Below are 65,713 nucleotides of genomic sequence, written 5' to 3'. Positions count from 1 at the left end.
TTACCATATTCATGGCAACATTGGAAGAATACTTAGGTTAACTGGATGTGGTCATACAACAATTAAACAGTATGGGCTGAAGTTGAAGCCCCAGATGTGCCACCTTCTGAAGAAGAGTCTAGAATACCTTGAACACTTGGTATCCAACAAATGCATCTACACTATTACTGACAAAGTACGGGCCATGCAATAGTGGAAAAAATCTAGAACAGTGACAGAGTTGTGGGTGTTCCTTGGTTTGGTAGGATACTACAGATGATTCATTCAGGGGTTTTCCAAGACTGCCAGCTCACTGCATTAACTACTAAGTGGAATGCCTGCAGATGCCAATAGAAAGTTAGTGTAGTGGGGTCCCTTGCAAAAACTAGCCTTTACTTAATTGGCTTGTTTGAATTCAGCCATGCACTGAACACGGTTACTTCCGACTGTCTACTGCATCTCATCACAACCAACTGCATCTCATCACTGAACATGGCTACATTACTGAACATTACTGTCTACTGCATCTCATCACTGAACATGGCTGCTCACCACTGTTTACTGCATCTCATCACTGAACACAGATACTCACCACTGTCTACTGCATCTCATCACTGAACATGGCTACTTCCCACAGTCTACTGCATCTCATCACTGAACATGGCTGCTCACCACTGTTTACTGCATCTCATCACTGAACATGGCTACTTCCCACTGTCTACTGCATCTCATCACTGAACATGGCTACTTCCCACTGTCTACTGCATCTCATCACTGAACACAGCTGCTCACCACTGTCTACTGCATCTCATCCCTGAACATGGCTACTCACCACTGTCTACTGCATCTCATCACTGAACACGGCTGCTCACCACTGTCTACTGCATCTTATCACTGAACACGGCAACTCACCGCTGTCTACTGTATCTCATCACTGAATACGGCTACTTCCCACTGTCTACTGCATCTTATCACTGAACACGGCTGCTCACCACTGTCGACTGCATCTCATCACTGAACACGGCTACTCCCCAATGTCTACTGCATCTCATCACTGAACATGGATATTCACCACTATCTACTGCATCTTATCACTAAACATGGCTACTCAGCACTGTTTACTGCATCTCATCACTGAACATGGATACTCCCCAATGTCTACTACATCTCAACACTGAACACGGCTACTTCCCACTGTCTACTGTATCTCACTGAACACGGCTGCTCACCACTGTCTACTGCATCTAATCACTGAACACTGCTACTCACCACTGTTTAATGCATCTCATCACTGAACACGGATACTCCCCAATGTCTGCTGCATCTCATCACTGAACTCGGCTACTCACCACTGTCTACTGCATCTCATCACTGAATACAGCTACTCACCACTGTCTACTGTATCTCATCACTGAACATGGCTACTTCCCACTCTCTACTGTATCTCATCACTAAACATTGGTACTCACCACTGTTTTACTGCATCTTATCACTGAACACGGCTACTTCCCTCTCTCTACTGTATCTCATCACTAATCATGGCTACTCACCACTGTTTTACTGCATCTCATCACTGAATACGGATACTCTCCGATGTCTACTGCATCTCATCACTGAACACGGCTACATCCCACTATCTACTGCATCTCATAACTGAACACGGCTACTAACCACTGTCTACTGCATCTCATCACTGAACATGGCTACTTCCCACTGTCTACTGCATCTCATCACTGAACACGGCTACTCAGAACTGTCTACTGCATCTCATCACTGAACACGGCTACTTCCCACTGTCTACTGCATCTCATTACTGAACACAGCTACTTCCCACTGTCTACAGTATCTCATCAATGAACACGGCTGCTCACCACTGTCTACTGCATCTCATCACTGAACACGGCTACTCACCAATATCTACTGCATCTCATCACTGAACATGGCTACTTCCCACTGTCTACTGCATCTCATCACTGAACACGGCTACTCACCACTGTCTACTGCATCTTATCACTGAACACGGCTACTCACCACTGTCTACTGCATCTCATCAGTGAACACGGCTACTTCCCTCTGTCTACTGCATCTCATCACTGAACACGGCTACTCACCACTGTCTACAGCATCTCATCCCTGAACATGGCTACTCACCACTGTCTACTGCATCTTATCACTAAACATGGCTACTCACCACTGTTTACAGCATGTTATCACTGATCACAGCTGCTCACCACTGTCTACTGCATCTCATCACTGAAAATTGCTACTCACCACTGCCTACTGCATCTTATCACTGAACACGGCTACTCACCACTATCTACTGTATCTCATCACTGAACGCGGCTGCTCACCACTGTCTACTACATCTTATCACTGAACACGGCTACTCACCACTGTCAACTGCATCTCATCACTGAACACGGATACTCTCCAATGTCTACAACATCTCATCACTGAATACGGCTTCTTCCCACTGTCTATTGCATCTTATCACTGAACACGGCTGCTCACTACTGTCTACTGCATCTCATCACTGAACATGGCTACTCCCCAATGTCTACTGTATCTCATCACTGAACATGGCTACTCTCCACTATCTACTGCATCTTATCACTAAACACGGCAAATCACCACTTTCTACTGCATCTCATCACTGAATATGGATACTCCCAAATGTCTACTGCATCTCATCACTGAACACGGCTACTTCCCACTGTCTACTGTATCTCATCACTGAACATGGCTACTCACCACTGTCTACTGCATCTCATCACTGAACATGGATACTTCCCAATGTCTACTGCATCTCATCACTGAACACAGCTACTTCCCACTATCTACTGCATCTCATCACTAAACATGGCTACTCACCACTGTCTACTGTATCTCATCACTGAACACGGATTACTTCCCACTGTCTACTGTATCTCATCACTGAACATGGCTACTCACCACTGTCTACTGCATCTCATCACTGAATACAGCTACTCACCACTGTCTACTGTATCTCATCACTGAACATGGCTACTTCCCACTCTCTACTGTATCTCATCACTAAACATTGGTACTCACCACTGTTTTACTGCATCTTATCACTGAACACGGCTACTTCCCTCTCTCTACTGTATCTCATCACTAATCATGGCTACTCACCACTGTTTTACTGCATCTCATCACTGAATACGGATACTCTCCGATGTCTACTGCATCTCATCACTGAACACGGCTACATCCCACTATCTACTGCATCTCATAACTGAACACGGCTACTAACCACTGTCTACTGCATCTCATCACTGAACATGGCTACTTCCCACTGTCTACTGCATCTCATCACTGAACACGGCTACTCAGAACTGTCTACTGCATCTCATCACTGAACACGGCTACTTCCCACTGTCTACTGCATCTCATTACTGAACACAGCTACTTCCCACTGTCTACAGTATCTCATCAATGAACACGGCTGCTCACCACTGTCTACTGCATCTCATCACTGAACACGGCTACTCACCAATATCTACTGCATCTCATCACTGAACATGGCTACTTCCCACTGTCTACTGCATCTCATCACTGAACACGGCTACTCACCACTGTCTACTGCATCTTATCACTGAACACGGCTACTCACCACTGTCTACTGCATCTCATCAGTGAACACGGCTACTTCCCTCTGTCTACTGCATCTCATCACTGAACACGGCTACTCACCACTGTCTACAGCATCTCATCCCTGAACATGGCTACTCACCACTGTCTACTGCATCTTATCACTAAACATGGCTACTCACCACTGTTTACAGCATGTTATCACTGATCACAGCTGCTCACCACTGTCTACTGCATCTCATCACTGAAAATTGCTACTCACCACTGCCTACTGCATCTTATCACTGAACACGGCTACTCACCACTATCTACTGTATCTCATCACTGAACGCGGCTGCTCACCACTGTCTACTACATCTTATCACTGAACACGGCTACTCACCACTGTCAACTGCATCTCATCACTGAACACGGATACTCTCCAATGTCTACAACATCTCATCACTGAATACGGCTTCTTCCCACTGTCTATTGCATCTTATCACTGAACACGGCTGCTCACTACTGTCTACTGCATCTCATCACTGAACATGGCTACTCCCCAATGTCTACTGTATCTCATCACTGAACATGGCTACTCTCCACTATCTACTGCATCTTATCACTAAACACGGCAAATCACCACTTTCTACTGCATCTCATCACTGAATATGGATACTCCCAAATGTCTACTGCATCTCATCACTGAACACGGCTACTTCCCACTGTCTACTGTATCTCATCACTGAACATGGCTACTCACCACTGTCTACTGCATCTCATCACTGAACATGGATACTTCCCAATGTCTACTGCATCTCATCACTGAACACAGCTACTTCCCACTATCTACTGCATCTCATCACTAAACATGGCTACTCACCACTGTCTACTGTATCTCATCACTGAACACGGATTACTTCCCACTGTCTACTGTATCTCATCACTGAACATGGCTACTCACCAATGTCTACTGCATCTCATCACTGAACACGGATACTCACCAATGTCTGCTGCATCTCATCACTGAACACGGCTACTTCCCACTGTCTACTGTATCTCATCACTGAACACGGCTGCTCACCACTGTCTACTGCATCTTATCACTGATCATGGCTACTCACCACTGTCTACTGCATCTCATCACTGAACACAGCTACTCACCACTGTCTACTGTATGGTATCACTGAACACGGCTATTCACCACTGTGTACTACATCTTATCACTGAACATGGCTACTCACAACTGTCTACTGCATCTTATCACTGAACACAGCTACTCACCACTGTCTACTGCATCTTATCACTGAACACAGCTGCTCACCACTGTCTACTGCATCTCATCACTGAACATGGCTACTCTCCAATGTCTACTGCATCTCATCACTGAACACAGCTACTCACCACTGTCTACTGCATCTCATCACTGAACACGGCTACTCCCCAATGTCTACAGCATCTCATCACTGAACACAGCTACTCACCACTGTCTACTGCATCTCATCACTGAACACGGCTGCTCACCACTGTCTACGGTATCTCATCACTGAAAACGGATACTCCCCAATGTCTACTGCATCTCATCTGAATGAGAGCATGTTGTGGAGATGGCAATGGGCATTTTCATGACATGAGAATGGTTTATGGTGCACTGATTATAATGAACATGATATGAACACTGGGGATGCTCCTCCCATCTGGTAGATGTACAATGATTTGACAGATGTTGGATAATCAGGTGATTGCGGGACATAAGAGTTCTTGGGCAGCGCCAATAGTATTGGTAAAGAAAAAGGATGTGTTTCTGCATGGACTACAGTCGACTAAACCAATTTTCCATTTGAGATCCCTATCCACTACCATGGATAGAAGAGTACCTGGTGGCTATAAAATAAGCCCAATACATTTCAACATTGTATATGGCCAGCAGCTATTTGCAAGTACCACTGTCAGAACAAGACCATGAAAAAACAGCTTTTGTAACTCTCATGGGACGTTTTGAGATCTGTTGACTGACATTTGGTCCCTTCATTGTTACTGTCACATTTCAATGTGCGATGGAGCATTGTCTGGTTCAATTTTGATACTACTCTTCTTTATCTGAACTATATTACCATATTCATGGCAACATTGGAAGAATACTTAGGTTAACTGGATGTGGTCATACAACAATTAAACAGTATGGGCTGAAGTTGAAGCCCCAGACGTGCCACCTTCTGAAGAAGAGCCTAGAATACCTTGAACACTTGGTATCCAACAAATGCATCTACTCTATTACTGACAAAGTATAGGCCATGCAATAGTGGAAAAAATCTAGAACAGTGACAGAGTTGTGGGTGTTCCTTGGTTTGGTAGGATACTACAGATGATTCATTCAGGGGTTTTCCAAGACTGCCAGCTCACTGCATTAACTACTAAGTGGAATGCCTGCAGATGCCAAGAGAAAGTTAGTGTACTGGGATCCCTTGCAAAAACTAGCCTTTACTTAATTGGCTTGTTTGAATTCAGCCATGCACTGAACACAGGTACTCACCACTGTCTACTGCATCCTATCACTGAACACGGTTACTTCCGACTGTCTACTGCATCTCATCACAGCCAACTGCATCTCATCACTGAACATGGCTACATTACTGAACATTACTGTCTACTGCATCTCATCACTGAACATGGCTGCTCACCACTGTTTACTGCATCTCATCACTGAACACAGATACTCACCACTGTCTACTGCATCTCATCACTGAACATGGCTACTTCCCACTGTCTACTACATCTTATCAATGAACATGGCTACTTCCCACTGTCTACTGCATCTCATCACTGAACATGGCTGCTCACCACTGTTTACTGCATCTCATCACTGAACATGGCTACTTCCCACTGTCTACTGCATCTCATCACTGAACATGGCTACTTCCCACTGTCTACTGCATCTCATCACTGAACACAGCTGCTCACCACTGTCTACTGTATCTCATCACTGAACACGGATTACTTCCCACTGTCTACTGTATCTCATCACTGAACATGGCTACTCACCAATGTCTACTGCATCTCATCACTGAACACGGATACTCACCAATGTCTACTGCATCTCATCACTGAACACGACTACTTCCCACTGTCTACTGTATCTCATCACTGAACACGGCTGCTCACCACTGTCTACTGCAGCTTATCACTGAACACGGCTACTCACCACTGTCTACTGTATGTTATCACTGAACACGGCTATTCACCACTGTCTACTACATCTTATCACTGAACATGGCTACTCACCACTGTCTACTGCATCTTATCACTGAACACGGCTACTCACCACTGTCTACTGCATCTTATCACTGAACACGGCTACTCACCACTGTCTACTGCATGTTATCACTGAACACGGCTGCTCACCACTGTCTACTGCATGTCATCACTGAACATGGCTACTCCCCAATGTCTACTCCATCTCATCACTGAACACAGCTACTCACCACTGTCTACTGTATCTCATCACTGAACACGGATACTCCCCAATGTCTACTGCATCTCATCACTGAACACAGCTACTCACCACTGTCTACTGTATCTCATCACTGAACATGGCTACTCCCCAATGTCTACTGCATCTCATCACTGAACACAGCTACTCACCACTGTCTACTGTATCTCATCACTGAACACGGATACTCCCCAATGTCTACTGCATCTCATCACTGAACACGACTATTTCCCACTGTCTACTGCATCTCATCACTGAACACGGCTACTCCCCAATATCTGCTTCAGATCACATCTGAAGCGAGGCTTTTTTAGCTGGCATTGGTTGTTTGGAAATGTCAAATGAATAAACTATCCTTGAGCAATCATTGGGAACCAGCAGTGAGGAGATATATTGTTTACCACTTGGCAAGAGAACAACAATAATATACAATAATCTGTGTTAAATTATTTGAAGACTGAGTTTATTCTATATATTAGATTCTAAATTGTGACAGTTTTGCATTATAACTTTTTCTTTATGTAGATTAAAGCCATTACTAACAGTACAAGGAGAATGAGGAATTTGATCCCAAAATAAATTGTTACAAATTGTGAAAGTTGAGATGACGTAGTCTGAGTTTGATCTGTAAAATAACAAAATTAAACAGTAGTTATGATACTGTACAGGAATTATTCATTATGTCACACAAAGATATTAACCTGAGAATAGATTCTTCACAAAAAGCTGCTATCTCCCACTTATTTATCCTATTACCTGGCTAATATTTTTTTAAAATGTCTCCAAAATTGTCAGTCATAGTGGAGTTTATTTTTAACTGTAAAAAACTGCTTCTTGCAGAACTTCCAGCCAGCAATAGGGACGGCATTCTTGAGGATTGTCAATATCTCTGTGGCTTTTCCTGGAAGAGGATGGAGAGACTGGGAAATGTGCGACTGTAGCAGGGAGCTCACACTATTGGTGAACTTGTCAGGATCGCAGTTCACAGTCTAGGTGGCCCTAGAGGATAGTGTTGAGCACTGCTTGAGGCTGCCCTCAGCTCGCTCTGCAGGGAGATTGTCTTCCTGTATTTGCTGGTGGGTGGGCAATCCTGTTAGGATCGCCTTTGAATGTGGCTGAGGTGGGAGCAGTTGACTCAGGGAGGAGCCATCAGTGTCTCTGGAGCCCATAGATTACCATCCAGCAGTCACCAATGCAACTGTGTCAGGGAAAGCCCAGATTGGCATTTAATATATTATGGAATCTTGTTTCTACTGTCTATTAAATATTTAATTATAACAACTCAATGCAATGATATAGCCCATCCTGTCACACAAGATCCAAAGCGGGTACCTAAAGGGTAATATACGATGCATGTAGGAGGGAAAAGTTTGATGGACATTATTAGAGACACATGAGAAAGTTTTGGCATGTAAGAGGCAGTCTGATAGGCATTAAATTAAATGTAGAGGAGTTTGTGGGCATGTGAGGGGATCTGATGGGCATTATAAGGGACCATTAAAGGGTCTGGGGACATGTGGGGGTCCTGATGGGCATATAAATGTAATGGAGGGAATATTTTGACCTACTGCTGAGAATTTAAGGTCCATCAATCTGAGAAAGATTGAGAACTACTGCACATAAACAAGCTCTTTCTGTCAATATTCCGGTTAAGTAACATTGAGTGGAAGTGCTATTAGCCACAATTCTCTGTCTAACATCAGGTTATTGTGACTGCACAAACATAAGACTTGTGACACACCTAATTTTCTTGCTGTATTGTACTGATTCTCTCTGAGATACTGCAATAAATCAGCCCATATCAGTCATGTAACTAGATACACATGGCCCCTTAGCAAACTTTTTACACAAATGTGTTTCATGGCCTCCCCTGCTGTCCCTTACTCATTGCGGTGTGGGCACTTGCACAAGTCTGGTATCCCAGCCAGCTCTCCTCACTGATGCTGGGAAAAGGTGCGGTCCTAGTTCCAGGGATGCCCCAGCAGTGTTGGCATGGCCACACCTTCTCCCAGCATCTGTGAGCAGATATAGGAGTATATTTACTAAAGTGCAGGTTTTTAGGAGTGGAGATGTTGCCCATAGCAACCAATTAGATTCTACTTACCATTTATCTAGCACCTACAAGAAGCTAATAGCTAGAATCTGATTGGTTGCTATAGGGGCAACATCTCCACTTCTAAAACCCCACTCTTTCGTACATAGACACCCCATAGAATGATCCGGGACAACAGATGCTCATTCAGCAGCACACTGCTAAAAAAGGAGAAGCCACCAATAAGGCTGAGGAGGTGAGCGCCTGCCCCACACTGACTCTGGGTCTGATTCAGGCCCGTTTGCGAGCGCCGGGTCGATGGTGGCCCACTGGGAATGCGCATGATGATGCCGGCTCCGTCGTGCACATGCGCGAGACCCGGATAGCGACGGGCACTCCGTCGCTCCGGGTCTCGCAACAAAGGGGGCAAGCTGTCGATGGTGAGTGACAGCTCGCCCGCTTTGGTAGGCGGGCCGGGGGCATGGCCGGGCAAATGGAGGGGGGGCCCCACTGACATCACAAGGGGGCGTGCTGTCGATGTAGAGTGACAGCATGCCCCCTTTGGTGGGCAGGCCGGGGGAGTGGCTGCCCAAACAGAGGCGTTCCCATGTGAACGCCTCCGTTTTGGGGCGGCCCCACTGACATCACAAGTGATGTCAGTGGGAGAGCTTCCGGCTCAATTTGAGCCGAAAGCTCTCTGGGGCTTGCGGCAATGAGACCCTACCAAAAGGGTCTCGTCACAAGCCTGATAGTCGCGATGGTCTTGACCATCGCGACCATCTTCCTGGCCGCTCGCTATAGCTGTGGGTGGTCACCCACAGCTATGCGAGAGGCCAGGAGGCCGCTCTAATAAACAAGAAGGCCGGCCCTGATTCAGAGCGAGCGCTCTGTCAGAGTGTCTGGCTCTGAATCAGGGCCTCAGTTTGGTGCAGCTTAACTGGGTGTTTCAGAATGATCTGCCATTTTATTTATATATTTGTGAAGCTCTGGTAATTTCCTTGAAAGTGTTCTCTTTGTCGTGACAGGAACCCAGTGGGTGACATTTTGTTGTTTTTTTGTTATACCAAGACCTTTTGATGCTACATGGACTGAAGATGATCTGTTCCATTGATGCATAACCAATGATGTTTGGTGTGTCTTTATTTAATAAAATATGAAAACATTCAGTACTGTATGTGTGTAATTTTTTCAATATACGTTGTACAAGTGGACTGACTACATGTGCCAGTGGGCTATGGATATGCTGACATTTGTGACTCCTGCCCTGGTAGGCTTGCTGCAACCAGTTGTCCATGTGTAAACAATAATATTATTACTATTAATTATTACCTACTTTCTCAATTCTCAATTTTGGGGAATCACTAGGGATTCCATCCCTTAGCTTACCAATCTAGGGCTGTTTGTCTTGATAGACGGTGGACCTCACGCTGCAAGTCTCATTATACTGTAGTTTCGCCAGTCCTAGCTGGTTTCGCCTAAAAAACTCGGGGGACTCCATGCCATATGGTAGTTTTAAAATGACAGTCAAAACAGATTCAAATGTTGCATTTCGAAACTCAAAACCACAGGCGATGCTCATTGATTTTGAATTGACAGCAAAAACAGATGCTTAGTAAATTTACCATAAGCTCTTCTATCCTTTACTTCCCATGCCCACAATTTATTCTATCTGACTGTTATTAGTAGTGGCTCTGAATTTAGAGGATGACCAGCAATCAACAAAATAGTGGGGGGACTAATTCCAAGGACCTCCCAGCACTCTATAGGGCTAATTTATTAAACATCGTGATCTTGGCCCAATAACTATAATTTCTAAAAGCCACTCTTAATGGCAGTAAGATATTCTGTACTGCCCAGATGTATTAATAACCACATGCAGGGACAAGGACTATGGTAGGAACCCATCCCTGGGATGCATAAAGAAAGTGCTAGCTGATTCCAGTGTGTGGGGTTTATTTACTTTTAAAAACATTGACCTTTCAAATTTCGGGCTAAAACATACTGGGAAGAGTTGACTTTTACATATCTCTAGGCGAAAGTACGTCAAAACTAAATTTGACAAGAGGAACAAGACTGTAGACATCAAATCACTGACTGGCCACACAATCTCCAGAATTACACCCCAATGAGCAGGTTTTGGGCATAACAGGACAGAAGGGTGAGTGACATTTGTGGGAACTTCTTCAAAAGTGTTGGCAAGAACTAACAAGGTTTGGTTTCCATTATTGAAAGAAAGCCACCAGTATGTTCAGCGATTAGATCTGCAAAAGGCGGCTACTTTGCAGAGACAAACAATGTACTTCAATTTTGCTGAACAAATTGTTTCTATGATCTTTTTTATCTAGAATTGTTTATTTTTTTCTATGTTTTAATTTCAGAGTATGCTGAGACATTCAACTTAGATTTCAATAAAAACTGGAAAAATGGGGGCGTTTTAGCATGTTAACCAGTAGTGTGTATATGTATATATGTATATACTAGGGGTGTGCACCGGCCACTTTTCGTGTTTTGTGTTTTGGTTTTGGATCTGGATCTTTCTTCGTGTTTTGGATCTGGATTGGTTTTGCCAAAACCACCCTTCGGTGTTCTGGGTTCTGGGTTTTGTGTTTTGGATCTGTAATTTTTTTTAAAAAAAAGCATAAAAACAGCTAAAATCACAGAATGTGTTGATTTTTCTGCTCCTATGCTATTATTAACCTCAAAAACCTTAATTTCGACTCATTTCCAGTCTATTCTGAACACCTCACACTTCACAATAGTGTTTTTATGTCCAAAAGGTTGCACCGAGGTAGATGGATGACTATGCTAAGCGACACGAGTGGGCGGCACAAACACGTGGCCCATCTAGGAGTGACACTGTAGTGGCAGACAGGATGGCAGTTCGAAAAACTAGGCCCCAAACAGTACATAATGCAAAGAAAAACAAGAGGTGCAAGATGGAATTGTCGTTGGGCCCTTATGTTGTATAAACAGGACATGCACACTTTAACAAACCAATCATTTCAGCGCCAGTTTCTGCCACACGACTGTGGCTGAAATGATTGGTTCGTTTGGGCCCCCACAAAACAAGCTGGCAATTAATCTGTCCCTGCACAAACTGACTCTACGGAGGCAAGATGTCGTCCTCATCCTCCTCATTCACCGAATCCTCACCCTCTTCATTGTTGTGTACATCCTCATCCTCACAGAGTATTAATTTGTCCCCGCTGGAATCCACCACCACAGGTCCCTCTGTACGTTCTGGAGGCTGGTCTCCCTGGAAAAGTTGATAATTCATTTTTATGAACATCATCTTCTCCACATTTTGTGGAAGCAACCTCCTACGCCTTTTGCTGACAAGGTTCCCGGCTGCACTAAACACTCTTTCAGAGTGCACACTGGAGGGGGGCAACTCAGGTAAAATAGAGCCAGTTTGTACAGGGGCCTCCAAATTGCCTCTTTTTCCTGCCAGTACATGTACGGACTGTCTGACATGCCTACTTGGATGCTGTCACCGATGTAATCCTTTAACAGACAGACGCACGCTTGTCGCTGCTGATTTAAGGATGCAGGTGCGGCAAACAGCCCAAACATTTCACAAAGACAGAAAAAAAAGAAGAATTTTTTTATTGTTTGTGGAGCGCACTTTGAGGGTTACTCCACCCTTTAACAGACAGACGCACGCTTGTCGCTGCTGCTTTGAGGATGCAGGTGGAATCTAGATGGGATTTGGAACCGGGGACACACTACCTCCATCAATTGTCTAAATCCCACTGCACTAATGGCGGATACCGGACGCACGTCTATCACCAACATAGCAGTCAAGGCCTCAGTTATACGTTTTGCTTCAGGATGACTGCTGTTGTACTTCATCCTCCTCGCTAGGGACTGTTGGAGGGTCAATTGTTTAGTAAAAGTAGTGGTGTTCCTACTTCCTCTCTGGGATGATGAACAACTCCCAGCAGCAGCAACAGCACTAGGAGGAAGTGGTTCTTGATCTTTCCCTATTTTATTTTTATTGGAGAAAGTTTGGTCCTCCATTTATGTTATATTGATATATACGTGAGGCTAAGGCGCACACAAACACAGAAAATATTTTTTTATTTTTGCTGGAGAGTAGTGCACTTTGTGGGTTACACCACCCTTTAAGAAATGAGCCAGCCAGCTCTTTACTTATGACACAGGCGCACGCTTGGCACTACTTTGTTGATGCACGTGCGGCTACTGCGCACACAATTCACAAACATAGAAAATATTTTTTTATTTTGTTTGGAGTGTACTTTGGGGGTTACAGCACCCTTTAACGGACAAGCCAGCTGGCCCTTTACTTATGGGACACAGATGCACGCTTGGCACTGCTCCTTTGTTGATGCACTTGCAGCCACAGTGCGCACAATTCACAAACACAGAAAATATATATTTTTTTTGTTTGGAGTGTACTTTGGGGGTTAAAGCACCCTTTAACGGACAAGCCAGTTGGCCCTTTACTAATGGGACACAGACGCCCGCTTGGCGCTGCTCCTTTGTTGATGCACATGCAGCCACAGTGCGTACAATTCACAAACACAGAAAATATTTATTTTATTTGTTTGGAGTGTACTTTGGGGGTTAAAGCACCCTTTAATGGACAAGCCAGTTGGCCCTTTACTAATGGGACACAGACGCATGCTTGGCGCTGCTCCTTTGTTGATGCACTTGCAGCCACAGTGCGCACAATTCACAAACACAGAAAATATTTTTTTTTTTTTGTGCTCTTGGTGGGAGCACCCCTGATGGACAGAGCAAACCCCTGGACATCACTACAGCACCCCTTTAGGACTGGGACACTGCACAGGACTTTGGAGTGGACACAGCCCCTATGGACAACGGACTGCACAACGCAGTCCAGCCAGCCCCTATGGCCTTTGAAGGAGTGGACACAGCCCCTATGGACAACAACAGCGCAGCACAACACAGCCAGCCCCTATGGCCTTTGAAGGAGTGGACACAGCCCCTATGGACAACTACAGCACAGCACAGCACAACACTACACTGCACTACACTACACTACACTACACAGCCCAGCCAGCCCAAACTCCCACCCTCCCTCTTCACTGTCCACAGCCGAGTGAGAAAATGGCGCCGACGCGGGTACCTTATATAGGATCCAAAACCCGCAAGACCCGGAAGGCAGGATGATGACATTTTGCCTCGATTTCAGATCCGAGTCAGGCGGGAACAGTCGAGCCTGACTCGGATCGGCCTCGGATCAGTGGGGCTCAGGGGGGTTCGGATTTCAGAAATCCGAACCCGCTCACCCCTAGTATATATAGTATGTATATATATATATATATATATACATATATAAGCTGATCATTGGAAGTTGAGGATTTGCACTATCATGTGACAAGTCTGATTATTTTAGTTATGAATACCCCAACTCTATAAGTAACTTTCTATGTAATTCTATATCATTAGTTATGGTTTACTTGTTTGCAGGGTTGTCCGGCTCCCATAACGGATCACTGAATGGACACTGTTAAGACCAACACAGTATCTGAGCACCACGAAGCAGTAATATGTATCATAGTCTGTTTCTCGACTCCCCTTTATATGGAGATCAGCCAATCCTCTCAGCTCTGTCCTTCCTCTGTAGCTGGGATGAACCATCTCTTTGGAGGGGTGGTAAGCATACACATCACTTGGGCTGCCGACTCTCCAGTAAATTCCAGTCCACATAGGGTCTCTGTCTGGTGGGAGGGAGTATGAGCAGCGGAGAGTAACAGAGTCTTCTGTGCTCCCTGATGGTATAGACTGGAAGATTTTGAATTCAGGAATAATTTCGGACGCTGTAAAGATAGCATAAGACATTGATTATTACATAAATTCTAATTATTTTGTAATTATTATTACTAATTACTATCCACAGTTTTTACATTGTAATAGCTTTACAAAGGGTTGTGAAATGATGGGAGGATAAGTACAACATTTTTGTCCCCATTTTTCTCCCCATTTGCAGTGCATGGTATTTTTTATATTTTTGGAGAGGGTGTGGACATGCCTTTCTTGATATGGTCATGCCCCCCAATACCCATCAGCTCTCATTGGCCCTGAGTGCACCTCACTTTTATTTACTTAGAACAGAGGATAATAAACACATTTATCAATAATGGGCAATGCCATGAATATTGGGGGTTTCACATGCAGCTCCCAACATTTTTATGGAGCTGCTCAGTATAATAAAGGTGCATTTAGGTACTGTATGTGTGTTTTCAAGCATATGACCTAATTTTCAATGCACTCTAGATTGTTCACCTATTCATCTAGATAATCTAACAAGTAAATCCATACTTTCTGCACTAAGGAAATGCAATCGCAAACAAGAAATGCCCTTTTAAAATTCACACCATAAATATTATTTACAAAGTGAGCACTAAAAGGAACTGTATGATAAGAGGACACCATGGGGAGCTGTATGTTAAGAGGACACCATGGGGAGCTGAATGCTTAGGGGTCACCATGGGGAGCTGTATGCTAAGGGGTCACCATGTGGAACTGTATGCTATGGGGTCACCATGGGGAGCTGTATGTAATGGAGTCACCAAAGGGAGCTGAATGCTAAGGGTTCACCATGGGGAGCTGTTTGTTAAGGGGTCACCATGGGGAGCTGTATGCTAAGAGGACACCATGGGGAGATGTATGCTAAAGGTTCACTATGGGGAGCTGTATGCTAAGGGGTCACCACAGGGAGCTGTATGCTTAGGTGTCACCATGGGGAGCTGAATGCTTAGGGGTCACCATGGGGAGCTGTATACTAAGAGGACACCATGGGGAGATGTATGCAAAGGGGTCACCATGGGGAGATGTATCCTAATGGGTCACCATGGGGAGCTGTATGCTAATGGGTCACCATGGGGAGCTGTATGCTAAGGATCACCATGGGGAGTTGTATGCTAAGGGGTCACCATGGGGAGCTGTATGCTAAGGGGTCACCATGGGGAGCTGTATTCTAAGAGGACACCATGGGGAACTGTATGTTAAGGGGTCACCATGGGGAGCTGTATGCTAAGAGGACACCATGGGGAGATGTATGCTAAAGGTTCACTATGTGGAGCTGTATGCTAAGGGGTCACCACAGGGAGCTGTATGCTTAGGTGTCACCATGGGGAGCTGTATGCTAATGGGTCACCATGGGGAGCTGTATGCTAAGGATCACCATGGGGAGTTGTATGCTAAGGGGTCACCATGGGGACCTGTATTCTAAGAGGACACCATGGGGAGCTGTATGCTAAGGGGTCACCATTCGGAGCTGTATGCTAAGGGGTCACCATGGGGAGCTGTATTCTAAGAGGAAACCATGGGGAGCTGTATGCTAGGGGGTCAAAATGGGGAGTTGCATGCTAAGGGGTCACCACAGAGACCTGTATGCTAAGGGATCACCGTGGGAACTGTAAACTAATTGTTCACCACAGAGACCTTTATGCTAAGGGATCACCATGGGAGCTGTATATGCTAAGGGTTCATCATGGGGAGATGTATGCTAAGGGTTCACCATAGGAAGCTTTATGCTAAGAGGTCACCACGTGGAGCTGTATTCTAAGGTCTCACCATGGGGAACTGTATGGTAAGGGGTCCCCATAGGGAGCTATATGCTAAGGGGTCACCACAGGGAGCTTTAAGCTAAGGGGTCACTATGGTAGCTGGACTAAATTTAGAAGACCTCAGCCTTTGCAGGCTAATACTGACTTCTCCAGTGACTCAGGGACAACATTCAGTAATAGTAACTCAGCAGGTCTTACTCAAAAACCATCAGGTCAGGACCTCCTTTTAGGGACATGCACCAGAGCCCAAGCCTCAGTGCAAAGAGAGCCCCTATGATGGGGTCAGGACAAAACAATAGGAAAAAAAAGCCACCAATTCAATGAATAGTTTTTTATTCAACCATTCAGTCCACACTTTGACTAAATAAGAAAGTTTTGTTCTTAGATGAAGACTTTTATTTTGTAATTATTATATAATTTGATACTTTGGAAAGGAAGCTGGAAATGTTTAAGCTTAACAGGACACTCAAGTTGAAAGTACATTTTGGTGCCCAGCCTGGTTTGACACTATTTCTACCAATGCTTTCTTTAAAACATTTTCCAGGATGTTTAATAACTCTGTTTCCAGGTCAGAAATATTATAACTCTGAATCCCAATATGTCATAGGATGAATATGAAGCCTTGCAGAATTCTAAAATTGTCCTGTGGAAAATGGTTGGTACATGGTGGTGCAAAATATAGATGACTGTCATAGTGAAATTGTGTCCCAACTATCTGATCAAGAAGTTTAGAAACCATAAGTTGGTGATTTAACTATGGTGTTCAAAAAATAATTAGACCTGATCATTATTGCTTGTTCCCCAAGCTTCAAGTGCTCTATTTTGCAAGCATGGTTTGGGAGTCAGAGAGTGGGGCACAGAATGATGTACCTCCTGCTGAAGTAGAAATTATTGTTAACAGTTTGGCTGATCTTTAAGAGATGAGGTATTTGCCTTAGCATAGTTTAAGGACCTTACTTTGTTAAAAGCTATAGGGAATGTTAAAGTGGTTGATGGAAACCCAGTAGTGCCCTCACATGGCAATTGGTCAATATTTGTTGTACCAAGTGTCCAAGAACAGAGAAGATATTGTGAAACAATGAACAATGAACAGCTGTAAAGGTATACAGAATAATAGTGTTAGACAAAGCTCATGGTCATATAACTGCAGGACATCTGGCAATAGTGGTTTTTCTGGCCAAGGGTTCATAAATATGTGTCAGAATAAAGTGCATCATGCCTTGAGTATCAGTACTATGCTCCAGGGCCACATTATACAAGTCCTCTTTAACTATTACTCATTACTGTGGTCCTCTTTGAGAGAATATCTTTGGATTTGGTTGAACATAAGTCTGGCTGTGGTCATCAGTATATTTTAGTGGTAATAGATTACACTACCAGATACCCAAAAGCAATACCACTGCACAATATGTCAACAAAAACAAATGCTAGTGAACTAATATATGTCTTTAGCAGAGTGGGGAACTGTAGGATAATCTAATGTACCAGGGTACCACATTTATGTCAAAACTCATGAAAGAGTTGTTCCACCTCTTTAAGGTTACTCAGCTAAGGGCCTCCATGTATCACCCTCAGACTAATGGTGTAGTGAAGAGATTTAACAAAATGTTAAAGAATATGCTAAAGAAAGTGGTGTATAAAAATGGGAAAGATTAGGATTAATAGTTATCCTATTTATTGCTGGCCATTAGAGAGGTTTCTCAATCATCCACAGGGTTCTCGCCTTTTGATTTGCTGCGTGGGAGAAATCCAAGGGGATTGGTGGATATTGCAAAAGAGATATGGGAGGAACAACTCAATCCTTATAAAACTGTTATTGATCATGATTCTCAGATGCACAAAAGAATAGCTGCAGTAGTCCCAATAGTGAGACAGCACTTAGAACAAGCCCAACATGCACAGCACAGGGGGCACAATCATAACGGCCAATTATGCACCTTTGCTCTTGGGGACAGAGGACCTCATTCAGAGTCGGTCGTTAGGTCTGCTCTCTCATAAGGGAAAAGGGGCCAGATATGAAAATGAAGCGCTTGCAAGTTGCGTCGCTAAGATGGGATCGTTAGCTGGACAAGCAAGGGTAAGAAGCGGCCATAAGACTAAAAACACGCCCCCTTCTCAATCACAAAACACTTCATCTCCGGGCATATAAGGATTAATCGAGACCATCGGGACCCATCAGAGCTGCTCGTAGAGCTTAAGGCTGACCATACCCTCTCTCAAGCACTATGATCTAGTCAGTGTAAAAACCTCCCATGTCAGGTGTGCCATGATACTTTGTTAATTATGCACTCCCATTAAACTCCATTTGCATAGTCAGGCACGCCTGCATCCGGATCTCCACTCCCTCGTTCACAAGCACCTTCCCCTGTTACCACCCACAAATGGCTCATCCCGTCACTGAAAACTAACGACCTGGCTGTGTTCAAGGAGAGATAAATTTCCGATCACAACAGCGAGTTTGCACATGCACATTGTGAATCTTGCGCATGCACAGTTTAGTGAACATCGCTGGGTACGACCGAGCGGCCACTTACAACCGACTCTGAATGAGGTCCGGAGAGTTTGTTTTGGTTCCCATTTTAGAAATTACATTTTTGTCCAAGAGACTAGGACCTTTTGAAATCCTAGAAAAAGTGAGTGATTTTAATTAGAAAGTGTACCAGACTGGGAAAAGAAAGCCAGAATAGATCAACCATGTAAATCTTATAAAACCTTGGAAGGATAAAGTAGCTGTTAGCAACCATGGTCCCTCGGGTGATTGCAGTGCCTTTGATATCCAACGTAATGATAGCCAAAATCCTCTCAACTATTCAACAGCATGAGGCTAAAGACTTTTTCATAAGAAATAAATATTTGTTTTCTGACATACCTGGCAAAACAGCAGCCATTTAAATAGACATAATCACTAAACCAGGTGTTAAGGTTAACCTATAGCACTATAGAATCCAAGAAGCCCAACTGGAATTAATGTCTACAGAAAATTTAAAATTTTTTTAGTTATATATAATTGAAAAGTCACTTAGTGAGTGGTCAAGACCCATTGTACTAATTTCGAAACAAAAGGGGAGCTAGCATTTCTGCACTGATTTCAGTAAATTGTATAATGTGTCTAAGTTTGATGACTATCCAATGAACTCATGTGGATTAAATTATTAAAAGGTTGGGAATGGTACAGTACTTGACCATTTTAGACTTAACCAAAGGGTACTGGCAAGTGCCTTTGACAGACAAGACAAAAGAAAAGACAGCTTTATCTGCACCGAAGGGTTTGTTCCAATACAAGATAGTTGCTTTTTGGCTTACATGGGACACATGCCACCATTAAGAGGATGATGGAAAAAATTGTAAAGCCCAACAGACAATTTGCTGCTGCTTAGCTCAATTATGTAGTCAGCTATAGTCTTGATTGGGAGTCTTATTTACCCAGGGTATAAGCAGTGTTGGACTTTTACTGTGAGGCTGGATTAACAGCCAACCCAAAAAAGTGTTCCTTAGGAATGGAAGGTTTAAGTATCTTAGTTACACCATAGGGAGAGGCAATACAAAATTGTCCATAACCCATAAATAAGGAGGCGGAAGCTTTGTTAGGAATTACAGGTTATTATATAAGGTTCATAGAGTATTATATAAGGTTTTGCCACAATTGCTGTCTCATATACTGACCTAACCAAGGTCAAACAAAATCATTTATGATTAAAGGGAATTCTGAGGCAGAAAAGGTGTCACAAACGTGGAATTTAGGAGCTGTGTTCCCGGACTGGGCATTGGATCTGTATTACTTGGCGCAGACGCTCGCTGGAGGAGACTTGGCTTAATGAAGTTTCTCCGCATGAGAGGGTGCAGCGAACTGACAGGAGTTTGAGGAATGCGGCAGTAACGTGGTAGCTAGGAAGCTACGTGGAGCGGCTGGATAGCCGTGGGTAGACATTGGCAGCTGAGTGGCTACGTGGAGCGGCTGGATAGCCGAGGGTAGACGTTGGTAGCTGAGTGGCTACGTGGAGCGGCTGGATAGCCGTGGGTAGACGTTGGTAGCTGAGTGGCTACGTGGAGCGGCTGGATAGCCGTGGGTAGATGTTGGTAGCTGAGTGGCTACGTGGAGCGGCTGGATAGTCGTGGGTAGACGTTGGTAGCTGAGTGGCTACGTGGAGCGGCTGGATAGCCGTGGGTAGACGTTGGTAGCTGAGCGGCTACGTGGAGCAGCTGGATAGCCGTGGGTAGACGTTGGTAGCTGAGTGGCTACGTGGAGCGGCTGGATAGCCGAGGGTAGACGTTGGTAGCTGAGTGGCTACGTGGAGTGGCTGGAGCGCAGTGGGAAGGCTTGCTTAGCTAAACTAAGAAACTAGTTGCACTGGCAACTTGTGTGAGCATTGGGGATCCTTTTATAGTGGACACTGGGAGCTGACAGGCTGAGAGAGAAGGAGAAGGCTCCTCATTGGTGGTAGTGGGGTCACATGGGCAATCCAAGATGGCCGCGCCCATGGACCGGAGGACAGCGCTTCCTGGAGGTAGTCAGCAGGGACCAGCAGTTAGCAGGAGCTGGCGTGGGAGCAGCAGAGCAGCGGGACCCTCCAGAGGACAACAGCGGAGACTGCCTTGGGAGAAGAGGAAGGAGCGTACAGCGTGGGAGCCGGAAGACAGCGCGGGTCAGCGCCCGCACAGGTAAGCGACGGGGTCTGATTCTGGGGTCTCCAGGCCGGTGTGTGACAAAAGGCTTTTCAGGCATTGAAGGTAGCATTGTGCAACCATCCAGTTTTGATGATGCCTGACTTTACATGTGAAATTGTGGGGCAAACAGATGCTTTGGATGTAGGGATGGGTGTAGTTTTGTCTTAGAATAAAGTGGGGGAAGTTATTTAAGTCAAAAATTAAATATACATGAGATACATTATGGCACTATTTAAAAAGAAGCATTGGCTATTAAGTGGGATTTAGAAACACTTAGGTATCACCTTTTGGGGTTAAAATTTAGGTTGATTACTGATCATGCTACCTTGAAATGGATGTCTAAAAATAAAGATGGCAATTGGAGAAAAACAAGATGGTTCTTGGCATTGCAAAATTTTTAATTGTCAGTAGAACAGAGGCTAGGAAGTAAACTGGCTAATGCAGATGGTTTATCCCTAATCTTTTAGGATCCACAGGTGTGTGATATATTATAAAAATACAGGAAAAGTAGTAAATGGAACCAATTATGCCCTAGATTCCTGGTATCTGTCTGGTGGACAGAAGCCAATTGGCAACATTGATTGTCTAAGCACTTGGATGCTAATCTCAGTATCGCACTACCAGGGGAACAGACAAAAGGCCTGTTGAGATATACTATGATTACAGTCAGTAAGTGCTGTGCTAATAATGTTTTGCAAGATGGAAACTAGGTTCATCCATGCTGATAGAGCAAATATTTTTTTTAGTTAGAGTCAGACAGACTATTATTTAATTTTATATTTTATTTATCTTTATGCTGCAACATAAAACTAACTGCAGAAATTTTGCCTAGGACCCGGACTGGTGTGCCACTAATTTGGTGCAGTGTGAAAGGGTACCTCTCTACCTCAGGAGATGGCACCCTTATCCAGATCTTGCCACACACCCTAATGGGTCTTTCCGAGTTTGAAAGAATAGCCTTTAATTTGTGTAATACACCTAAGACTTTTAAGAGAATGATGGAAAATTGCATATGGCGCAATAAAGTTGGTGTAGTCCTGCTGTGTTTTGACAACATAATAGTTTTTACAAAGACCTACGAAGAAAACTTTTAGAATCTGGGAGAAGTATTAAAAACATTAGCAGGTTATGACCAAAAAGTTAAAACATCAAAGTGTCACTTGTTGAAGCCTGAAGTCCAATATCTGGGAAATATTATTAGTGCTCAAGAAGAGGAACCTGACCCTGGGAAGATTAAAGTAGTGGAAGACTGGTGTGGACCAACCACAGTAAGAGAAGTGAGGAAGGTCCTAGGCTTTACTAGGTGCCAATTACGGTATGTGAAGAATATTGCCTCTGTAGCTGCACTCTTGTATGACTCTTCCATGATACCCCTTAACAAACTCAATACCAGAATCTCATCTTTCAATTAACAGAAATAAAGCAGGTCACAAATGAACTCATGCAGAAGTTATTAGTAAATACACCTTGTTGGCCTACCCAGACTACAGTCTACCTTTCCTTTTGTATACAGATGCCAGTGCTTGTGGGCTAGGAGCTGTGTTATCTCAAGTGCAAGGACATAAGAAGGGAAGCAGTCGGGAAGCCGATGGAAGGAATCCTGACCGCCGGCTTCCTGACTGTCTTTACCCAGCAAGGGTTAAACGACAGGCGTCAAATCTTGATGCCTGTCATTTTATCTATGCTGGGAGACCGGCGCCTGGCATCCTGATCAAAGGGATGCTGGTGCTGTGCGTGGACAGCCGAGGGGGGAGGGTTAAGTTTAAGGCTCCCGGAGAGGACTTATGGTTGGGCATTCCCTCGGGAGGTTAGGGTTAGGCTAGGGGAAGGGGGGTTAGGGTTAGGCACCCCCACAGGGGAAGGGACTTAGGTTTAGGCAGCGGGGAAGGGAGAGTTAGGTTTAGGCACTTAGAGTGGGGATTAGGGTTAGGCACTTGGGGGGATTTTAGGGTTAGGCACCACCTAAGGGAGGGTTAGGGTTAGAGGGGAGAATTAGGTTAGTGAATAATAACTTTAGACGATTGGGATTTTCACCCCTGCCGGGCAGCCGCAGTCAGGTTTATAATCGCTGGCCCTTGTGGCCGGAGGTAAATCATACTGAATCCGATAAGAAACATGTAATTGCCTATGCTAGTTATAAATGGAAGAATACAGAGCAGAACAATGCCAATTATAGTGCTTTCAAACTTGTACTCTTAAACTTAGTATGAGCTGTGACTGAGAAATTCAGAGATCACTTGGCTGCTACACCCTTCACAGTATCAACAGATAAAAAACATTGGCCCTCATTCAGAGCCGTACGCTCTGAGCAGAGCGCACGCTCTGAATGAGGGCCGCCCTCCATAATTATGGAGCGTCCTCCTGGATGCTCGTATAGCTGTGGGTCACCACCCACAGCCTATATGAGTGTGCAGTTTGATGGACGCGATGGTCTCGACCATCGCGACCATCGCCACTGCGAGCCGGAGCCTGCGGTTGAGTTTTTCAACCGCAAGGCCCGGAGTGATTTTGGCTCTATCAGAGCCAAAATCACTCCCACTGACATCACTAGTGATGTCAGTGTGCCGGCTTCTGACGGTAGGCGTTCCCTTGGGAACGCCCCCGTCAGGGAGGCACGCCCCCGGCACGCCCACCAAAGGGGGCGTGCTGTCAATCAACATCGACAGCACGCCCCCTTTGATCAGACACAACGCCGTCGTGCAATTGCGCAGTGCACAACATCGACCCACTTGCGAGCGGACAGCCGCTTGCGAGTGGGTCTGAATCAGGCCCATTGTCTCATCTACAGACAGCATGTCTTGTAGCTCTAGAACAAAAATGGTCATTCTAATAAGCCAACTTCCAGTTCACAATTAAGTGTTGCAGTGGCAAGACTAATGTCAATGCAGATGCACTATCCCGTTTATCAGTATGCTCTGACAATCATTGAACCCTATACTAAATTTGTTGAAGCCTTACCAGTGAAAGATTTGATGGCAAAGGCTACAGCTGAGCTGTATTTTGAGAGCATTTGAATGGCCCTATGGATTGCCAGAGTGTTTTCTGAACAACAGAGAAGCTTCACTTGAATCTCAACTTTTCTAGAATTGTGTGATCTATAGGGATGTGAGAACTATTGCATATCACCCATATGGTAATGACCTTTGCATGAAAATGAACCAGACTCTTTTTGGAATGCTGAAAGCCATTTCTCATCAGGTGTGGTATGTTAGGTCTACAGTTATCATAATGACATGCATCAGGTTCACATGAGATTGTCAAAACGGTCAAAATGTTGGCATGCAACAGTGATCATGTCACCATTAATCAGGTCTACCCGAATGACATGCTGACATGAAAGAATGTTGACCAAATGTTCCTGGTGGCCCAGTGGTCACTTACCTGATCCGGATGGCTGCAGTAGCTTCCACGAGGCTCCTGGTGGTCATGTGATCATCACATTTGGTGCAAAGCTCTGCTTTTGGCGAGTATTCTCTGCATATTCCTAACCCCTCCCCCCCTAGTGCCTATCCATAACCTCCCCCTGCAGCGTAACCCTACCCCTCCTGGCAGCGCCTAACTCTAACCATTGCCATTTTGCAAATGTCATCATTTCAATTGGTGAACATGTTGTTAATCTGTGGATGTCAACTGTCGACATTTTGAACCATGTTAACACTAGTGTCGACATGGCAGCAACATTATGAATATAGACATGGTAACTGTGTGACTGGATCCCCCCTCATCCACAACGGTTAAATTGGCTTACTCTTCTTCCAAAAATAACCAATCTCTACATGCACACTGAGCACTGTACCACAGGATTTACTCCTTACTGATAGTTGTTTGGAAGAGAAGATGTGTATGGAACACCATATGAGGATGTTTCTGATTGAGTGCCTGATTCAGCAAGGATTGCAAGTGCGATTACATACACAATCGGACGAGTTTTGCATTCTGAACATGCATATGCATCGCAGTGCTCGATCTCTACACTGCGATCGGTACTGCGTTTGCAGTCACTAAGCAGACCCAGTACTGTTTGGGGGTGGTGACGGAGGTGGGGTTGGTGAAACGCAGACATGCAAGTGCATTTGATCGCCATTACAGGGGCGTACTTAAATTAGGGATGAGCTCCAAACATCGGGGATCCGAGTCCACCTGAGATCCTACTGCGTGGCTGAACGTCAGCCACCTGTTGTCGGATCCTCGTGAGAGGCGAGAGGCCCGGATTATCGTGAGAGGTGAGAGTTAGCCTCTACATAAGGCACCGAGCACGGGAATCAGAGCCATTTCACTTCCACTCTCTACTTAATGTGCACTGCTCTGCTGTGCTGTGTGTGTGTACAGGGAGTGGGACAAGTGGCTGTGCTGGCAAAGTGACAGTATAGGGGGTACACTGCACACTGATGTCTGCTGCGCTATACTCTGCTGATTAGGTGCTATGTCCAGAGACTCACAATTGGCTTTGCTGCCAAAGTGACTGTGTATAGGGGGCACACTGACTGCACGCTGATGTATGCTGCATTGCTGAACTATACTCTTCAGCATAAAGTGTCAAGACTCACAAGTGGCTGTGTGTAAAAAAATTAAAAGTTTAAAAAAAGTAAAAAAAGAAAATTAAAAGTTTAAAAAGAAAAACAGAAAAGTTATTTTTTAGTGCTTTACCCCACTGTGTATACAGGCACTGTGACTCCATGGGCCTTAACCCTCTGTGTATAAAAGCACCATGACTCTGTGGGCCTTAGCCCTCTGTGTATACAAGCTCTGTGACTGCTTGGGCCTTAGCTCTCTGTATACAAGCACCGTGACTCTCTGGTGTCTGTATCGCTGCGCCGCTGCTCTGTCACTTACTAACCAGTCAGCTCACTGCAACCTTTGCCCAATAATGGTGAAAACAATATTATAAGCTGTGAGGTGGTCTAAATTGACTTGAAATGACTGGAAATTAATGTTATTGAGGTTAATAATACTCTAGGAACAAAAAAACCCCAAATTATGTTATTTTAGCGTTTTTTGTAAATTTTTGTAAAAAATCCAAATCCAAATTCAAAGCCGGATGATGAATCAGAGCCAAATCCAAATCCAGATCCAGCAAAAATGGTCTTTCGCACATCCCTTACATAAATTATCCACTGTAATGCCATAGGCAGCCTTGCTGAATCAGGCCCTGACTTCCACAGACAGATTGGGTGGCTGAACAGCATCACAGAATGAAAGAAGATCAAAGCATAGCGGATAGAAGATAACTACAATGTAGATGTTCTGACACATTGAACTGTGTACGGGTGAAGAAGAATTACCACTCAAGCCACACTAATGTGGTCACAGAGATTTACAGTCCTAGTGCAGCCAATTACCAGAGTTAATGTCAAAGTAGTGGAGGATCCACGTTAGTACATCGAGATCAGCTGAAGAAATATACAATGTATGACTGCAGAATAGAGACCAATTGCAGAGAAGTCTAGTACCCAATGTTTTAATTTTTCTGATTTTAAAAAACAACCTGTATCAGTTTCCATGTGTGCTAAATCTGTCAGTTTATATGTGTGATGAACCTGTGCCATTTTCCATGTGTGATGAACCTGTGCCAGCTACTATGTGTGATGAAACTGTGCCAGTTACTATGTGTTATGAACTTGTGCCAGTTTCTATGTGTGATGAACCTTTGCCAGTTTCTATTTGTGATGAACCTGTGCCAGTTTCTATGTGTGATGAACCTGTGCCAGTTTCTATGTGTGATGAACCTGTGCCAGCTACTATGTGTGATGAACCTGTGCCAGTTTCTATGTGTGATGAAACTGTGCCAGTTACTATGTGTGATGAACCGGTGGCAGTTTGTATGCGTGATGAACTTGTGCCATTTTCCATGTGTAATGAACCTATGCCAGCTACTATGTGTGATGAAACTGTGCCAGTTTCTATGTGTGATGAAACTGTGCCAGTTACTATGTGTGATGAACCTGTACCAGTTTCTGTGTGTGACGAAACTGTGCCAGTTACTATGTGTGATGAACCTGTGCCAGTTTCTATGTGTGATGAAACTGTGCCAGTTACTATGTGTGATGAACCTGTGCCAGTGTCACGATCCTGTCTAGTTGTCACCTTTTTGCCTTGAGACTTACCTCTGTCAGCTGCTCCATGGATCTGTGTTTGCAATTCTCCTGGGACATCTGCTCTGGCTGAATCATGCAGGCTGTGATATTGCTGTGTGTGCAGACTGCTCTCCTAGCCAAACTGATTAATCACCTGGACCCTGCTCTGTCTGTGAGCATTGCTAGTCTTAATTGGAATCACAGGTGTGGTCCTGATTCTCAGAGCTGCAGAGATGAATACTCCTTTTGCATGCTGTGTCTTGCTCCACTCTGAATGCCACTGCCAGACCACCTGTCTGCATCCACCAATCGCTGCCAGACTCTTGGTATATAGATCTTCTTTTAATAGCACTCTGTGCTTGAACATATCGTTACGTTCCATGGTGTACAACTTGTGCAGTAGCTGTACCTGAGTTCCAGTGTGTCCCAGGCTCCTGCTGGTTCCTAGACCAGTGCTATCTGTAAAGCCTGCTATGTTCAGTTATCCACATGGCTCCCAGGCCGCTCCAAGTGAGTATCCACGCTACCCGCTTCTCCACACGGCTCCCAGTCCGCACAAAGTAGCTTCCACACTACCACTTCTCGCCTACGGCTCCCAGGCTGCTCCAAGTGACTATTCACGCTACCCGCTTCTCCACACAGCTCCCAGGCCACACAAAGTAGCTTTCACGCTACCACTTCTCGCCTACGGCTCCCAGGCTGCTCCAAGTAGCTTCCACGCTACCAGCTTCTCCAAGTGGCTACCCAGCTACCATCTTCTCCACACGGCTCCCAGGCCGCACCAAGTAGCTTCCATGCTACCACCTCTCGCCCACGGCTCCCAGGCCGCTCCAAGTAGCTTCCACGCTACCACGTCTACCCACGGCTTCCCAAGCCACAACAAGTAGCTTCCACGCTACCATCCATCTGCAAGCTCATCTACTGGTACCCCGACCAGCTCAGTCTGCCTACCTGCCGGTCCCAGTCCGGTCCTTCCAAGTTCCTTCTGGTGTCATTCCAACCTCTCAAGTTTCCAGTTCCAGTCACTCATCACCCAAGGCAGTTCTCACTGCTACCCACTTCTTTTATTAAAAGAGCTATTCATGTCCCCCATGGTTCCAGTCCAGCCGGCCTCCAGTGTTTCCAGTTCATCACCTGATACAGGTAACCCTCGAGCACCAATTGTGACAGTCAGTTTCTATGTGTGATGAACCTTTGCCAGTTTGTATGCGTGATGAACTTGTGCCAGCTACTATGTGTGATGAACCTGTGCCAGTTTCTATGTGCGATGAACCTTTGCTAGTTTCTACAGTATGTGTGATAAACCTGTGCCAGTTTCTTTGTGTGATGAACCTTTGCTAGTTTCGATGTGTGATGAACCTGTGCCAGCTTTTTGTGTAATGAACCTTTGTCAGTTGCTATGTGTGATGAACCTGTGCCAGTTGACAATGCATTGATCAGAGGGTGAGAGTGTATATAATGCCCCAATTGTGTAGAGAGGTTCTGCAAGACCCAATAAGGGTCATTTGCCTGCTAGTTATTTGCAGTGATATGTTTTTATTGTTTGTACGGTAATATATATATATATATATTTGTATTTTGTTTAAAAATTATACAGTACAACAGTTCTGATATCCCTTTCCAATGGACTGTGAATGACTTTGTAGAACATGAAGATATGCATCTATTTGCCATTTCCACATGATTTTAATGACTGATCAGCCTAATAAAACCTCTATAGTGAGCCAGATCTGAATGGAAAACCTAGAAATGTATCATATTGCTTAATGCTTGTCTCAGCAATTTCAGAAACTTATAAAAAGATAAATATCACAGCACATTTGACTTCATGTTTTCTCCTAATACACTATTGTTATTTATATTAACACTAGTTTATATAGCACCAGCAAATTATTGTACTCTACTGTATGTCTATTACTATTCTCAGTAACTCTAATAAGTATGTATTTAAAAAAAATATTTGGGATACTGGCCTCCTGGCACTATACAATATTCCATAGTCAATAGTAGTAATGCAAATAATTTAATGAAATATAAAACATGAGAAGACATACATGTCAATAAAAGCTACAAAAGCATAAAGAGCATATACACTACTTGATTTAGACTTTTTCAGTAAAAACATTAAATACTGTAGAAGATGAAGGATAAGCTGATAAAAAAAACTATTATTGTATGTCTATAACTCCTATGGAGCATCCAGTCGACACATCCAGCAGTATGATAAATGCAAATGGTTACAAAATGAATGTCCAAGCAGGAATGTAAGTGAAGAAGATCCTGCCCAAATTAAGTATTGGAGCCACAAGTGAAAAAATGCAAGGCAACTCCGGAGTAACCTGCATAGGCTCAAAAGTCAACTCCAGTTGGGTCAGCAATATCCTTCCAGGCAATGCAGGCACAGTCCTAAAGCCAATGCTTGTCGAGCTGCAGTGAGCTCTTTGTCAAGGCTTTTTACTTTGCTGCATGTTTCCTTCTTTTATCCTACCTCAATTTTGACGGTATTGTCCTGGAAGTGCGCCGATGACTACATCCGGTGCACGTGACAGAGACGCAGCCAAAAGTGTTCACAGTTAGTGCTCATGCTCACGATTTATGCATTGAACCATGTCCAAAAGTAAGTGAATGCCCAACCACGTTGAGAAGTATTGACTGGAAGTGTTCATGGTTGGTGCTTGTGTTACTTCCGGTTCATGTATATATGTTAAAAGACATGTTAAAATATGGAAAAACTATTGTCAAAATAAAATATGGTCCTGAAACATAAGAACACTAAACATATATCTAAAAACCCTGTATGGTTTAAAAAAATAGTTGTTTTGAAAAAAAACATTTTAATTGAAAGTCTTTATTAAATCCAGTGGGTATGAGTGTTATTAATGGAAAGATCCATTGCGTTTATTTTTTGGGGGGCTAATCTTGTGTCCCTGCCCCTGTTCTTCCATGCATTTTTGATGCTTTACATGGCCATAAATTGATTAATATTGTCACTGGAGCAGTTGTGGGACCTTTTTTAATAATTCTTAAATGTTCCTGCATCCACGTCTTCAGGGCTCTAGAGGTTTGACCAATATAAAAACAGGGATATTCTATCAAATATAAAAATAGGGGTGTGACAGGTAATAAAATCCTTGATACGATATCCTCTTCCCTTATTTTCAGATGTCAATGACTTGGTATTGGGACATTTAACAGTTTTACACATGGCACATGAACAACATTGGTGAAATCCCTTTGTATCATTATCCAGGGTGCATCTCATTAGCTTGTTTTTGAGGTGATTGGCTCTCCTGTAAATAAAACTTGGTTGAGTCAGCAGAATTGGGGCAAAAACATGGTCCTTGCGAAGAATATGCCTGTGTTTTTTAAAGGATTTTTCTAACAGATGATGATGGGAGCCATATTTAGTGATGAAAGAAAATTAATTGTTGTCAGTATTGGATTTTCTTTCCAATTTCAGGATTTCTTGTTTAACTTTCTCTACTTTATCTTCATTGTATCCTTTTGCAATAATATTAAGGCTCTCAATGTCCATTTTCCCTTGGCATATGGTTTCTTCCTTTAAATTCCATTTCACTCTCATGTTTTTGCTTTTTGGGACTTTCTCTAGCCATCTATGCAGATGTTTGCCGTTTTTATTTATATAACTATTGATGTCTGTAGGTTTATTGTAACAATTGGTATATATGTTACCCCTCTTTAATGTAAATAGTTAGGTGTAGGAAATTGATTTCCTCTTGACTTATTTTGAAAGATATTTTTATGTTATGATTGTTATTGTTCAAGTTGGCGCAAAATGAATGGAGTTCTTCTAGTTCAAGTTGGCATAGAATGAATGGCATTATTCTAGATTGCCTTTCCAGAAGATAAATATATAATCTATGTAACAGTGCCATGACACCAGGTTAGTGCCCCAATATGTGCTATACCATATAGTGTCCTCCTCCCATTTGGCAAGAAAGAGGTTAGCATAGCTTGGAGCAAACATGGTGCCCATGGAGGTAACTGTGCATTGTAGATAAAAGATGCTTGTTTAAAATTAATTTAACACTTTCCAGAATTAAAGATATATTTTCTTGCATAATTTGATTTTCTCAAGGTGCAGTTTAGTAGCTTTGAGTCCATTTGTATGTTATATTATAGTATAAAGAGATGCTACTTCTGCGGACACCTTGTACATGTTATCTTCCCATTTTATAGTATTATGTTTATTGAGGGTGTCCATGGTGTCTTTTTGATAGAATTGATTTTTGAAAACCAAGGTTGCAGATGATTATCAAGAAAGGATGATAAAGTGCTGATGATGCTGTTGGTGCCCGAAATTAAGGAATGACCAGGAGGATTATTTTCATCCATGTGAACCTTTGGTAAAAGATATATGATCGCTGTAGTCAGGTTTTGGATTTCCAGTAATGAGCATTCTTGTTGGGTAATAGTTTCTTATCTTTCCACTTCTTCCAATAGTGTGATGAAATTCTGCATCATTTTGTTGGTGGGATCAAACCTGGGTGTTTTATGTTTCAATTTGCATAATTTCTTGTATGTACTATGCTTCCACTTTTGTCAGAAGGCTTGATGACAATGTCTTTATCTCTTTTAAGATCCTTGATCGCATCACTTTCTCTTTTTGTTAGGTTCCACTTTAATATATTTTTCTTTCCTTCTATTTTTTCAATATTATCTAGGACCAATTTGGTGAAACTTTCCAAAAAAGGACCCTTCATATGGGATAGATAAAAACATAATTTATTTTTGAATTTGCTTATTTCATGATTTTCTTTTGGTTCTTGGGTGCAAAAGAATTTCTTTAAAGTCAATCTCCCCATGTATTTGTTGTATGTCAATATAGGATTGGAATGTATCCATCTTGCTAGTTGGAGCAAATTTGAGGCCTTTTTGAAGAACTTTTTCTTCTTCATTGGTGAGGATCTTTGAGCTCAAATTGAATATTCTGCAGGGTTGATCTGGTACTGTGTTTAAGGTCTTTTTGGGGCCAATTTTCTTCTATTTCTTTTTGGTTTTCTTTTCCCACTATTGATTTTAAATGTTGTCATGGTCTGTTCCTTCAATTTCTCCCCCATTTTCCAAAAAAGGAGCCCTCCATGTGTTGTTATCCACTTCCAGTGCATGGTACCAATTAAAAGTAGTCACATGTTGATTGGAGTATTTTTTTTATCAGTTGTTTGAAAGAGCATCTTGGTATCTGCCAATTATGGTTGGAGAGTTTGTCTCTTCAATTGTTGTAGGAGTGAAATTGATCTACTGACATCTTATCTTATTCTCTGAATAGTTCATATCAGTATATGAATTTCCTATGATGAGGTATTCTTCTTCTTGGTCTTGATGTGGCAATGAAATTCCTTTCTTCTTGTCAGTCTTCTTTTTTGATTACTTTTTTGCACTTCTTATATTTTTTCCTCTCTACCTGATTTTGAGAAACTGAAATCCCTTTGAAATTTTCTCAATTTTTTTATTATGAATTTTCTTGTGTTTTTTTTATTGTGTTTCAAACTGAAACATATATATAAAAAACTCAGGTCTGACCCCAGCAACAAAATGTGATACATACAAAAATTATGAAACTACTTCAAACTGAAACATATAAAAAAACTCATGTCGGATCCCACAAACAAAATGATCCAGAATTTCATCAAGCTATTGGAAGAAGTGGAAAGAGAAGAATCTATCACCAAACAAGAATAATCATTTCTGAGGATCCAAAACCTGACTACAGTGACCATATATCTTTTACCAAAGGTTCACAAGGATGAAAAATATCCACCTGGCCATCCCTTAATTTCAGTCACAAACAGCATGAACAGCATCTTATCCTTTATTGATCATCATCTGCATGTCAAAAATCAATCTTTTCTAATAGACACCATGGACATCCTCAATAAACTTAATACCTTAAAATGGGAAGATAAAATGTACATGGTATATGCAGATGTAGCATCCATATATACAATAATAGAACATACTAGCATACTCAAATCTACTGAGTGGTACCTTGAGAAAGACAAATTATGCGAGAAAATAATATCTTTAATTCTAGTAATAAATTAATTTTAAACAATATATTTTTCTTCAATAAAGAATACTATCTACTATGTATAGGTACCGCAATGGGCACCAGGTTTGCCCCAAGCTATGCCAACCTCTCTCTCACCAAATGGGAGGACACAATATGGCATAGCACATCTTGGGGCACAAACCTGGTGTCATGACAATGTTACATAGATGATATATTGTTATTCTGGAAAGGAAATCTATAAGAACTCCATTCATTCTGTGCAAACTTGAACAATAACAATCATTATATAAAATGACATATCAATCTAAGTAAAAAAGAAGTAAATTGCCAGGACCTCTCCATTTATTTTAAAGATGGTAACATAAACACCAATTGTCACCATACAACAGTTATATAAATAAAAACAGCAGACACCTGCATAGATGGCTAGAAGGAGTCCCAAAAAGCCAATCAATGTGAGTGAAATGGAAATGAATGGAATACACCATATTCCAGAAGCAAATGGACATCATGAGCTTTCATTTTATTGCAAGAGGATACAAGGAAAATGAAGTAGAGTAATTGAAACAGGAAACTCTGAAATTGGATAGGAAATCCATAATCATTTCTAAGACTAAAAAGAATACTGACAACAATGAATTTTCTTTCTTCATTAAATATAGCTCCCATCATCATTTTCTAAAAATATCCTTTAAAAATCACTGGGATATTTTTCACAAGAACCCTGTTTTTGCCTCCATTCTACTGACTCAACCCAGTTAAATTTACAGATGAGCCAATTACCTCAAAAACAAGTTAGTGAGAAGCTCCCTGGAAAATTATGCTCATATCAGGATAAGAGCAAGGGGAATTCACTGATGTTGCTCATGTGCCATGTGTAAAACTGCTAAATGTTCCAATACCAAGTCATTGACATCTGAAGTAAATGGAAGAGAATATCATATCAAGGATTTTATTACGTGTGACACCCCCTATGTGGTATATTTGATATAACATTCCTGTGGAGTTTTTATATTGTCAAACCGCAAGAGTCCTGAAGATGAGGAAGCAGGAACATTTAAGAAATATTAAAAAAGGGCAAGATACCCACTCTCTATTAAAACATTTTAAAAAATCCCACAACTGTTTCAGTCACAATATTAATCAATGTATGGCCAATGGAATCATCAAAAATTCATTGACTGGGGCAGGGACACAAGATTAGCCCAAAAAGAAATGCAATGGATCTTTCAATTACAAACACTCATACCCACTTGACTTAATAAAAGACTTTGAATTAAAATAGTTTTATGGAACAATATTTTAAACCATACAGGTTATTTTGTTTTTTTTTATACTTTTAGTGGTCTTATGTTTTATATTTTAACTAGACCATATTTTATTTTGACAATAGCTTTTCCATTTTATATTATGTCTTTAATATTTATTTTTTCGAGAGTGTGAAAACCAAAGAAAAATCAGTTCATCACTAAAATGGCTGATGAAACTAAGCATCACACCTCATTTGAACATCATGGGAACAAATCTTTACATTCAACTTCCAGGAATAATTCTTTGCAACACTCCAGCTAGCAGCCGGGCACCCCATCACTTCCGGTTGTGGATCCATATGCGAACTGGAAGTGACCCAAGCACCAAACCATGTACACTTCCTGCCAATACTTCTCCATGTATTGGCTGGGCATTCCCTTACTTCCGGACACGACTCCACACACAAACCAGAAGTCACAAATGCACTAACTGTGGACACTTCAGGCCGCATCTTGCAAACTGGAAGTAGTCATCGACACACTTCTGGGACAATGTCAGTGGGCTAGATGGAGGATAAAGGAAGGAAACATGTGGCATAGTAATATCCCTTCATCGCAGGTCAAAACGCATTGGATTGAGGTTGTGTCTGCGTCGCCTGGAAGGTATTGCTACCCAACTGGAGTTGCCTTTGGAACATTTTTTTACTTGTGGCTCCAACACCTAAGCTGGGTAGGATCCTCTTCACTTACATTCATGTTTGAACATTACATATGAAACCATTTGCATTTATCATACTGCTGGATGTGTTGACTGGATGCTCCATTGGAGCTATGGACATAGACTATTTGTTTTTTATCAGCTTATCTTTCATCTACTATTTCAAGTTTTTACAGAAAAAGCCTAAATCTTACTGTATATGCTCTTTATGTTCTTTGTAATGTTTTTGACATGTATGTCTTCTCATGTTTGAATTTTTTTTCTTTCATTACGACTATTGACTAGGGTGCATTGCATAGTGCCAGGAAGCCAGTAGCTCAAATCTTTTTTCTGTATTTTACTGTGGGTATACAGGGTAACAGTACATACTGTATATCTAGGCTGCAGAACATTTGCACTAAGGATCATATCACATCACTGTATCCACATGTATTTATTTACATTACTTTCAGAAAACATTGTAGGTTATTTTCCAGCCAAGAATTCCCTTACCTGCAACTACTACAGCTGTACCATGTGCAGATACAGGGACAGGACTTCCTAGCATTGTCCTCACCTCACAGCAGTACCGGTTACTGTCAGACAATGTCACATCACTTATATGTAATGAGAGGTCCTCAGGGAAATTCACTACTGACCATCGTCCAATCTTCTCTGTCTTATTCTCCTCTGTCCATGTCCTAATTATATTGTTACCAGAGCACAGGACTTTGTTACCCATCCTCCAGGTGACCTCATGTATAAAATAATGATCAGGATTATTATGGACATAACAAGGTATAGTTATATCTTCTCCCAATGTAGCAGGGACAACATGTGTCTGTTCTACTGAGAACTCATCTATAGAGAGAGGAGAGAAAAATGTCACATTCACAGAAGGTAGATATGAGCCTTTACCTCCCCCTGCAGGGTGACACAGACAGAAGGTAGCTATGAGCCTGTCTCTCCCCCTGCAAGGTGACACAGACAGAAAGGAGCTATGAGCCTGTACCTCCCCCTGCAGGGTGACACAGTGACACAGACAGAAGGGAGATATGAGTCTGTCCCTCCCCCTGCAGGGTGACACAGACATAAGGGAGCTATGATCCTATCCCTCCCCCTGCAGGGTGACACAGTGACCAAGTTGAAATGTAGCTATGATATATGAATTATGTTTTTTTACCATTGAACTGAATTAATGTTCCGGGATAATTTTGCCATTGTTCATATTTTCTTTTATTTTCTATTTGGACCCGACAGCAGAACACGGGACCATCTGTCCTCCTCAGGTCCTGGATTCTGATAGTTGCTGTCCTCTGTTCCTTTGGGTTTCCCACCAATGAGATCCGTCCTCTGTAGTTATTATGCTTCCAGCCTTCTGTGTGATTGTAAATGAAGTCTCCATTCCCACAGGGGCTTCTGTCTCCCTGTCTCCAGTACACTCTGACCTCTGTGGAGCTGTCCCAGTCCTTAGGATAACTGAAGGTGCATGGAAGAGTCACAGATCCTCCTTCCTCCACCATTATTGTTCCTGGTTGCTCTACACAATATGCTTTATCTGGGTCACAGAAGGCTCCTCCTGAAGTAAAAGGATTGTTCATTTATTTTCTAAAAGTGGTGAGTAACCAGTTTCTTACATCACATTATTTAAACTTTTATTTTAATTGTCACTGTTACATACTGTAAGCAGAAAGGTGCAGAATCCATGCTAGGGCAACCACAGTCTACAATTCTGCATGGGAAAGGAATATATATGTACCCTAATTAACAAGCAGAGGTCAGGAGGCAGATATCCCTATTGCCAAATACTATAATTTTGTATGCTTATTGCTTTTAGCTATAGAAGGTTGGCGGTGCTCCCCTGAGTCAGAATTGCAACATTCAAAAGGGAAAATAGAGAAAGAAGACTCTTGTTTGGGGGCACACTTATGTAATAATGATGTGATTAACTTAGCTTTTAATAAGCAACACTAAAATAAGTAGAATAAGATTTTTGGTTTCAAAACTAAAAAAAATGCAAAGAAAGAAGAAAAATATATGAAAAAGTATATGTATTTTTTTATTTTTTTTTTTTATAAAAAATGATGTTAGTTGCTTATGTGGGTAATTGTCCCATCATGCAGTGCTGTATTGGCAAGGCGAAATATTTTGCATATATACACACTGTGAAAAAACGGATAACTATACCCTTGTGCTGCACAGTCAGCATCAGAAAATAATAATGATGGAGAAAGTATTAATAACAACTCTGTCAATTTCTCCTAGAGCAATGAAATCAGAATATATGCTGTGAATAATTTAACCCTTGTTTCAGGAAATATTAGGAAATATTGTGTCAATCTTAAGCAATGATATATAATCATATAATCTTCTTATGACTATATATCCAGACACATTGCTGCAGTATGACTCTGGCACAAAATAAATGGGGGCTCCCAGCTGCCAGGGTAAGTAAATAGATAGAATGGTTAAAGGTCAAAGAATGTCTGTAAGGTCTCCTTCATCAGGTGTGGAGCTAATGTTAGCCGGGTCTCAACCTATTTATGCTTTTACTACAGCAAAGAGAGAAAATAGCTCAATCACAGAGGATACATTTGTATCAAACAGTAACAGTAAATATTGTGTTGCTCAGTGTTAAGGTGCCTACACACTTGGCGATGTTCTCATGGTCCGACATCATGTACGAATTCCCCTGAACTCTCTCCGGGAGCTCCCTGGCAGTCGTGGTCACGATCAGGTCTAAAAAACTACCAATTTGATTCACGATCTCATGATCTATCATGCAACATGTCGGAAGTCCAAATTGTGAGATCATGCACGGTAGATTATGAGTTTACCAAACAACACACGAGAATCCTCACAATTGGTTGGGAATTTAAATAATGGGTGGGGCTAGCTAGGGGGTATAAAAAGCAGGTGCCATTTTAACCCTGTGCACATTCTGCTCTGCTACTAGTGAGGCTAGGTGTATACCTGCTGAATCCTGTACATTGCTACTGTGCTCTGCTTTGTATTTGGCTTGCCTTTTACAAAGTCTGTTCTACCTGCAAGTGTGTGCTACCTGCATTCTATCCTGTTCCTGAATTCTGTGCTGATGGTTCCCTATCGGTATAGAGTGTTGGTCGCTCATGCTGGGGTCAAGGTGATTCAGGAGAGGGCCCAGCGAAGGAGGAGAGCATGCTGGACCAAGGAGTGGCTGTTGTAAAGGGATACTCACTCTCACATGTCCCTGCTGATGGAGATCAAGGAGAACAACCTGGATGACTACCGCAACTACCTGCGCATTTATGACGACACCTTCCAGGAGTTGCTGAGTATGGTGTCCCCCCACATCCAGAGTCAGGACACAAGGCTGAAGAGGGCAATCCCTGCTGAAGAGAGGCTGGTGGCTACCCTGAGGTACCTGGCTACAGGAAGGTCACTGGAAGACCTTTATGTCCCCTCAGTCCTTGGGCATCATCATCCCATAGAACTGCAAGGCTATTTTGAAAGTGCTGCAGTACCAGTATTGCCAACAACCCCACAGCAGTAAATACAGTTTTTTTGTGTTTTTTTTATATATAAATTTTAAATTATGCATATAAAATGTAGAAAACAGCATTATCCCCAAATTTTATGAGTCCCAATAGCTGCTGCTGTATGCTATACGGTGGGTCAGATGCCAGATTGAACAGGCCAATACACACATGGCACAAGTACAGATTGTGGCCCCGGCTTCCATCAATCTGTACTTTTGCCATGTGTGTAGTGACCTTGTCCAATCAGCATCATCACCACCATATAGCATACAGTACCTATTGGGAGTGATAACATTTGGTGCTAGAACAGGCAACAATAATACAAAAAAAGACATTACATGTTCGAATAATGGGGCAAATCAACCACTGCCTCCAGCAGAGCAGTATAAATAGCCTGGCTTGCAAATGGGGTACTGGGTGTTGGAGTAACCTCCAACTGGGCTGGGGGGGCCTCACAGAGGTGGTTGGGGCAGGTGAGTTCAGAAGTGGGTCAGCTACGTATGTTGACCAATGCAAATTTGAATTTAGAGACCTTATTAAGAACTCATACACCAGCCTTTTGAAATCCTTCTTTGTTTGGTCATTAATTGTATGCATAGTGCTATTTTTATGTGCCGTGAAGTCATCAATGTCATCTGGCTGTATTTGCAGGATTCGTTCCACTTGTTGCAGGAATATGTCCTCCTGCTCTGTGTTTGCTGCTGCTTCTTTTTACCCTGCCTTTTCTTTTTCATTTGAGGAGGTGCGGAAGATGATGTGGGGGTTGAATGGTCAGTGGGCATGGAGATGAAGTATCCACCTTGCTGTCCCCGATCGGACTGATGTCCGGAGTAGAGGACAATTCAGGCTCTTGGGTGGTAGTCTATATAGGAAAAAAAATGGAGAAAAAAATATTACACTAATGTTTTAACCCATTTTTTACAATTTTTCTAGTTTCCAAACACCGTGGATGAGTGGAAGAGCATCGCTGAAGAGTTTAAACAATGTTGGAATTTCCCTAACTGAGGAAGAGCCATAGATGGAAAACATATACACATCAACCCACCTGCCAACACCGGATCATATTACTACAACTATAAAGGCTTCTTCAGCATCATTCTCATGGCAGTGGTGAATGCCAACTATGAATTTTTGTTTGTGGATGTTGACAAGAATGATCATGCTTTTGATGGTGGGTCCATCAAACAGATGTCATTCTACCAGAGACTCACCAACAAATTCCTCAACTTGCTGTCAGTGGACAAGACAAAGCACAGCCTAAATTATGTTTTCGTCACAGCCAAGGCTTTTACTTTACATGAACATGTGATGAAGCCATTTGCACAGAGGGGCCTGACCAGAGAGAAGAGGATCTACAGCTATCATTTATCCCGGACACAGCGCATTGTGAAAAATGCATTTGGAATACTAAGTAACCAGTTCTGCATTTTCCACACCACCATAAACCTACATATGGACAAGATAGACTGGGTCATGAGGGCATGCTGTGTGCTATATAACTTTTTGCAAAGGAAAACTACACAACGAGGACCAGTCACAGCTAGACCAAAAGATACAGGATATCTGGAAGAGATTTCCCAGTTTACACCAGTGTCTGCACCACCAATTCAAACAACATCGACAGCACGTGCCAAAGAAGTGAGGTAGGAGTATATGGCCTATTTCAATGGACCAGGTGCGGTGCCATGGCAGGAGGACTGTCTGTGAGATAACTGACTACAGTGGACATTTGGGATTGATCTAAAATGTTTTGTTTGAAAAAAAAAGGTTTTGGTATATGAACTGTATGTCTACTTACCAAAACTTCCTCAGATGGTCCACTCACTTCTGCCGCCTCTTCTTCCTCTCACTCAGCCATCAGGATAACAGACCAATGTTGTGGCTGCTGATCGCTGATGAAGCTGATCATGTTATAGTACCACAGTGTTGCTAGATAGAGGTCGTTGGTGCCCACTCTTGACCGATTGGAATCATCCACTTTCTTCTTCTCCTTGATGTACACCGTATACAAGTTCTGTATTTTCTGATGGATTGTTTTCAGGGTAGCATCCAAAACAAACTTTTTGGTGTACTCCAACAACACCTCCAATGCTGCCAATTTTTTGGACTTATTATGGTGTTGTCTATAGCTTATCTGCCATAGACATTCTTTGGACTGCAGAATCTCAATGAATCCTGTGACAAATTCTCACTCGCTATGCATAGACATTCCTAGGAAGGAGAAAAATATGGACATATATAGTTTTAGCAATAATTGTAAATAGTTTTGTGATTTTTAATGTTGATTTCATTATTTTAATATGTTTGTTATGGCATCTTATTGTTTTTTTTTTTTACAGGATTTTAATATTTTTGTTATGGTATTTTATAATATTTTTTTTCTTATAGGATTTTAATGTTTGTTATGATATTTTAATGTTTTTTTTCTTACCGGATTATAATATGTTTGTTTATGTTGCTGTAATATATATGTTTATGTTGTTGTGACATATGTTTATGTTGTAATATATATGCTTATGTTGTTGTAATATATTTGTTTTTGTTGCTGCAATATATTTGTTTATAGTGTTGTGATATTTATTTGTTTATTTTTTTTTTGGTGTTTTCATATTTTCTAGGTATTAGGTGGGCCATGATGTGGGTGGGCATGGGAGTATAATGCATGACCCAGCCACCGCCTGCCTCATATAGGTGGGTGGTGGGGCTGGGTCATGCATTTATAGGTGAGTGGCTGACATTGGTGGGTAGGTGGGTGGTGCACATTGGTTGGGGTTGCATCAATATAGTAGCAAGCAATATACTCACCAAAGCAAGAGTCCAGACTTCAGGTGTGCATGAAATTGCATCCTTCTCCTTCAAATCACAATTGGGCATGTACAGAGTCCTGTCAGTCAAAATACGCGACATACGATGAATTGTGCGATAGAGCGTGAGTAAAAAATACTCACGATTGGCACCGTATCGTGTCCCGGATTGACAAATCTGCCCTACAGCATAGCAGATTTGAAGATGCGATGTACGTCGAGCAGGAAAGTGCATCGGCAAAGTGATCATGAGTGGAAACTCACGATTTGGGCATATTTTACATGATTTGTCATCACGATTCGTCAAAATCAGGCAAATCATGTAAAATAATCACCAAGTGTATAGTCCATCACCCGCGCACCCTGGCCAACCTGATCGATATTGACCAAGTTACTATAGGGACCAGCGATTGTTGATTGCGGGTTGTTATAGTCGTTAGTGAGTTGGTGGTGTGCTGGGTGATCACTATTGATCATCCAGTACACCAGGAGGTTGTAGGATGACCAGACAATGATATCGTTATCGTTGTCTGATTGCTGCATGTGTACGCAGCATTAGTATCTGGTTGTGCTCACTTGATACAATTTGCCTGATGACATAGAGGTATGTCAAGCTGTGCTCAATTAACAGCCAGCTGACTGAGCTAAGGTATATCACTTCCAAGGATTTTCTTTGTTCTATGACATTTGTGTCTCACTGCAGATCATCAATAGAAAAAGCTAAGGTTAATCACAGACAAATAGACATATAGGGCCAAATGTAATAGGGTGAGAGTTTAGAAAAGTGAGAGTTTCTGACACTTTTTAAACTTTGCCGATGTAATAGAGTCCAAAAACAAAGTAACAGAGCGAACTTGCATGTTTTTTTAGACTTAAAAAACTCTCACAATTTAAAATCTCATTCAGATGTTTTCCCATTTTGAAGATAAAACTCAACCAATGTGAGAGTTTACTGCTAAACTCTCACATTTTCTAAACTCTCACCCTATTTCATTTGGCCCTTATAGCTCAAATTTCAAACAAAAAAAAAACGTTTTTTTAAACAGTGTTATTAATCCAGGAGCCGTGCAGTCGGGTAATATATGTTCACTTAGCCTGCAGCCAGGATTGGTGTGTTGTTTTCAAATCCGCAATGCAGCAGCTATATTTTAGCAAAGTAGCAGTGATAAACATAATGCTATATCTATAATTGATGGATTTGTTATTTGCACCATTCACAAATATTCATAGCTCCCATAAGACCTATAGGCTCCAATTAATATATCAAACATAGGTGAACATTTTGTGAAACTCTAATTCCATAAATATAAAAAAAAAATTCTGTCTAAGAACAAGGGGCCTGATTCAGAGCTGAACACTCTGACCAGAGCGCTCGCTCTGAATCAGGGCCATCCCAGCTAAATTTGGAGCGGCCTCCTGGCCACTCGCATAGCTGTGGGTAACCACCCACAGCATATGCGAGCGGCCAAAAAGATGGTCACGATGGTCTTTGACCATCGCAACCATCGGGCTTGCGACGAGACCCTGCGGTAGGGTCTCGTTTCCGCAAGCCCAGGAGTGATTTTGGCTCTATTAGAGCCAAAATCACTCCCACTGACATCATTACTGATGTCAGTGGGGCCGGGCTCAGATGGTAGGCGTTCCCATGGGAACACCTCCGTCTAGCAGTCACGCCCCCGGCATGCCCACCAAAGGGGGCGTGCTGTCAATCAACATCGACAGCACGCCCACTTTGGTGCGAGACCCGAGCGGCGAGATCCGTCGCTATCCGGGTTTCGCGCATGCGCACGATGGAGCTCCGTCCGTCGTGCGCATGCGCAGTGGGGCAACATCGACCCGTTTGCGAGCGTCCTTTGCTCGCGAACAGGTATGAATGACCCCCAAGGTCCAAACAGGTAAGCTCACCTGAGGGTTATAGATGAGAGAGCATGGTGGGGTCCCAAATGGGGGTGAAAGATAGTAACAGTGGCACTTCTGCTGTGGAGACAAGTACCAGGCTGTCCGTTGTGATACCAATTGGCAGTGCAGAATGGGCAGTGGGGAGTCCGGATGAGAGAGCATGAAGTGATATGAGAGGTAAGTAAGATAATATTCCTACCCAACGGTGTGGTGCTAACTGTGGTAAGCAGGAGACACAAGTAATAAGGTAATGAATAAGGGTAAATACATCCTATATCACCACCCTCTCAACATATAAACCATTATAAGGTTTGCAGACCTGAGGTAACAGTGGTGTCTCAAGAACAGCATATGTGTATAAGGGTACGTTATCAGACATTAAAGAATAGCTTAACTAATATTGTTAATATCACTATCCCCTCAAATCAGTCTCGTGGCAGATGACGATCGTTTTGCCTCCTAGGCTTGGTCACATCCTCGCCAGGATGTGACCAAGCCTAGGAGGCGAAACGATTGTCGACTGCCACATCACTGATTTATAACACCTGTAGTTTGGTGATAGAGCTGTATTTTTGTTATAGGGTTATATTTTCGTGATAGGGCTGTATTTTGGTGATAGGTTTGTATTTTGGTGATAGGGCTATATTTTGGTGATAGGGCTGTAAGTTTGATGATAGGGCTATATTTTGGTGATAGGGCTGTAAGTTTGATGATGGGGCTATATTTTGGTGATAGGGCTGTATTTTAGTGACAGGGCTGTAGTTTGATAATAGGGCTGTGTTTTGGTGATATATCTGTATTTTAGTGATATGGCTGTAGTTTGATGATAGAGCTGAATTTAGTGATAGAGGGCTGTATTTTGATGATAGAGCTGTATTTTGGTAATAGGGCTGCAGTTTGATAATAGAGCTGAATTTAGTGATAGAGGTCCGTATTTTGATGATAGAGCTGTATTTTGATAATAGGGCTGTAGTTTGATGATAGAGCTGAATTTAGTGATAGAGGGCTGTATTTTGATGATAGAGCTGTATTTTGGTAATAGGGCTGCAGTTTGATGATAGAGCTGAATTTAGTGATAGAGGTCTGTATTTTGATGATAGAGCTGTATTTTGGTAATAGGGCTGTAGTTTGATGATAGAGCTGTATTTTGGTGATATTGCTGTAGTTTGATGATAGAGCTGTGTTTTGTGATAGGGCTCTAGTTTGATGATAGAGCTGAATTTAGTGATAGAGCTGTAATTTGGTGATTGGGCAGTATGTTGGTCATATGGCTGTATTTTAATTATAGGGCTATATTTTGGTGATAGGGCTTTATTTTGGTGATAGGGTAATATTTTGGTGATAGGGCTGTAGTTTGGTGATAGGGCAGTATTTTAGTGATAGGGTTATAGGGCTACAGTTTGGTGATAGGGCTGTATTTTGGTTATAGGGATACAGTTTGGTGATAGGGCTGTATTTTGATTTAATTGCTGTATTTGGTTATAGGGCTGTGTTTTAGTGATAGGGCAGTATTTTGCTGATAGGGCTGTATTTTGTTGATAGGGCTGTATTTTGGTGATATGGCTGTGTTTGATTATATGGCTGTGTTTTGGTGATAGGGCTGTATTCTGGCGATTTACCTATATTTAAATAGGATATTGATATAAAGACATTTCTTATTTAAAAACATTTCAAAAGGGAAAAAAACACTTTTTTTTCTGAATTCTTTTCTTACTGTACTTAGTTTTGCTCAACTAGTAATTTCCACTAAATTCACCAGAAAACAAACACGTTTATGAATTCTGAAACATTTGTATGATTATAAATGAAATGTTTGTTACCACACAGTTTCTGCTTCTCACTGTCTCCAGTACATATTAACCACTCTGGAGCTGTCCTAGTCCCATGTAGACATTCAAAATGTTGACAAACATAATGTTAGCACCAAAATGTCAACAGTTATGATGTCAACAATAATGAAATGTTGACATTCTACAAGGGAGCAGTGGGTTAAGGTTTGGCTGCCAGAGGGAAGGTTAGAGTTAGACACTAGGGTGAGGGTTAGGCTACAGAATGGGAGGTTAGGGTTAGACACTAAGGGGAGGGTTAGGCTACAGAAGGGGAGGTTAGAGTTATGCACTAATAAGAGGGTTAGGGACAGGCTGCAGAAGGGGAGGTTAGGGTTAGGCACTAAGGGGAGGGTTAGGGTTAGTCTATGGGAGGAGAGGTTAGGGTTAGGCACTAGGAAGAGAGTTAGGGATAGGTTGTGGGAGGGGAGATTAGGGTTAGGCACTAGGAAGAGGTTTGGCTTAGGGTAGAGAAGGGGAGGTTAGGGTTAGGCACTAGGGGGAGAGTTAGGGATAGGCTGCAGGAGGGGAGGTTAGGGTTAGGCACTAGGGAGACGCTAGGCTTAGGGTACGGAAGGAGAGGTTAGGGTAAGGCACTAGGGAAGGGGTAGGGATAGGCTGCATGATAGGTGATTAGGGTATAGCACTTGGGAGAGGTTTAGGCGTCAGGATTAGCAATACTTACTGCCAGAACCCATGCATAATCCACTGGCAGTCATCAGGCTATCAACACTGGAGATAAGTGCTTCCCCACAACTAAAGTGCCACCATAATGAGAAAAAGATGGAGCAACATTAGATACCTTGTCATGTTGTCCATCTACCACTCAAAATTCCATCCAGATATGCCCCAAATCCCATGGAGGCAGCTGTGTCAGGGTAGAGATGCAAATGGATGCTACTGTAAGTGACACCGGGGGAAGGAAGAACCTTATTGAACTGCATAAGGGAAGCACCCCAAACAAGGATGTCCCTCTTGATTTCAGTAAACAGGCAAATAAAAATGTTTTGACCTACGAACACCAGCTGTTCCTACAATAAACATCTCCCAAGGGAATCAATCTGCAAACAAAACCTGAGCAGACCCAGCAGAGACTGCCTGGTGCAATGTGACCTTGCCAGCTGCTAAAGCTAGCAATTTGTCAACATGTACTTTAGCCACCTTGTCATTCAGAAGAAGACAACAGACATCCAAAGTATTCATTGCAATCCCAGGGGATGACAGGTTGCAAGACAGACCTGTCTCATCATAGGCGAGAAGAAAACTGAACTCCAAGATCAATGCCTGTACCAAGCAAAATAAGTTAGTGTAGCAGGAAATCCAGCTGGATGAACAAAAGGTAGAGAGCTCCCCACATTTCCCCTGTGCCCACACAAACACTCCGATGTACAAAATTGCTGATCCACTCACAAATTGTGCAGGATGCTGAGCAACCCTCCTCCCCCTTGTTCTTTCCTTGCAATATGTTTACCACCAGTACTCCTTCTCTTTTGTCTCCTTCTTCTCTTAAGTGACTCTGACACTGTCTGTTCATCTATTTTATGGGTACAGGATCATTGAGAGCTGTTTTGCCTTCCTCTGTGGCTCACCCCTGCCTGATGATTCTGGATACAGTGAGGTGCCCAACTTTTTCCAATGTACGTGTTACTTTCTGGTTATGGTTTTGTTGCAAAGTTTCCTATTTACTGTACAGTGTGCTGTTTACTCACTGTTGTGCATTATATATCTGTCTACACCTCGTGGCACCTAACAAATAAAAGGTAATAATAATAAAAACCCATAAGCAGTCATATGCAAACATAGAAGCCATGATTGATCTGTAACCTGCTACCATATAGGTATTTTTTTAAAATACAATATAATTTAGTAAGTAATATCAGGATTGAAGGAAAATTATTGGAGCTCAATTATCATTATTTACTAAATGTGATAGATATATATATAGATATATATATATATATATATATTTATACTAATGAGTAAATGAAACGGTTTTCATTGTATAGGTTAAATAAAAGATAATTATGTTTTCAAGGTTTGTACATGTGTGAAAATAACTATGTGTTTTAAGACTGAGTCATTGTGTATCTTTAAGTTTTCTTTGCATAGACTAGTAAGTACTGAGATTAGGAAGTCTTAGGTATGTTGCTCAGAACTGGTTTTCCTTGGATCTACAGTGGAAACCAGACAATAGATCCATGTGTGGAAGTCCAAATATGCTATGGCATTTGGCAAGGCCTCATTGCAATTTAAAATACAAAGAAGTTAAAAAGTTGTATTTTTTTATAACAAGAGTCTTGGCCTAAATTGTTATTCGTATAAACAATGGATGGATGGTCCATATTTTTTTTATTTTGCAGGTCTAAAACACAAGACCTTCACACCTACAGTAAGTATAAAACAAGATAATTAACCTGATGAAGTAGAATGCGCCAATGGCATAGAAGGAAACAGATAACTTTCGGGGCAGCTTAGATGGAGTCCTGACAGCGGCCGCCTGACATGGGTGAAAATCCCGATTTGCCCCAGGTAAGTATTCACTAACCTAACCTCCCCCCTAACCCTAACCCTCCTTAGGGGTGCCTAACCCTAACCTTCCCCCCAGTGCCTAACCCTGATCCCCCTTCTAAGTGCCTAAACCTAACCTCCCCTTCCCCACTGCCTAAACCTAAGTCCCCCGAGGGGGTGTCTATCCTAACCCTAACCTCACCCCGGGGGTGCCTAACCCTAACCTTCCCTCCCCTAGCCAAACCCTAACCCCCCAGGGGATGCCTAACCATAAGTCCCCCCCGGGAGCACTAAACCTAACCCTCCCCCCAATGGCTGTCCACGCATGGCGCCCGGTATCCCATCGATCGGAATGCCGGGCGCCGGTCGCCCGGCGCTGGTAAAATGACAAGCGTCTAGATTTTGACACCTGTCATTTAACCCTCGCCGGGATAAAGCAGCCGGTAAGCTGGCTGTCGGGATTGGGTCAACCGGCTTCTCGACTGCATACCACTCAGATTGGTGAATAAGATCAAGGGTACAAATAAGAGGGGTCAGTAGAAATTGTAATAACACTACAGAGAGACAGAGACAGACAGAAGAGATCAAGAAAAAGGTTGTTATACATTTCCCCTCATATATTCTAGCAAGTGTACAGTAAGTGTATTAATTGTTTAAGTTAGCACCTATAAAAGAGTTTTTTGTGTTTTGTTATGAAATTAGATAAGGAAGCATAAATATGATTAGAATATGTGTCACTCCAGTGCATTCTCTCTTCTGTGGATTTGTATTACCTGTAAATAAAAATTAGTTAATAGAGCAGATTTTTTTCACTTCTCTGAACTTACTTTGGAATCACTAGTTACATGTGTATGAAAACAAGAGATGAGCAGGATGGTTTTCCAAGTGCTAGATTGCCAGTCTGGCCCTAGTAGGAGTAATAGGCAAAAGGGTAACTCCATATCAATAATACCCATGAGGATGCCAATCCTAACATTCAGGGCACACAATACAATATGTAGGGCATATTCTCTATAATCACATCATTGACAGGAAAAGTCAAACTTTCAGGACATCCCCGACCAATGCGATGATCAAATCTTCCAAAGGAGGTAAAGAAGAAAAAACCCAATAATGTGCCCCAACAGCACCTCCTTCATGACGTTCTATTTGACAATATGAAGCAAGTCAATAGCAAATTAGAAATACTAAGCATTACCACTCAAGAAAGCACCTGCCTCCTCCTAATAAGGGTACTAGGACAACTATTTTGTCATGGCCCACCCAATCACTGGAAATGACATCTTAGAGTTTCTGGGAGCATTGGCCTGCCTATAGGTGAAGTGGTCATCCTGAAGGCAAGGTCTACTGCAGTTCACAGGTTTTCTTTGACTTTAGGAAATGTACCACATTTCAAGCAAATTCGTTGAGAATGACACCTAGCCCTGAGGGAACATTGCCCATTATTATAGTAATAACATGTACAGCTGATAAGGCTACTGACCTATGGTGGCAAATGCAATGTTGGATGATGGAAAATATAAGGCTATGCAGCAAACTTATGGGGTTGCATCACATTGAGCCATACCTCAGCATGTTTGCACCCTAAATCCATAACAGCAACACTGCTTTGCTTCCTTCTGGACTACTCATCATAGGTGTGTGATAGGAAGCCCATAGCAAAGATAAAAATGCCATGAATCCAGTGTAAATAATAAATATACAAGCCACAAAAATATACAATCCACTAAGGCCCTGATTCAGAGCCAGACGCTCTGACCAGAGCGCTCGCTCTGAATCAGGGGCCACCTCCATTACTATGGAGCGTCCTCCTGGATGCTCGTATAGCTGTGGGTCACCACCCACAGCCTATACGAGCATGCAGGATGATGGTCACGATGGTCTTGACCATCGCGACCATCGCCACTGCGTGCAGAAGCCTGCGGTTGAGTTTCTCAACCGCAAGGCCAGGAGTGATTTTGGCTCTATCAGAGCCAAGATCACTCCCACTGACATCACTAGTGATGTCAGTGGGGCCAGCTTCTGATGGTAGGCGTTCCCTTGGGAACACCTTCGTCTGGCAGGCACGCCCCCGGCACGCCCACCAAAGGGGGCGTGCTGTCAATCAACATCGACAGCACGCCCCCTTTGATCAGACACAACGAGCGAAGGAAAGTCCTTCGCTCATCGCGTCTCGCGCATGCGCACGACTGAGCTCCCTCCGTCGTGAGCATGCGCAGTGAACACCATCGACCCACTTGCGAGCGGACAGCCGCTCGCGAGTGGGTCTGAATGAGGCCCTAAGCCCATTATAATAGGACTTATACGTGTCCTTTTCCATACCACATTTCTTTATTGGCTCGGACAACACTATCCTAGATTTACTCATAAGAGCAAAAATATACATATATTTCCCATGTCTGATCATCTGAAGCATGATGCCAAGGAGGACCACAGTCTTTGAGCAATGGTTGACCTTTCTGCTGGACCTAGAAGACTTCCTGATGCAGCTTTTAGAGATATGGGAATGTTGGTGCAACCTACCTAGGAACATATTCTGCCTTGTGACCAAATTATGAAGAGCTATAGCTGGAAGTGGAGGACACCCTGATCAGTTCCTCTGCAGAAGACACCTTACTGTTGACCCTTGAAAATAGAACAGTAGCACTAACCGCTGCAAGACCTAACTCGTCTTGCCCATCATTCCTGAGAAGATAATATATGCAATATAGACCGATAGGGAAAAGTAATTGGGGGTTGGAGTCCTCTTCTGATGAAGCCGCTGACGACATCATATGTGGAGAAATGCATTAAGGAGACAACCACTGCCACTTACCAGCCATTTGTTAAGTTCTGAATAGAGGTCATTTCAGCATTTTCTTATTTATCCTCTGTAAAGAAAGCTGCAAACTAGGAGTGATACCAATAGCTGGGAGGACACTTGCCTTTCTAAACATCACAGAGGACTCCAACCTCTGGTTACTTTTAGCCAAGGGAGTATATTGTATATATTATCTGGCCAGGAATGGATTTTATATGGAGCTGTAAGTAAAACTATTGACCAATTACAAAGGAAACCTTTAACAATCACTAATATGTACTACTGATTATTAATAATATATTAACCAGTAACATTAATCAGTGACTGCTACTGAATAACAATGCCTTGCTATTGTGGTGGCTTTCATGCATAGACGGTCTACTGTATTTAAAGTATTATATTTGCGCTCAGTTCCCGGTGGTCAGAATCCCAATGCCGGCATCCTGACAGGGTTAGGATACCGACACCTTTTGGTAAGTATCCTAATCCTAACACAGGAAAAAAGGTCAACATGGTCATTAGATCGACCATCATTCTGTAGACATGTATTTAAGTTGACAGGGTTCAATAGTCAACACAGTCAAAAGGTTAACATTTGTTTTTTTATGATTTTTAGGTATAAGGTTAGATTTAGGGTTATGGTTACGTTAAAATAACAAAACAAATAAAAAAACAAAAACAAAAAAAATCATGGGTCAACAGTTTAGTGCCGATATGTTAATTGTTGATCTTTTGACTGTATCGACCACTTAACCCTAATGACTTAAAAACATGTCTATAGAATGATGGTCAAGCTATTGACCATGTTGACTTTTTTACTGTCGACTTTCAAAACCAGTCGAACTTCTGGTATCGACCTTCTGAATGTTGACCTTTATACTGTCGACAAATATACAAAGGAGCTAGTGGTACTAATAAACCGCAAACATCAAATTTTAGTATATAATTAGTATTACTATGATATGATGGAACTATCATAGACTGCAGCTACCTAAAGACTGAGGAGCTAAACCTTAGAAAAAAACATACATGTATACAAAGACACTGATAGGAGCACTGTCTACAGATATTAAATATAATTTATTAAATATTAATATAAGAAATAATCACATAAAATTACTTTGGAAAATTATTCAGATATCAACGTTCGGACGTCTACATACAATTTCAGTCAAATTTAGCTTATGTCTATACACTTTTAAAAAATCAGGGAATAAAACATTATTAGAAAAAGCAGATCTCCTTTGCCACATCAACTTTATAGATGTTATGCATGGATTCCTCTGTAAATATCCCAATTGGTTATTTGTTAGTCCTCAGGTGGTTATTAGTATGGAACCAGTCCTTCAGTTAGTACAAAGAAGCAAGTCTGCAGATCAGTAAGGTTAATAAGGGTTAGTAATCATTATCTCCCAATATCCAGTCTCTATTTAGATAATTACAAGAGCATTAGACCATGTCAGTAGTGATGTCTATGCAGTTTTTTTTTTCAGGTTTTTTTCTTTTTCAGTTTTCACTGCAATTTAACCTCCATGATCCCTCCACTGCTGTACAGGGTCAGTTTCCAGGAGTCTAGGCTGATTGTCTGTTTACAGGTTGGCAGAATTATACTTAAGGGGGCAAGAGGTTTCTTATACATTTCATTGGTTTGACAAACTTCTTTACGGATATATTGTATAGTAGGTCTCAATGTTTATGGAGCTGTTATATTGTGTCATACTGTACACTGATTGTTTGATTAAATCTCCTATATTTTTCTTGTTTTCTATGTATGTACTGTTTAACCAACTGTTTCACTCCCCCTCTCCATCCACTAATACCAGAATATACAAACATTTTTAAAAAAAGTATATTTATATCAAGAAAAAAAGAAAAGGAATCAATTTAAATAAGGGTGCACTCAAACCCCGTCTGATAAATAAAATATATACATTTTTATTGGATATGCTTTAAAAAAAATTATAGTTTTTAATACTCTGGCTGGTAAGTATATAATGAAGGAGGATATATATTGACTCTTCAAGTTGTCAGTTAATAGACCATATAAATGCTGACTATTGCTCAAAAATATTCAATAGTACCACATGTTTTTCAGACTAAAAAAGCTCTCACGACTTAAACTCTCATCCAGGTGTTTCCCCATTTTGAAAACACAACTCGACCAATGTAGTAGCCTGAGAGATTACTGCTAAACTCTCACGTTTTCTAAATGCTCACCCTATTACATTTGGCCCATAGTATTTTTTTCACTGAGCCACAATTGTGTTAGTCAAGAGTTGATAAATATCTATAGTTTCCCTATTGGACTATAAGTGGCTCATCCAGTGTGAGTACTACAATAGATGTTGGAGACAAATTCAGCAGATGTGCTCTATACATGCTAAGAACTATTATACTCTACAGAGAATATCACACAAAGTGTTGTGAAATGCGGATAACGCAGCTACTGTTGGCCTGAGGTGGTTTCCCCATACTACCATACCGTAAGTCAATGAATAAACAAAAAAAGGAAGTTCAAGTCCGGTATTTGTCAATCTTCCTATTGCGAGAATATTTCAGTTAAATATGAACAGGTAATAAATGAAAAAATTCTTCTTCACAACTTCTAGAGAACCACATATACAGTATAGAAAGTAATGCAAAGAAGTAGCCTCAATATAGAATACTTCTAACAATATAAATTCTTGCATGGTAGCACCTGAAATGGTCATGATCTGGCTTACATCAGATATTCACTTATTCCAGTCTCAATGGTACAGTATTCTCAAATGAATGGAATAAAACTTTGATGATGATGATGATGGTTATTATTATTATTATTATTATTATTATTATTTATATGGCACCACAAGTGTTCCAAAGCACCTTACAAATTATATAAACATATAAGGGAACATGAAACCAGTGACTTACAGTATAATACAAAGCAGGACAAGGACATGGTTTATATACATTGCTGCATTAGTGATCATAACACTCAAATAAGCAGCACTGCGTCAGTAACCAAGTGTTAGGTGCCTTTGTGGGGAGTAAGGAGTAATTTGAAGTATATGTAAGGAGAAGCAGAAAAGGGTAGAGTGCCCTGCTCGTGAGGGAGCCATTCTATATTCCTGGTCACTTTTGAAGACTGAGGGGTCTATTCGTTAAGAGAAAAATATCCCCTGTGATAATTTAGGATTGAACTAGCTGCAAGTTCAAGCCAAGTATTGGAGGCATTCATTGTGCCTCCTATAATTATCACTTCGGAAAAGCTGCTCTTTTTGTGGAGACAGCTTTTCAGAATAAGGAGACTCTCCTGGTCCCTGGACTCTTCACAGCCTATGAAGAGATAGTGAAGCTGCAGGAGGGTAGACAGAGAAGACCAGCCTCCTGCCCCCTCACCCACTCATCAGCTTGCTCCCCTCCGCTTTCCCCAAGCCAACACTGCTACCTGTCCCCTGACCCCCCCAGTCCCTCCTCACCACAGAGATGCAGCTGCTGTGGGAGTGTCACAACTTGATTAGAACTTGGATCCGGAGTGGACACAGGAGACGTTCGTGGGATGGTTTGCTGGTATTGGAAAGTAGCCGGCCTCAGGGGGGTGTGGCTGGAAGGGTGTGTGCAGGAAGTTCAGGCTGTGGCAACCGAGGGAGATGAGGTAAGTCGGATACTGGAGCTGGAGGCTGATGAGGACACTGAACCCCGGGGACGGCAGGCCCTTTTGCTGGATAGGCAAATAGGGTGATGGGCTCTGGACGGGAGATGGTATAGGCTGGAACAGAGATGTAGAAGTAGCAGGCTGACTACAACAGACTGCAGCAATACTGAGGCAAGGGAGCACAGGAACTAGCACACAGCTTACGCTGTGTATAACGTTGCACTGGCAACCAGACGGTGTGCAAACACCCTTAAGTACCAAACAGGTGCAGTATAGGCTTGCTAGGAGTCCCAGAAGGCTGCTGTGACTGGATTGGCTAACCAGGTCACATGTCGGAATCCAAGATGGCGGCGCCCAGTAGTCATCGGCGCTGCCCGGGAATCCACTGCCTGCTGTACTGCCTGTCACCCTGCCTGATCTCCAGCATCAGGATCACCTCCAGAAGCCAGGAATCCTGCAGGAAGGACCCTGTCAGAACGCCCTGACAGGTAAGGTCCGCGCTTTCTGGGGGCCCGAAGTCCAGGTCGTGACAGGGAGTCTGTAACACCCGCTAAGAGTGTGCAGTCCTGGTGGGTCAGTTCTATGCCACTGCTGCTGTGCCCTCTTCCTTGGCACGGGCTCCCATGATGACTGCACAGAGAGGCAGGAGGGAGCTTCAGTAAGGTGAAAGTATACAGCAGGGAGAGATCTTTTCAGATGCCTCTGCTGTATCTGGTGTTGTACGCCATCTGAGGGTGGTGTACAGTATCACTGTGTAGTTCCAGAACTTGATGAATTACATAATTTCCACATCCCCATATTATAGTATGGGGACTGTGGAAATTATTGGGGGACAATTGTAACCAGGAGATATCAAGGTTATGCTTTAAATGAATGATGTATAACCCTGACACTAGTGGTCGAGTGAGACTTTAGAAGTGGGGGTATGGTATAGAGGGGGTGTGGCCAAATCTAGGGAGATGTAGCCATGCCCCCTAAAAACTTCTACCCGATGCAGCGGGTGCACGGGGTGTACATTTGTCACCCTCAGCAGCGCAGTTGGTCCCAGCCACCATGCACTTCCTTACAGCCTCTGACTGTCCTGTTACCCATATTTATGTGGTCCACAATGTGGTGGGACATAAGCAGAGAGCCTGGATCAGGATAATATATGTCCCACCAACAGACTTCTCACCCTTACGCTGCTGAACATACAAGTCCCTCCTCTTGCTGCCTGCACCTTAATGGCTTCTCGTCACTGTGCCCATGTCAAGTGCGCATCGGCTCCTCCACAGTGCATCCTCTCCAGCTCCTGCCGACATGTCCTTGCTGCTGTCAGGCCAGGCTGCCGGGGATCTGCAGTTGCACCGCGGCACTGATTACACGATGCAGCAGCTTTAGCAGGCCAGCACATCCAGTCTGCTGCTGCTTTAAACTTGTTGCACACCCCCTTCCTCTCTATCCACCAATGAGAAGGAAGGGGGATTGTCAGTATAATCTGCAGCAGACGCTAACTGTAGAAAAGGAAGCACTGATCGGAGCTGCTAAGTCTGCACAGCTGTGAGAATGATTCACTGCTGAGCAGGGAGAATGGCCCATTCCTAAAAATTCAGTGGGGGAATGAAGAGGCGGTATACCATACCATTGTATCCCGCCTCACTTCGAGCACTGCCTGACACTTAATTTATTCAAAATCAGGTGAAAACCTTAAAGTGATGATAAATAGACCTCTGATTGATGTTTAAAGAGCAAAGTATATCACTCTGTCATGATAAATATAAAAAGCAAGATACTGAAATTATTTCTTTAAGATAGATTAGATACATGTTCAGTGCTACTATATATATATATATATATATATATAACTCCATGAAACAAAGTGGCACTCTCAGTCTGCTTTCCAGTGAAAAAACTCAAACTTTACTGCATCAAAGTATCGACGTTTCGGGGTCCAACCCCCGTCTTCAGGACACAAATTACGAATAACCAAAAAAGACAATTTACACTTACAAGTGCGTGCACATTCTCTGCAGCACGCCGTCCAGGTCCCCGGTGTTCAACTTCTTACTTCCGGTTTTTGCGATGACATATTTGTAACTGTATATTTACAGAGTAAGATCGTGTACTGATGTCTTTGTGACAGATTAGTTACACCTCCAGTGTTTTTTTTTGTGCCAAATTATATAAAGGTGGGAGAAGTCATTTAAAAAAAAATACTGAAATAAAATCATAGACTCCTATAGCAACAGTTCCCATCTCCAAGCTTAGAAAGTGAAGTGAGACATTTAAACTTTCTATCGTCAGATGATAGATGTGACCCATAAACTTAAACTAAACTTAACTAAAATAAACACAGGAGACCAAGTTATGCCATTTAAATTAATTGGTCAGCTTTATTTGGTTACAAGGTAGACATGGTGGCAGGAGAAAGAACGGCAACTAACCAGCGTCCACTTGTCTTAGGCCGGAAGTAGATCACAACTTGTGAGGGCCAACTATCCCAGACAAGGGTAGGGTGATCTTAAAACTTGCAAGGGCCAACTATCCCTTTCAGAGCAAGTGATGCGGCCCCAACACCCATGCCAATGCACCATTCATCCTGCTCAGTCGAGAGGTGCCGCTGACCCCAATAGGGTGAAATCAGCCTATCAGTGCATTGAAGGGGTGCGCACCGCTATTACTGCTGCAAGATGGACACTTCAATATTGCCGGTCTTTCCCGCCACAGCGGCTCTCAGGAGAGAAGCAGCCCGCCACCATGCTAACAAACCACACCCTTAAAAACTGCAAAAATATCTTCTAGAAACAAAAAATTACCCTCCTCAGTAAGATGAACTCCATCCCTGCGGAAAAGGTGGGCATCCTGAATCCGAATTAAAGGATGGTGCACCACTAGCCCTCCCAATTCCAACACGTGCCTAGCCACCCATTTGTTAACCTTCCTCTTGGACCTGTCCAAAGCCACACTATTATAGCAATAGCGACAGGAAAGCCTGGCGATGATAGGGGACCACACCAAAAGGCAGTTAGGCAATAACCGAACCACCTCTCTCAAGTCACGAACAATCGCATTGCGCAACTCTAAGGAAGTTTGCTGACCCAAATCGTTGCCCCCGAGATGGATAATTAACACTAAAGGGGGACCAAATTCAGCTACTGCCCTGTGCAAGCTGCGCAACAAAGCTTCCCACAGCATGCCCCTCTGCCCCAACCACCTAACACTCTCCCAACGTGGGAACACGGAGGCATCTTCAGCAAAGCGCGACTGCCCGGCCCAAAAAATAAAAGAGTGACCAATCAACCAAATGGGCCTAGCGTCCAGGAAACCTGCAAATATTCAGAAATATAATAGATAAGTATATATGCAACATGTAAATCACAAAGGAGGAGTGGGAGGGTGGGAGGGGGGGAGGAAGACTTGACCCGAGGTGAAAACCTACAAAAAACCTGCTGGATCTTTTTTATGTTTCTTTATTCATATTAATATTATTTTAAGCTAATCGATCAATGTCCAAAGCAGGGCAAAAAACAGGGCAAAATCTCTCGGGACCCCCACCGGAAAGGCAGCGAGTTGGCCATGGCACTCAAGTCCAAACGAATAAAGTATAACAATTTATGGTTCCACACGAACATAACTTCTGTAGGCATTGGACTTCCAACTTCCGAGAGCCTGGATCTCCTGTGAAGAAAGACCCGATGAGGCCGCAAAAGTGGCGGCACCTATTCTAAAAGAATGGGTGCCGTAATCCGAAAGGGAAAGCCCGAGGTGCCGTATGCAGCGATGAAAGACCGATCTAAATTGGAATTTAGTCAGAGGAGATCCATCCTCATGCATAAGCCAAGCCCCCGGCTGCATTAGCCTGCAAAGAGTATATTGGGAGGCCAAGTGAACCGGACAAATCCCGTCATCAGGACAGGACTTCAGGGACACCCAGCGACCTCTACCCATCTGATCGGTCTTGGAACGCCGAATACGGCACAACAGCGTATCACGCAGCAAAATGTGACAACGAAGCAGAGGGGGTTGAGCGCGGCGCGAAGATGCCACCAGCTCGCTGATGCGAAAAGCCCCATGAAAGGCCATCGCAAAAGCGAGGCGGAATAACAGAACCTCGAATCGCGAAGAACAAAAGCCTATCAAACTTTCACCTAGCCGCGCTAACAAATCAGGACCAATAGGACGACGCTGGTCATCCGTGGCAGGCCTGACTCGAGACCAACCCCTAAGGGCTCTTTGTATTAAAAAACCCTTAGTGATGTCTCTCTGCCCCGCTAGGCGCAAAAAGAATGAAATCCCAGCAAGCCTCTGGGCAACATAAGCCCGTGACCTGCCGGAATCGAACAAGAAACAAACAAAAGCAACCATATTAGTATAACGAGAGCTACCTGACGAACTCCGTCCTTGCAAAAATTTCTCCCACTGTTGCCAAGATGTTTGGTAGGCCGTCAATGTCCGTGGGGCCACGGACCGACGTGCGAGATCTTCCATTCTGGTTTGATGATCTGCCAACAATGAAATGGACAAGGCTCACCTTTTAATGCCGCGTACGGGGCCAATTCGCGGAACCTCCGCCAATCCTGTCTGGAGAGCGCATCTGCAATGGAATTATCAGTACCCGGCACATGACGAGCTGTGAACAATATGTTAAACTGCAATGCGCGCATAACCAGCCAAGCAAGAAGCCGCAACACTGGTAGCGACGACGATCTTTGGTTATTGATCGCATGTACTACCCCCAGGTTATCGCACCAAAAAACTATGGAATGGTCACGCAACCGCTGACACCATAGCTCTAATGCCACCACTATGGGAAACAGCTCCAGTAGGAGCAAGTTCTTGGTCAATCCTGCCTGCACCCATTCCGCCGGCCAAACTGAAAAACACCAATCTCCTCCCAAAAAAGATCCGAAACCTGATGATCCAGCAGCATCCGTGAAGAGCTGCAGGCAAGCATTAGGCTGAGGATCCGCAGGCCAGATGCGCACTCCATTAAAATCGCCCAAAAATGTCTCCCAAACCGCCAGGTCCAGCTTTAGTTCAGACGACAGCCGCAGAAAATGGTGCGGCTGATGTAGCCCTACCAAGGCCCTCTGTAGCTTCCGACAAAAAATCTTCCCCATCGGGATAACTCGACACGCGAAGTTAAACAGCCAAAGCAGGGACTGACCTTGACGAAGTGTTACCTTTCCTCCTGCCAGCGCTAGGAGGATAGTATCCTGCAAACGATGAATCTTGTCCGGCGGCAGCCGGCAAAGACCCTCCAAGGTATCAATTTCAATACCCAAGAAAACCAGCTTAGTGGCTGGGCCCTCAGTTTTATCGTGCGCAATAGGTACTCCAAATTCCGAGAAGAGTGCTTGCAATGAAAAAGGAGACGATTGCAGCGACGCGAACCGGCTGGACCCACGCACAAGAAGTCGTCCAAGTAATGGGCTATGCTCGTCTCCCCAGACCCCACCGCGACACAACAATGGAGAAAGGAACTGAAACGCTCGAAGAACGCGCAGGAAATCGAACAACCCATCGGGAGACATTTGTCCAGGTAATAGCCATCCGGCAACCGAAACCCCATAAAGCGAAATGATTCTGGATGCAGGGGCAACAATCTGAAGGCGGACTCAATGTCCACTTTCGCCATGAAAGAACCTGGACCCGCTGCGTGAACTAACGCTAACGCAGATTCGAATGACTGGTACTGTACGCGGCAGACCTCAACATCTATGGCGTCGTTAACTGACGTGCCTGACGGATGTGACAGGTGCTGAATTAAACGGTAACTCCCGGGGGCCTTCTTGGGGACGACACCCACCGGGGAAAGGACAAGATCAGGTATCGGAGGCTGCGGGAAAGGTCCAATCATGCGACCCAGCCCGGCCTCCTTCATAACCTTGTCCTTAAGCATGTGAGGCAAATCGCAGGCCGAGCGTAAATTCCTAGGGGACCCGGAACCGACAGGCCGTATTATTGGAAGCGAAAACCCCTCTGCAAAACCCTTACTCAAAAAGGCGGCGGCGTCCCGCACAGGATACAAGTCTAACCATTTTGCCATGGCATCCAGACAGATGGGAGTTGTCGCTTTACTTCGAAGTCCCGGCCCCTGACCGTTTGCCAGAGGGTGTCGCAGCGGAGGCCTGAGCTCCTCCTGGACTACGGGAGCAGTCCTTACTGGGGTGTGTCGCGCCGCAGCGGAGGCACTGGTGTCGAAAGCGACACCTGTTACCGAGGGTACAATTCCCATTATTGTACGCGTAACATTTACGCTTGTTTTGCCCTCCACTGGCTGTCCTTGATGCCGAGGGGGACGAGGGTTGAACTGGCCGCCCAGGGAACTGATCAGCAAGGACGCGTGTAGGCTGTGTCACCTCCATTCACACCTCAACGTCTTTACAACCCAATTCCATGACCTTGACCCGATCTTGCTTTCGACGAAACTCTTCGTCGTATTGACGCCACGCCGTACTGCGTGAGGCCTTGAATAGGCCATGTATCAGGTGTAAGTATCGTATTACATTAAGGTACTCGGAAGGCCTGGTTTTAAGATAGCAAGTTGAGAACACGCAGAACCCAGATAGCCAATTCGTGTAGGACTTAAAGGCCTCCAGACCAATACTCCCTTTTGCCTTTGCGGTCGCAGCCGCTTTTTTCGCCGTAGCTGTAAGGGTGAACATATCTACGTAGCGCCCTTTTTTGATCCGCTGCTTAACCCTGGTACGCATACCTCGAGTGACAGCTGTATTAGCGCAGTGTACAACATCCTCCGGACCCGCTCCGCGATCTACACTGGTACTACTGCCGGAGGACCGTTCGCTAGAATGCCTATGGCGACGTGAGCGGTGTCTACGAGACCTCCTTGCCCTTTTACGCCTAGCCTTATGCGAACTATCGCTTGAAGAGAAGGAGGAAATGGAAGTAGACCCGCAGTAAGATGTACTGTCACACTCACCAGAAGCACTGGCAAAGGCATTGCTGACTCCAATCCCTGCGCCAGCTGTGACTTCAGCCGCCACACTTCTGGTCGGAGCTGCGACCACTGCTAACTCCTCCAGACTGTCGTCTGTAAAAGAAGAAACTGAAGCAGCATCGTGCGCATTTTCAGTGCCCACAGCCTGATTAGGCTGAGGAAGGGAGATGGCAGAGGGAGAGAAAGAAACAGAAGGAGTTGCTGGCATGGGAGCGAGGGAGAGACCGCAAATCCTACCTAACTGCTGCACCAGAGGGCCAAGCTGCGTCTGGACGCAGAAGGACTCCCCGTGTCAGCGTTTCCGGACTGATGATGCAAAAGCGGCGTCAATGCACCCACCACAGACACCAGCAGTCCGGCAATGGCACCAGCGTCAAACGAGGGAACACTCCCTGTCGACGCAGGCCCTGCAGGTGTAGAGACCGCCTGTGCCGCTGCCACACCAGCAGGTCTGGAAGAACTGGCAGCTACAGACATGGGGGAACCCATGTCTGAGTCACCATTATTATTATATTTATTATTATTATTATACACAGAGGGGAGCAGAATAGGAGGAGGACCAATCTGCCTGTCACAGTGCAGGCGCTGGCTCCTCCCCCTTCATCTCCGCCCCCGCCTGTGCTTGTACTATCATGCGTGCAGGCCGGCGCCATGACAGGCACCCGGCCTGCACGCTTATGCCTCCTTTTACGACGCCCCTCCGCCTGCACAGTGGCCGACCCAATCTGGGCGGCCACCGGGGGAGAAGAGACAGGCGGTGTTACTGCTCGCTGCCGCCCGTGGGAACGACCAGAGCGCACGCCCGTGACTCCCTCGGGCGCTGTAGCACGCTCGGCCCCTCCCGATCCCCGCCTGCCCCGGTCCCCGGCCGCGCTAGTACTGGCGACCGGAGTGGAACCAGAGGCAGGCGGAGGCAGAGCAGCTGATTTCTCGCGCACCGCCGCGGCCGCGCGCCCGCGACCGCCCCGCTCCCTGACTGCAAGGAGGGCACGCCTGACCCTCCCGAACGCCGGGAGGGCAGGCCATGGGAGAGGGGGGGATAAAGCGCGCCGGATCCGACACCGTCTGACAGACAGGCTGGTACCGAGCGCGCACGTTGGTGATGGCTCATGCTGCCCCAAACAGCTTATATTGCAAGGGAAAGAAGAAAAAATTAGAAGATAAGAAAAGAGAGTGTTGGTATAGGGAAAGTATGGAGAAGAGAGTAGGTGAAGATATAAAGTAGGGAAAGATATAAAGTGGGGATGAATAAAGAACGTTTATTCACAACGGACAGATCTGCAAAGGAAGAACTGTACTTTCCTGGTCATAGATCAATTCAAAGAGGCAGATTTTCCACAGTAGATTCACTACACCCTCTCACTCACCCCGCCCCTAACCTAACGTCCTATCACATCTGCCTACTACTGTCAACAAACATTTTTAACTTTATTAACCCCTCTATCCCTGACTAGAAGTTTATGTGCCGTCGGCTCTATTCCTAACCTCCGTTATATTAGGGGTAAATTTACCAAAGTGAGAGTTTTTAGAAGTTACTTTTAGAATAGATGTTGCCCATAGCAACCAATCAGATTCTTCTTAACATTTACCTAGCACCTTCTAGCAGATAATAGCTAGAATCTGATTGGTTGCTATGGGCAACATCTCTTCTAAAACTCACTTCTAAAAATTCTCACTTTGGTAAATTTACCCTTAAATGTAACCCTTTTAATCTCTCTGTGCTATATGTGTAATTGGGGAAAACTACCATCACGTGAAGTTGTTGAAAATGCTCTTGTGAATGTAAAATAAGTATAGATGTGCGCTGACCACTGTGTTTTAGTTTTGAATCTGGTTCATCTCCGTCATTTGATTTTGGATCTGTACTTAAAAAAAAAACCTATGTAAATAAAAAACAGCTAAAATCGTGTAATTTGGACATGTTTACATGCAATCCAAAACCCAAATTAGATTTTTAAATCCAAGTTGTGAACCGCGGGAAGATCCTTGGAATGTCTAAATTTGGTTGTTATCGGTTCTCTGCGAACTGAGGGCCTGATTCAGAGATGGACACTCTGACAGAGCGCTCGCTCTGAATCAGGGCTGGCCCTCTGGTTTTTTAGAGCGGCCTCCAGGCCACTCGCAGAGCTGTGGGTGACCACCCACAGCTATAGCAAGCGGCCAGGAAGATGGTCGCGATGGTCAAGACCATCACAACCATCGGGCTTGCGACGAGACCCTTGTGGTAGGGTCTCATTGCCGCAAACCCCAGAGTGCTTTCGGCTCTAACAGAGCCGAAAGCACTCCCACTGACATCACTTGTGATGTCAGTGGGGCCGGCCCCAGACGGTAGGCGTTCCCATGGGAATGCCTCCATCTGGGCAGCCACGCCCCCAGCCCGCCCACCAAAGGGGGCGTGCTGTCACTCAACATTGACAGCACGCCCCCTTTGGTACAAGACCCAGAGCGACGGAGTGCCCGTCGCTATCCGGATCTCGCTCATGCGCACGACGGAGCCGGCTCCGTTGTGCGCATGCGCACTGGGCCACCATCGACCCGCTTGTGAGCAGGTCTGAATCAGGCCCTGAACCTGCACATCTATAAGGAGAAGCTATTACTCAGAGCATAAATATTCTTTAAATAAAAAACCACTACAATCTGTTGACACCTAATGAGTTGACTATCTAAAGGCAAAGATGTATGTTTTTTTATTTAATTGTAGGTTTTAATTATCAGAAACTATCCATTGTCTGCTGTATGGGTTTTATTTTTTCTGTTCCCAGTAGGATTTAAGTCTATTCATAAAAAAATATATCAGTACGGATAGAGTAATGGTTAGCATCAAAGCCGTAACTAGATTTTTTTGGTGCCCTGTGCCAGAGAGAGCATTGGAACACCCTCTCCTATTTTTAAAATAGGGACATAAGATAGTGCACCTGGAAAAGGGCTATGACCTCATGGGGAAGGGCCAGGAGAGGTCAGGAGATGCTGGGGATAAAAGCAGAGGCTACAAGTGAGAATGATAATACCGTGTTTCCCCGATAACAAGACCTACCCTGAAAATAAGCCCTACCCTTACTTTTGGAAAGCGGTCCAAAATAAGCCCTACCCCGAAAATAAGCCCTAACTAAATCCCCATTTTGTCTTGTCCCTGCCTGCACTACACTAAAATGCCCCCAGCAACGCCCCCCACATGAAATGGATGCCGCTGTTAAAGATTTAACAGTGGCATCCAATCACAGCTGCAGCGTCTCACTCTCTCACAGTGAGTGCGTGGCAGTTGGCCTGCGTGGCAGCGTCATTTACAGCAGCGGAGGAGAGGAGAGAAAAAGAGGAAAAAAAATAAAGGTAAGTAAAGAATTGTATTGAATTATTGAAATTGCTGTCAATGTTATTTAAAATAAGCCCTACCCCGAAAATAAGCCCTATGGAGTTTTTTGGACCAAAAAAAATAAAAATAAGACAGTGTCTTATTATCGGGGAAACACGGTAAACAGGAAAACTGAAAGACCCAAACATCGCCCCCTGCCCTGCGGTGCCCTGTGCCACGGCACTGGTCGCACTGCCCTAGTTACAACCCTAGTTAGCATTACTGCCTCACAGCTATGAGGTCATGGGTTTGATTCCCACTATGGAGTTTGTGGAGTTTGTATATTCTACAGTTATCTCCCACAATCCCCATTTTAAATTTGCTGTACAACTGGGATGAATTTACGCCACTGTTGCGAGGGCTTTGTAAGTGAGTGTAAGCAGGGCCATAGGGAGGGTGATGTGGAATCCTCTAGTGGACCTGGCCACAAACTGCCTGGCTCCGGAGAGGTCTAGAGGAAGAGACCTCCTGCAGTGTTGCGCGGCACACCAGCAATGCTGACGAAGATCCCCGCCCCCTCCACCCACCTCCCAGAGGAAAAGGTAAGCGCTCAGGGGGAGGAGAGGGCGTGGGGAAGTGAGAGGGGCGGCAGTGCAGCACAGGGCACACTGCCGTCCTGATACAGCACTGAGTGTAAGAACCTTGAATTGGGTTCTGAAGGAAAGGGAGGAACCAGTGCAGGGCTTGTAGGAGAGGGGAGGCAAATGTAGAATGTTTGTAGCGGAAGATGAGCCGAGCAGCATCAGTGAGGACAGATTGGAGTAGAAAGAGTTGTGAGTCAAGGAGGCCACATAGAAGGAGGTTACACTATGTATCTCACTGTAGCATTAGATCATCATGGCAACCATCAATCATGATGTTTGTAGTATTGGCCATTGGAATAAGCCTATGCTTGCTCACAATGAGCAACTAATGCCTGCTTGCAAGAGCAATAAATATGCATTGGAAGATGCAGACACTGGTCTCAGCATTCAGGGGGCTGAGATGCCCCATTTTCTGGAAATGCCAGCAGCACTCCCCATCCCCTAAATGGCAGTAGCATATCAATCACAGGCCCTGAT

At 43.6% G+C, this 65,713-nt stretch overlaps 1 protein-coding gene across 1 annotated transcript; it reads right to left on the bottom strand.

Moving 5' to 3' along the window:
- Positions 1 to 7,563: 7,563 nt before the first annotated feature.
- LOC148506842 (sialic acid-binding Ig-like lectin 12) lies at positions 7,564 to 36,909 on the bottom strand. The gene is made up of 4 exons (XM_088446088.1): positions 36,555 to 36,909; positions 35,885 to 36,232; positions 14,540 to 14,899; positions 7,564 to 7,685 (listed from the first exon to the last, which is right to left on the bottom strand). The coding sequence occupies exons 1-4, from the start codon at positions 36,892 to 36,894 to the stop codon at positions 7,564 to 7,566; spliced, it is 1,170 nt and encodes a 389-aa protein (XP_088302214.1). The 5' UTR covers positions 36,895 to 36,909.
- Positions 36,910 to 65,713: the final 28,804 nt, after the last annotated feature.

The sequence above is a fragment of the Taudactylus pleione genome, unplaced genomic scaffold, assembly GCF_031769625.1.
Source record: "Taudactylus pleione unplaced genomic scaffold, aTauple2 ptg000393l, whole genome shotgun sequence".
Taxonomy (NCBI): domain Eukaryota; kingdom Metazoa; phylum Chordata; class Amphibia; order Anura; family Myobatrachidae; genus Taudactylus; species Taudactylus pleione.
The sequence above is the reverse complement of the archived record's forward strand: the minus strand, read 5'-3'. Positions and strand labels throughout refer to the sequence as shown.

Excerpts from the sequence above, each read along its gene's own strand:
- LOC148506842 (XM_088446088.1), bottom strand. The coding sequence starts at position 36,894 with ATGGTGGAGGAAGGAGGATCTGTGACTCTTCCATGCACCTTCAGTTAT. Across the intron at positions 14,900-35,884 it reads TACAGCTGTAGTAGTTGCAG|CGTCCGAAATTATTCCTGAA; the intron begins GTAAGGGAATTC and ends CTATCTTTACAG. Across the intron at positions 7,686-14,539 it reads CCGGACAACCCTGCAAACAA|ATCAAACTCAGACTACGTCA; the intron begins GTAAACCATAAC and ends GTTATTTTACAG.